The following is a 72,089-nucleotide window of genomic DNA, read 5'->3' as shown; positions in this document are numbered from 1 at the left end:
AACACTAGTATCTGACATATGAGCATCTGCACATCATCTCTTTTATACTGCGAGTGTAAATTTCCTATAATGTCATGGTTAGGGATCAGAAATATGCTCTAAACCAAGTATTTATTTCTACAAGAAATATAATTTGATGATTCTTACAGAGGAAATATCTCTGCATCCCACCCTTCTGTGTAGCTGCAGACGAGTCAGAGTGCCCATGCTAATCCATGTCCACCATCAAAAGTAGTGTATCATCTATAGTGGGCACACAAGCATCTGAACTGGACCTTGAAGCAATGGAAGAAGGAAGATGGAAGAAGTGGCCTTTTGCACCACTTGGCCAGGTGGCCAGGTACAAGTGCATTGTTTACATGATCCACCTCACAAGTGACATGAGTCTAAGGATCTAATGTGTGTGCCAGATGCCACAGGACAGCTTCTTTGGTCAATTTTGGAGTAGTTTTTGAGGCACACAAATGACCACTAGCATATGTATTATTATTATTATTATTATTATTATAGGCTAATAATTAGATAATCAGAGCTAATTCAGTGCCAAAAATATGGGCAGATTTGTGCTGCAAATCTTAGACGTCAAACTTGTCTTGGCTGGTTCCCCTGTCATTTCCATCATTTTCCATGCCGTTATTTCTCTGCACTGATTATTTCTGCTTACTTTCTTCATTTGCACACATGACAACTCTCGCTGACCTGTGCTGTAACTGGTCTTCTGTTTACTTTTCACTGTCGTTCCTCCTGATCATTTTCGTTGAGATAACTGTCAGTGGTTTCACACTGGCTCAGTTTGGTGTGTAATGAGTTATACTGTAGTGTTACCTTTGTTCAGGGGACAGTTTAAGGAGAATCAATTAAACCCATGGGAAATTTATGAGAATTAATCTGAAAGTCAAAACATGCACTTTCTAATGGCTGGTATTTACATTTGACCTGTAAAATGATGCAGCTGGGTTTAAAGCAGCCTTATGCAAGAATTTGTATTTGTTTCTCCTGGGCTCCCAACAGTTGCAAAGTATAATTCATGCTTTGAGACACTACTAAAGACTCATGAAAATACATGAAAATGGAAATTACATTTCCACAAACTTATGATAATGCACTTACTCAAAAAAGACTAAAGAGGCAGTGGTGTAAACTGCTGTAAATGGTGTAAAATAAGTTTATCTATACATTTCTTTTCTGTCAGAGTTTCTTCTTGGTTGTGTCCCTATTGGCTACACTGCCCCCACGATTTCAGCAGCTATCCCACCCGCTACACCAGAGTTACATAGTGCAGTTAGCAGCGGGCTGAACCCGGCGTGGCAACTATAGAGATGCTGTTCTCTCTATAACAGGTCAGTGGAGCATCACAATGATTTTGAATGTTGTTATTTTAAGTTACAAATTTACATAATGTTGCTTTAATATCTGAGTGTAATATCTTTAAGGTCTGAGTGTCTAGTATTGCTGTCTTGAGTACAATCTGGCCAGACAAAAACATGTGTCTTTAACCTTGTAACGGTTAACTTTTAATGCAAATTATTGAAATGAGATTTTATTCCAAGTGATTTTTAACTGTTTATTTTCAGTGTAAAGTAGCTTGAAAAAATGTTGAATAAAAGAAGAGGGTTTTATATCACAGTGATAATATTTATTTTTTATATATAATAAATGATAGAGAGACTGTGGATTGAATAGAAAGATAACATGGCAATAATGTTCCAGATGGAAACCCACCTACACACACACACACGCACACACACACACACACACACACATTCATTGTGTTTTCAAATATATGGTTCACCGTGTGTTAACTATTATTCATATGATTATTTTACACCACTGAATCTCATCAAATCATTTTGCGAGAGGATGTTTCATTTTCATTGCTGCTGTATGTAATTGCATCATGTGTGGAGGTGTTATTCCCAGCAGCTGCTTGCCAGCAAAACCTGAATTGAAGCGTTCTACTATATGTTGACCCTCTGCATAATAAACCATATGGTCATGAGTTTCCCTAATTGTCTCTGAAATAGGAGAAAAACTGTGTTTTCAGGGAAAAGCGCTCAGATAATTCAACATTGCATTTCAACAAAGACGCTTATGTTTTTGCTTCCTTTTTTTGGGCTTTGATACTAAGTTTACTGATTGCTGTTTCTTTGACGTCTGACTCATTGTTCAGGTGTTTCTCCTTTTTTTCCATAGATAGACTGGGTACAATGCTCAGGGAAGGTAATTCTGTATTTTCGACTTAGATGAAAGCAGTGGCTGTCTGAGAGAGAGGATATGCATTCAGGAAACAGTAAAGGCCTTTGATGCAATGCCAGTAAGTGCATCTACATCTGCATCATTCCTGCCCTGTTAGCTATGCGCAGCATGGATTTAGGCTGGAAGGATGTATGTGGGCAATAAAAGTGTTTGCGCTTATATAAAAGTAAATAGAAAGACAGCAAGAAGTAATAAGAATTTCTCAGATTGAAGAGAACAGTTGAGATCTTGTGAAGTAGTTTGAAGAACAAAGCTTGGTTCCAGAGTTTTCCTGGACGCCTTCAGCCGGCGCGTGGATGTGTTCAATTCCATCACATTAGCTCACCTTATTTAACATCATTAAGCACTAATTTACCAAACCAGGTGTTGGATGATAGCTATAAATAATACTAGACTCCCATGAGGAGAGCTTTGGACTGTATTTTCTAATATTAATGTTTTACTGAGCAAATAAATAAACTCTTACTGTCCAGATAAGGACAGTATACATATCAGACCAAGTAAGTGAAAAATAAATAAAATAATAAGAATAAAATTTTATAATAAATAAATATAAAAGGGGGGGGGGGGTTACAGATGGATCACTTATTTAAAAGTATTATTTATACTTTTCCATTACATGTATATATCATCAACCAAGTTGATCCAGTCTTCCACTAAGGAATGGTCAGAAGACAGACACCTTCTTGACCTTTTCACTCGTAGAATGGCCCACAGATATAAAATAAGGAGCTTTGTCATTCTAATTTTCAGAGATGCCTAAAACTTTTACACAGTTCTGTATGTCCAGAAGTTACAGGCACATGCTCATCTGACGTTTCTTCTACAATCAAGGGTATTAAGAAGGAGTTTGCCCCTCCACCCAGGCTCTACTCTTCTGGGAAGGCTTGCCATTAGATGCTGGAGCATTGCAGTGATCTTCTGAAGCAGATACACAGCTACCATCAGTCTTTGTTCTGCTGACATAAGGGCAATAAGCCTCTACAAGAACTACACAAAGATCTTTAGTTCACTAAACAGAACTTGGACAGCGTGTGAACGTTACCTGACTAGCTTGCCTCGGGCAGCTGCTGGCCATTCACTATTGTGTGCGTGTGGCGTAGTCTTCCATCCATTGTAGCGATTACTCAACCCTGAAGGGACTGATTAGCTCTGTTTGTTAGCATTAACGCTCCTCTCCGTGGCTCTTGCCAGAACTGCTACTTCCGTTCGAGCCGTGTCTGAAGTGCGGGTTGGCAGACGGGCCGTGATGCGTGTCCCTTGGTGTTCTGGATGTATGGGACGGGCACGGTGCCAGCAGGTGTGATTAGCTTGTCCTCTCACATCAGTGTGAACAGGCCTGCTCATCATGTGTGCACGTGCCAGGGGAGCCATACACCATCTGCTGCCATCATCTCTGCCACTGGGAGGGTAGAAGCCATACACACGCAGGATTCACACCCAGGGAGTTCAGCTGTAGGCACTTTGGTGGGCAGCAGATTGGGCCGGAGACCAAAGCTAGCGGGTTCTCACCTGAGAATAGCCGCTTTTAACAGGCTTGCGTGGCTGTACAGGAGCTTGGCTGTGACCTTGGCCGTTGCCTCGATCTCTTTGTTTGTTCGCATGGTCTCAGCATGAGGTGGATATGAGTGTGTGCGTGTGCAAGTGTGTGTTTCGGGATGTCTGTTTGACTGAAATACCTAATGTGTCCTGAGGTATCGGACAAAAGCCATGGATGGCAAAGGGCAAAGGGTAGAGGAGGTTGCCCAACAACAAGACAGCCTTGACCTTTTCAAGAGCTATTACAGTGAAAGAAGGTTCGCCCACTTAAAAGCATCCGTGGGCAAGCGTTCGGTGAGTATCAGTGTACTATAGATGTGTGTGTGTGTGTGTGTGTGTCTGTGCTTATTATAGTACATTTTCAGAACAAACTTTAAAAAGAGGCTTATCTACTCTCTTAAAAAAACTTTGTCCTAAAAGCTTCTCAGCTTGGATGAGGTTGAAATTTACATTTAACCTCTTAAATTCTGAGGAATGGCAATGGTTCCAGAGTTGCATTTCGCACACGTTTACCTCATTTTAGTTTTTAATTATTCCCCATTAAAGCTCTGAATTCTGAAGTCAGTTTTCTCCTTAATGAGTGGAAAGCCGATCAGTTAGGTTGATGTCAGGTGACTAAATCTGCCATTTGCAACCCAATATATCCCTTTGTTGCTTTTGTGGTATATTTTGATATTATCCATCTGTGTAAAATGCCATCCAATCAGTTTTGCAGCACTTGACTGATAATAAGCAGAACATATAGTTCTACATACAGAACTAGAATTCATCTTGCTACTCCGTTTAACAGTAATTCCATTGGCAGCCATACATGCCCATGCCATTACAGTGCCTCTATCCCAGCCAACGTGCTTATGTGGGGCTGGAACGTGGGCTAGGTGGTTTCCAGGTAAGCATGGGCTCTGAGAGGGTTTGTATCATCATGCTCCATTGTCACAACAACCCACTATAATCTCATCTAGGCCGCATGTGCAGTGTACGACCCAGATCGACCCCTGGTGGGACCCTAGTGGGCATCCATATATGGGGCCAACATGGAATCCATGGACAAAACTTTCTGGTTCCTCGTTGGGCTAACCATACAGGCCCCACATGGGCATGTTGGACGGGATCATGCTTGACAGATGACGTGGATTGCTTTGGTTCATGAACCCTTTCCTTCCTTCTCCGTACTCAAGCTAATCTTGGTTTCATCTGTCCAAAAATATTGTTCCAGAACTGTGCAGACTTTTTAGATGCTTTCTATCTGACCTTTCTGTTCTTGGGTTTTACCAGTGGTTTGAACCTTGAATCTTGTTTATTTTCATGAAGTCAGTAACTGATTGTAGACTTTGACATTGGTATGTCTACTTCTTCTTGAAATAACTAGATGCTGTGAAGGCATTATTCTTTGCCATATAAAGAATTCAGTGATTATCTACTTTACTTGTCTTCCACCTCTTTGGTGTTGCTGAGCTCACCAGTGCATTCCTTTTTTTTTAAATGTACTGAATTGTACCATTAGTTCTCGCTCTCTCTTTAATTTGATTTGGTTTGTTTTTTTCACTCTAATAATAATGGCCTCCTTCACTTTCATCAACATCTCTTTGGACCACATATTGAGAGTTACCTTGGACAGCTACCAAATGCTAATTCAACACTTGGAATCAACTCCAGACCTTTTATGATGTCCTTAATTTCTCATAAAATAATGAGGGAACAGGCCCCGTCTAGCCATGAGACTGCTTATCAGTTATTTGTCCAATTACTTTTGAGCCTGTGGAAATGGAGGGACACATCTTGATTGCTTAATTTAAAATCTTCATATGTGTATGCATATATGGACAAATGGATTTGGGACACCTGCTCATTCATAGGTTCTTTAAGGGTAATCAAAAGCTTATCCTGCTTTTGTTGGAGTAACTGTCCATTGAAGGCTTTGTTGGATGTTGGATGATCACCACCCAACCTCATCCGCAACTCCCCTGGTCATCCTGAAAGTACTGGATGGAGCACCATTCCTTATTTCAGAGAACACAGTTCCAACATTTCAGTGTAGGGGAGCTTTACACCCCTGTAGTCCATGGCTGTCCTATTCTACAGGGACAAGCCATGTGTGTGTGTGTGTGTGAATTCATACAAAATATGTGTGTGTAATTGTTTTATTCTGTTTTTTTTTTTTTTTCAGTTTGATCTGAGTTTGTGTGTGTGTGTGTGTCCTGTTTATGCATGGCGTCTCCCATGCTGACGATGGAATGTGTATCTTGCCAGGTGGTATCATTAGTCTAGGAGCAGATAATGAACATCAAAAATAGTGTGATGGGACAGGTTTGATTTGGCTGTGTGTGTGTGTGTGTGTGTGTGTGTGTGTGTGTGTGTGCACGCACAGGATATGGAGATTAGATCCTGTTCTGTATGACTCACTTATTCCACACATATCCTTTAATCTTTGCCTATATGGAAAATTCTCAGTGCATCTAATGACTTGGCTTTGCACTGATGAACAGAAATTAATCAAAGGTAATGATGTCTCTGGAAAGGGGCTGTAATGTAAACATGCCACAGACAAGAGGTAGCGTTCTATAGAGACCTGTTTAATTGTTCAGTCCTAATGAGAGTAGTGGTTGATCTTATTTCGAAATGGAATAAACGAAAGCTGTGCTCAGTTCCTCACTAATGCTTGTGTATTCAGATGTATTTAACAGCAGGTTTGGAGTGATTACTTTCACTAAGTAAATATCTGAATTCTAATCCAATTCTGAGACATATTCTAAAAGATTCCAGAGTTTTAGAAACATTCAGATTACTTTAACACAAGCTTTCCATTTCAAAGAGAAATCATGACCTTCATATTTTCCATTTATGTTTCTATTAATAAAAGTGTCTTGTTGTGGCATCTTTTTGATGTTGAGAAAGCTTTGTCTGTGCTTCCCATTTTATATCGGCATGGACATCTTTCTAGAGGGGTGTGAATTGTTTTCACAGCAGGGGGTCTCACTTTTCCTCTTTCACCCCTCATTGCTCACCTTCACAACATTTCACACAGAGAGTCAACAGTGTCCTATTTAATCTGATGACAGTTATGGGAAAAAGGTATTATATTCTAAGGTAGTATTATTTACAAATATCCAAGTTGATTATGTTATTAAGAACAAAATGAATATCTCTATGAATATTTATTTATATTTTTATGTTTTTATTCAATGATATGTGTAAATATTCTTTACATGTTAAATAAACATAGCACCACTAAAACAAAAAATGTAATTAGTTCTGACAAGCAGATTAAACAGCAGAAATAGCTGCTTTTATGTTGATTATAAAGGGTTACATTCCTACATAATTGTCCTTGAATGGCTTACTGCTGCTTTAATGCCATTATTTCCAGTATAATCTGTCCAAATCCTACTGTCCAAATCGAAGTGCTAATAACCTACATAACCTTATATATGCCACTTAGTATCCTGCTTACATTGCACTGCCTACATAATATACCTTCCATACAAGTGATACCCCATATCATCACCTTTTTTTTTTAATGAGGACTCTCAATGTCACATATATATATATGTGTGTGTGTGTGAGTGTGTGTATGCCCTTGTGTGAGAAGGTCTGCATTTAGGGTGAATAAAGCCCAGTTCTCCACAGACAGCCAGAAACAAACAAGGCCAATTAGTCCTGACTGCCACACACACCAAAGGAGGAGGAGGCGTGTCCCCGGGGGCCGCTGAGGCCCCGTGTATGATGTCCCATGATGGCTGTCTTCGGCACGGCAGACAACGCCTGGCTCCCCACTCCACCTGAAGCCTGTTGCCGTGGTAATGGGCCTGTGAGGATGTGTAATGAGGTAATAACACTAGCAGTGAAGGCGGAGGCGGAGCGGTGTAGCTGCTGCAGGACGGCTACGCTGACGTTGTCATCCTTAACTACTTGTTATCTGCCCGCTTACAGACATAACTTCAGACTCGATTATTAGTTAGGCAGAGAGGAGTTCTGAGATGCTGTCAAGCATACCTCCGCTGCCGTTACCAAACCTTGTATCTGTGAAATGGTAAATTTACCACCTGGCTTTAATTTTAAAGAGGCCGTAACCTACATTTGTTTTTGTATTTCTGTTATTTCCCAGAGGTCCTGTTATGATGTTTGTGTGGGTTTATAAATGGAAAACCTTCATAATTTATTTATAAAAGACATTTCCAACATTCTTTACTCCTCAGAAATAAACAGCCTCTTTTGCTTTATGACGTATGTATGTAAATGAGCTCCGCTCTGACTGGCTGCCTTCTATTGTGCCCCATTCAAAAAGCAGTCCAGGCTGAAGCACTCATTGTGAATTCAGCTTGAATGGACAATTGAACTGCTGTACAGTGAACAGGTGGATATTGCTGCTGTCCAGTGAAAAACATGTATCTCCATTTTGTCCATTTTTAGTTTTCTCCATGGTTTGAGCCCTGTAGCTGCTCTGTACACTGTGTTAATAATTCTGCATGAATGGACCAATAGAAATGCTGTAGATTACTTGGAATAAATATATTTTACATTGATGTCCATTCAAAGGCATGGCCATTGCCTTCACCTATAAAGCCACAATTTTAGAGATACATATTTTTCTTTGGACAACAGCGATATACAGTAATAAATTTTGTGACATCACAAAAACAATGAATTCAAAATTGTACAAAGTAATTTTTAAAATATTTCTGCACTCTAACCTGTTGTATTTACAAAAGTAAGAAGAGGTCACATTTCCATGACATGGGCTCTTCAATGTACAATAATATTAAGTTAATCAAGGAATCTGTTGTCTGTTGGTCCATTTATCATAAAATGTGCACATAATGTAAGGATCAGCTTCACCTAGCCTTACCTAATCTTAAATATTCATGCTTTATCACCCTGGAGACATTTATCCCCAAACATTTTAAATAAAGCACTCACCAAAGGCCTAATGGCAACGTCCACTTCTCTTACTGCTGCCAATCACTTATACTATAGTCAACACAAAGGGTTATATTTGCTTAATGGAATGTTTATTTCCTCTTTTTCTTATTTCCTAACATCTGTGAAGGGTTCAAGGGCTTGCTAATACAGTTGTGCTTAAAGCTGCTTAGGCACAAGAACAGTTGTGCTTAAAGCGGCTGGGAGCTTACATCAGATTAGAGGAGATTGTGTGTGTGAACTCACTGACATTGTGTTTGGACACAACCGGCATGTGAAAATCACACTAATAGCTCAGTATTGATATTTCTGTCCTTAACCTGGACTGCTGATGCTTAAGATGTCCTTAAATGTCCTTTTAAATGTTGATGTTGAAAATCAATAACAGCGTGTGTGGATGCACTGTAGATATTTCCTGGTATGGCGCTTCAAATGTCAATGCATTCTTCAGTGCGATGAATAGGCGGCGGTAAGGAAACGTCATTTGAATGATGTAATCACCAGGGCTACTGTATATATAATGCACAGCACCGACAACTGGGATTTTTAAATGTCAATATATTCTAGCAGGATGAATTAATACATTTGATTCTAAATGGAGACTGTTTATGGCCTTGATGGTTGGCCTTGTGTGTGCGAGTGAAACACAGTGGGGGCAGATAGACAGAGGGAGAAAGTGGCAGAGCAAGTGGAAGAGAGAGAGGGAGGGGTGTAAGGAAAAGATTGCAGTCTGGCTAAGGAAAAGAAAAGTGTTCTGAGTCTGAGCTTAAGACAGAAACACTTTCTACTTTGCTTTGAAAAACTCAAACCAAACCATGACATTTATTGGCATGCTAAGTTTAACAGTTTATTGAATTGCAAAAAAAAGGATTTTTAGAAAAGTGCATAGATCCACTCACTGTAAATTATATACTGTATCATCATGTCACCATACACTCTACACTGTTACACCACTGACCTGTAACACACTCTACACTGTTACACCACTGACCTGTAACACAGTCTACACGGTTACACCATTGACCTGTAACACACTCTACACTGTTACATCACTGACGTGTAACACACTCTACACTGTTACACCACTGACCTGTAACACAATCTACACTGTTACACCACTGACCTGTAACACAGTCTACACGGTTACACCATTGACCTGTAACACACTCTACACTGTTACATCACTGATGTGTAACACACTCTACATTGTTACACCACTGACCTGTAACACAGTCTACATGGTTACACCATTGACCTGTAACACATTCCACACTGTTACATCACTGACGTGTAACACACTCCACACTGTTACACCACTGACCTGTAACACATTCCACACTGTTACATCACTGACGTGTAACACACTCAACACTGATACACTACTGACCCATAACATACCCCAGAGTTACACCTTTGATCTGTAACACACTCTACACTGTTACACCACTGACCCATAACATACCCCAGTTACACCACTGACCTGTAACACAATCTACATGGTTACACCATTGACCTGTAACACACTCCACACTGTTACACCACTGACCTGTAACACATTCCACACTGTTACATCACTGACATGTAACACACTCCACACTGTTACACCACTGACCTGTAACACACTCCACACTGTTACACCACTGACCTGTAACACATTTTACACTGTTACGTCACTGACGTGAAATACATTTCACACTGTTACATCACTGACCTGTAACACACTCCACACTGTTACACCACTGACCTGTAACACATTCCACACTGTTACATCACTGACATGTAACACACTCCACACTGTTACACCACTGACCTGTAACACATTCCACACTGTTACATCACTGACATGTAACACACTCAACACTGACCTGATACATTACTGACCCATAACATACCCCAAAGTTACACCTTTGATCTGTAACACACTCTACACTGTTACACCACTGACCTGTAACATGCTCTAGATGGTAACACCATTGACCTGTAACACACTTCACACTGTTACATCACTGACCTGTAACACACTTAACACTGATACACCACTCATAACATACTCCATACTGTTACACCACTGACCCATAACATACCCCAGTTACACATTTGACCTGTAACACAATCCACAGTTACACCACAGATGTTTAACACACTCCACTCTTATGCCACTGACATGTAACACACTTTACAGTGTTATACAACTGACCCGTAACACAATCCACACTGTTACACCACTGACGCATTACACTTCTCCACATTGTTACACCACTTATCCGTAACGCACCCCACACCGTTACACCGCTGATTATTATTTTTTTATTGCTATTATAATTATAATAATCTGTTACTGGTGTGATTGTTATTTTTACGATAATGCTTTTTAAAAAAAATAATGTACTTACTACAGGCATGCCAATAAATGTGAGTTGAAAAAAGGGAGAATAAAAGGAAAGAAAAAAAGAAAGAAAGAAGAGAGACAAAGGCAAGAAGGGAAAAAAAGAAAAAGAGTGAGGGAGAGAGAGAGACAACTCTATCTTTGTGGCTTTGCCCAGTGGCGATCGCATATGAGTGTAGTTTGGTGGTTATTGCTTTAGCTGGGCTGTTAGTAATAGCCGTCCTTTATTTCAGGGCCTGTCAGTTCTCTGAACACAGAAAGCCACTAAAATCACTACAGCGTGCCAAAGCTGCACATGTGGCCTATATGTGCTCCGGTTTAGCACTAAGATGCGCAATTAATGTTTACGGCATCACCCGCAATGTATTTATATACTTCCACTGCTTGATATTCCACATTCATCAATTTTATAGCCGTTCCTATTATAAGCCTCTATTGCTCAGTTTTGAGACGAGTCTGGGATTTGAAATGCAATAATACTTGTAATTATTTTTCTTTGCTCTCCTTTCTACAACTGTAGTCAGCGATTCATACGTGATGTGTATTCAGGCTCTCATTTAGTATCTTTTCATGTTTAATACATGATCTAATCACTGCGAAACAGTAGCATATGCGGAGTCATTTGGGCAAGAGCATGATGAAATGGAATGGTGTGATATAATAACCTTGGCAGCACAGTTTTAATGGAAAATTGCATTTTTATTAGCCCATATTTGTCTTTGATGTTATTTTGCCTCCTGCTCGGTTTTAGCCAGGCTTGCACGTTTGCAGCAGTGTTGCTGCTGGACATGAATGACTTCTATTGATCTCCAAAGAATCCCAAGGATAAGAATAAGGATATGCATATGCGATCGAGAAGGTAACCAAAAGAAAGAGTCTGGATTGAAAGAGAAGAGGCTTCTGGCTAAATATTGTGGAAAATTCTGGAAAATTGTCAACGTGAGGGAAAATGTTTCCGCTGCAGTCCTAATAACCTTGCGAGCTGCCTCTCAGCATTCATGTTTTAATAATGTTGCTCCTTTCATATGTCTCCAAGAAATTACCTTGCTGGTTAATCATGTGGCCGTCTTGGCTGGTGTGTTCGTGTGGTGGTGATGATTGGGAGGTGTTGTGGGTGGTACTGGAGGGATTTGAAGGATGTGTGTTTTTCAGCCTTTAAGATACCATGGGATCAAGTCATGGGGTCGGGTCAAGGAGCTGTGTTTATTACTTCATGTGCGCCCATGCTTCATGTGGATCTATACTGGCTTAGATAAGCAAATACTGCGCCCAATATCACACAGTAGCAGGAAAGCAATTACAGGTGTGATTAGAGAAAAGAGAAAGCAGAAGAATTGATGCTTTTCGAGCGGGAATATTGAACCGCCGTCATTTGATTATAACAAAACACACAGGGATTTGAAGGCAGTGATGAGTTTTTATTTTATTTCATTTCGACACACCAGAGGCAGCACAGTTAACACTGACAATAAGGCCCGACACTGACAATGGTGTCGCCGGAGACGATGCCCTCAGTGGAAATATGAAAAGGAGAAAAGGGCTCACCTCAGAGTGAAGGACGTGCTTTTCATTACAATCACTTTATTGCTTAGACATAGCTGTCCGTTCCAGAAGTGCAGGACGAGATTAGTGCGAAGAGAATTCAATCAGAGCGGCCCCTGTAAACAACAACACGTCCAATATGAGGGTAAAGCTGCTTATATATACGCATCAATATTTTTTCTCTTTTTTTTTTGCAATAAATGATCCCAACAATTATCTGACAGGATTAATCCGTGAGCTGTTTTTGTGTGTCTGACTGATTTAGATTTGCAGATTTATATGAGCACTCACAGCAATGAAAACGCTCTGTTATGTTGTGTGTCTGTGGATTTTGGTGTTTACGAGTGTAAACCTGAATGGGCACCGGCTGCAACAGATCAGCGGCACGTAAGCACAGCGTAGTGAGCTTCCGTCCAATCCACACTGTCTCCAACTCAGTTCTGTCCAGTAACTGCTTCAAGTGCAGATAGTGGCTCTGTTTTTGTTCTTTTCTTTTCTAATCAAACAGGTTCACAGGTTATAAAGTATTATACTGTCAATTTCCTGTAAAAAGCTTGCATCTCCAAAAAGGCAACTTTACGGGAGAAGGACACACTCACACTCATGCTTATATACCAGTAGATGACGGCAGTATTACAGAGTTGGTTCTCTTGTGGTTTAAATAGTCCTGTGCATTTTCTGATACAGCCATTACAGGAATGTGAGAATTGCCAATTGTTCCACCTTGTTGTAGAACCACCATCACTCAAAACTTTCTTAACCCCTTAAACAGCCTAGGGCCTGTTGGCAGGCTAAAAGTGTTATTATTCTATTACCAAAGAATAGCCTCACAGAAGTCCCTGTACTTACTGAATAATACACCTTTCTGCATAAGGGGTTAACTTTTAATGGCGGGCAATGTAATAAGATTGTATTCCAGGTTATTTTGGAGCATTTCTATTGGTCAGCTCATCATGCACTTTGAAAACAGTTTTAAGATGAATCTACTGCCGGATTCACATTGTGCTAAAATTGGATGCACAGTTTTGGTGTGACAGTGATGATCTAATCATAAGCTACAGTGTACCATTCTGTACCATTTTGACATACATGATACATGCAGTTTTGAATGCAACCAGGTTGTTTTTCAACCCCAGTTGGTATGAGGAGGTAAAGGTCCATTGTCCTAACACTAGCACCCTGACACCCCAAGTGCACTGGTAGTAGCTGCTTTAGTTTTGGTACTATAAAATTACTCCTAAGGGTGGTGGTGGTGGGAGGGGGGGCTTTGTAGAATGGAAAATGGCCTTTAGACCATCACTCTTACACTTTTCATTTGTTTTCCTAATTGAACTTTCCATTGACAAAAGTAATTAAAAGAAGTTCCTCGGTGGCATCATCACAATAATAAACCTTGTGGAACCTTTATTTTAACAGTGGCCTCGTTCACACCTGGTATTAATATGTGTCTCTAGTGATCTGATCACAAATGATCGGGAAAAAACATCGCCGTTCACACCTGGCATTCCAAATGTGTCTCCTGGTGTCGCTCGTGATCGGATTTCTCCCCTCATTTCCACTGAAGGACGGGCATGGCGCACATTAATGCTGTCACTCTCCCGCTGCTTTTGTTTTAACACTGAAATGGAGTCCTTGCTCGTGTTCCAGTTCGGGCTGTTTGAAATTTCTCAATCTTATGGTCTGTTAGCCCAACTTATGAATGACCCTGAGAGGTTTTTTTGTATTTCCTGACTGGTGCAGTGCAGCGGTTGATGTGGGCAGTGCTTTGCTGTCGGGGAGGCATTGAGATGCTTTGGTATGCTTTGCTATTCACACTGTAAGAACAATGTGGTCATATGCATCTCAGCCACCACTTGATGCATTTCTGGTGATCGGATCACGGTTGGATTTCATCTGTCTGCATGAAAAGCCAGGTGTAAACGCCCCCAAGACGCATTGAGAGCGGATTACGCTGGGGTCAATCAAACCACATTCGGAGGTGGTTGGAGTGTGAACGGAATGCGTTTTCTGTGATCGGATTCCCACAGGCAAACGGGTCTCCCTCTCTCTTTCGCTGTTTGTCTGAACAGGAAGACGGACGGATGGATGGATGGATGGGTGGGTTTTAACAGTGTATATAATTACAATGCTTTGTGGTATAATAGCATAGAGACCCTTTTTTTAAAATAATATTTTCAACATGTACAAACTATCTGTAGTTAAACTAGCAGATTTGCAAGATGCAGTTATTCGTTATTCTACAAGATAGCACTATGTTTGGACAGAATACAGTTTCTGTCAGTGGTGGTGTTATTAGGAGTGATTCGATAGCACAGTGAAAAACACAGTTTCCCCACACACTGGAGAAGAAAATTCAAGCTCGTGCTTCAGTAGGAATGAAGGCTTCTAAGACTATCTGGATTAGAGTGTCTGTGAAATGCTAATAATGTAAATAATGAGCATTGATGAAGCGTGCCCAGGTGAAGAAAAGAGACTCAATGTACATAAATATGCAAAAGAAGTAGAAGGAGCTGGTGTGTATAGAAATATTGAATAATATATAGGTGTATCCGCTTTGTGAGCTGGATCAATAAAAAATTATTTGGAAAAAAAAAATTCTCTAAAAGCATTAGACAATTGGGACATTTTGAGACAAACTGAGAAAGAGGGACAGAGAGAGAGAGAGAGAGAAGTGCTTGAGCACATCGCCAAATAACCCAACTTTGAATATTCCTTCTATGATCCTCAGTGGACTGGCAGATTTACTACAGTGACTTAAAGCCCAGCGATAACAGCCAAGAGTGACGGTAACCTTGACAAGTCTATCGAGAGTTTAGAAAAAGTCACTCTGATGCAAGGCATTATGGGACACAGAGGCAGCCGTCCAATTAGAGCTGAGAATCTCCTCGGGCGGCCCAGACTCAATCCACTCCCTCTGGGATCCAATCTCTCTCTCTCGCTCACTCTCTCTCTCTCTAAACTCTCCATGCTGCACCGCGGTTTGGCTCCAGCTCAGCTCCATTAAATCAGCCTCATTTTCTGCTGCTTCTTTATGACTGAGAAACACAGGGCGAGTGAGGTCAGGCAGAGTTGAGCTGATAAGGCGAGCGAGAAGAAACTTTTCTATTTCCTTTTGAAAAAATAAGAAAAAAAAAAAAAAAACGTTGTGGAAAGCAGGGCAGCTTTGAAATGCTGATGTGGCGGCCTCAGTAGACTCTCAGATATTGACCTCTTGGGCTTCTTCTTCCTTTTCCATGTCAGGAGCGTAGAGAACATTATAGGAATTTGTATATGTGTGTGCTGGACAGAAAAAGTAATCTCTCTGCCTTAAAGTCTTTGCTGAAGACTGGTACAGACTGTGAATTAGAAGGGCTATGGAACTACCGTGTACGTAAGGTAAGGATGCAAGACGATTACCCCCAAAAGTACTGGATGGAGCACCATCCATCATTCCAGAGCACACAGTTCCAATGCTGGTGGGCTTTATTGCTCTCTAGCCCACACTTGACATTGGGTACAGAGCTAATAGGTTCATGTTTATCTGCTCCAGAGAGTCCTACTCTATACTATTCAGTCGATAGTTCAGCTCCTCTGTGATTGTAGCTTTTTGCTCTTGTTCATACAGCTCGTGGATTCTTGTTACAGTGGAGGCTCTTGATGGGAACCGGAGATCACCTTTACTGTTACTTTTGTTAGTTTGCTTGCTGGTTGATTTACCTGCTGCTCTCCTGTGAGCACTATCCAGCACTTTTAAAATAAATTAAAGTGACATTTACAAATGCATTATTAATATATTAAAGTTGTGTTTGAACGAGACACAACTGTGGGATCTATTGTAGCAACATACAGCATGAGAGTAGCTGAGCTTCAAGCAGTACTGAAAAAAATCTGAACAGCACATTTATTTTAATTTAATTCTATATTATCTGTGCCGATATAGCAAAATGTGCTAAACATTTTATTTAAATAAATGTACTTTCTTAAAGTGTATGGATGCTTTTGAGTGTTTTGAGTGCTTTAAAACAATTTAAGGTTTTAATTTAGTATTACATTAATTCATTCTGTCATAACATTTTGTCAGCAACAGTTCTAATAATAATAGTAATAAATGTTCTCTAATGCTCTTGGTCCTTCGTATCCTACAAGAATGTGTGAAGCTACAAGCCTTGACATAAAAGACTGCATACACACACTCACAATGTATAAATATGATGCTTTTGTAAATACTGGAATATAGAGCTGAGCAATATGACGGTATTTTAATGCATTGTGATACATTTTGTTACCGTGATAACAATATGCTTTTCTAAGCATATCGAAGATGTTGGTGGTGGTAAATAAACACTGATCAACTGCAGGTTTCATTACAAACAGTGTAATTAGACAAATTTTAATTAGATGTTTAATTAGATGAATAGCAGCAAATGTTAAATAATATCACTGTATTCAGTACGGGAGAGTATCTGAATAGTAGTTTTTAAGAATCTGTTGCTACTGATGTATTTAGTCTGTGATTACATGTATCGTGATAAATATCACATATCGTAAAAATGTCTTTAAATATCATGATACAGTACTTTTACCACATCACCCAGCCCTACTGTAATATAACATTTTGCTCACCAAAGCCTACATTACTACACAGCCCTTAACAGTGTACACAACCTCATCAATGGATCAAGACCAATAGAGCAGCAGAGTGAGCAGCAGAGTGATGGATTTGTATATTCATACATTTCTCAGAAAGAGGAAAAAACGCTGGCCTTCACTTAGATCTGACAGAGAAAAGAGAGAAAGAGAGAGAAAAACCCGCTACAACAAACTATAGAAAGACTTCTTTCTGTACAGTCTGAAGACAGTCAAAGGAATGACTAACAATAATAGTGCATATCGTCACTGCAAAACCCGTGCATATTCAAAACAGCTACTTTACAGGAGAAAATACCTTCTTAGCTTTAAATGAAGTCAATGTAAATTAATTTTATTCCAAATACTGGAAAATGGAAATAATGAGCATTTCTATTGATCCATTCATCAGGAAATTTTGACTCAATGTAAAACACGCCTTCCAGATTCAGATTGTGTTAAAAAGTAAAAAAACAGGGTAAATACAAGGTTTTTACATGACAGCAACAATATGTGGGTAACATCTATTTATATGTATTTCAAACAGTGTCTATACATACACAAGGGATACAGTTTAGAACTGTTTCCCTTCATGCTAGCATGCTATTTATTGCCTTACACAGACAAAAATCATATGCACCCGAGTGTAAAAAACATTGCATTTTATATAAGCCACCTTTTCTCCAGTCTAGCAGCCCAGTCAAGAGAGTGTAACGAAAAGGCTATTTTAAGCTTTAAGGCTCAGTAATGCCTAACAATAATAATAATAACACAAAGTATTCTTAAGAGAATTAATAAGCATGCATATATAGGTCACAACTGTTTACCAAATAAATATTATTACCATATTATATGTAAATATGCTATGTATCCAGGTTGCACCCTGCTCCCTAGATGCTACTATGTACACAAATATGTACTGCAGTAATATATATATATATATATATAAACAAAAACATTGCATTTCATATGTGTCATCTTTTCTTTAGTCCAGCGCAGACAGCCCAGTGTCGCCCCGCAGCAGGGTACATTATGCCCCAGTAAAGCGCAGCGCTGGACGCTCTGCATAAAGCGGCTGCATTCGCAATCAGTCTGGACACACAGCACCTCCAGGCAAATCAACACAAACAACAGGCACACATGGCCTTGTCTCACTCTCACTCTCTCGCTCAAGCTCTCCCTCCCTCTGGTCTCTGGTTAGGTAACAGTCTCGCTCTCCTAGGAGGCTACAAATAGGATGCTGTGAGCTATGCTAAAACGCTTCACTATTAAAAATGGAATTCTGTGTTTCAGTCTCATTTATGCATTTTGCAGTATCTCTCTCTCGTTCCATCCAACACTCTCTAAAAGGTTCTCTGAGTGATGCCGTTGAACCTAATGCCATAAAAGAAGGCTCCACTAGATGGTTTTTTTAGAAAACCACTTTTATATACGAGATGTGTATGTGTGTAAAGTACCTTTTTTAAGTTGAAGGAACCACATGCAAAGGTTCTAAAAAGAACCCTTAAATTGATGTAACATCTTAACATGAAGGTTCCTTGACCTCTTAAACTCCAAGACTTGTATTAAGTCAATGTAAACTAATTTTATGTATTATTAAGTACTTTTTGACACAATGTAAAACACACCTTCCAGATTCAGTAAAAACAGGTTAAATACAAGGTTTTTGCATGACAGCAACAATATGTGGGTAACGACTCTTTATATGTAGGCCAAACAGGCATTATTTCAATAGTGTATATAGATACATTAGGGATACAGCTTGGAACCAGTTCCCTTCATGCTAGCATAATATTTATTGCCTTACACAGACAAAAATCATATACACCCAACATTTCATAACTGAAGCATCTTTCAGACATAGGTAAACACTGTGTTTACAGTCTTTTCAACAGGATTACCATCCATGCATGATTTCCCTGGATCATCCAGGAGTTTGATTGTCTGTCCAGGGGGGAAAAGTCATTTAATACCACAATTAAGCCAATCGTCTAGTATAATGGAATTTTACAGGGCTGAAATGACAACACTACTTGCCAAAGGACTCTTATTAGTATAGTGTGGCATTCTTGCCTGGCCAGGAAAACTGAAACTTGACCTGCAGCATGGAGGACTATGAGGTTACCCACTGCACCACACCAACCACTGATCACACTTATATTACATTCTATTGTAGAGTATATACATCAAACCCATGCAGATTGGCACAAATGTTATTCTTCAGTTATTGGAGTGACAAGTTTAAAAAGTAAAAATTTATGACTTTCTAGAGTGACTTCAACATTTGCCTTCATATATATATATATTTTTTTATGAAAGCTGTATGCCACCAGGGTACATCTAATGTCTTTAGGTAATTTTTTACCCTTAGGTATTGCACCCGGTCATTTTTTGGAACTTGCAGTCTAAACTGCTTTATAATATGAGCTATGCATGCTTGGTTAATTAGTCTTCCTTTGAGTAACATACAATATAAGCAATCACAGACTGCTATTTTTCTGTATCGTGAAGGGAAGGCAATATCCCGCGGATATGTTACTAATCTGAAAGAGTTTCAGAATGTAATTTCCCATCTAAATGATAAAGAACACTGCATGGAGTTGTGTACACATGGATGTGCAGATAGCCAATCATAACGCATCTGATCAAGTCATGATAGTTGTAGACAGTTTAATGTGCAGCAGATAGCAGATACAGTTTATGTGTGGACGGGGTGTCTAGGTAGTTTTCCTGTTCTGTGCCTTAGAAGGATGGTGGCAACTTCAACAGTCAATATTTACTGCCAATACTGACAATATTTAATGACTGTCGTAGTTATCGCAGCCTTGGACCACGTGTTATGATATAAAGCACTGGCAGTGGGTTTTATCATCAACTGTAACTTGGAGAGAGATATATTTTTATACTTCTGTAACACATGGCTAAATACGGCCTACACATCTCACCGTCTCACATCACCTTCTGCAATTGTATCAGGATCAGAACCAGATTCAGAGCTTTACTGGCCAAATATGTTTGTTCATACAAAGTATTTGTGTTGTACGCGGTAGCTAAAAGTTGAAATTCCACACTTGTGCAGTCCCAGTCATCTGTATTCTACCACACATACGTCTTATGTGGGTGATCCGTACCAGGAGATAAACCTGATACTCGAGATGCATGAAACGAGCTGGTGTTAACAGGGTCTTCGTCAGCTTGTTAATGATATGCTAATTTATTTGTAAGCAAGGCTAGTTCAGGCATCAGACAGTGTCAACGAGAAGCAGAATGCATCCCTGCGACTATGTCTGCGACATCTTCTTTTTATTTTGTAACCATTAACACATAAACACTATCGTGGCATTTGAGCGCTTTGCAAGTGGCATTTAAGCGCTTTGTGAGCTGCTTCGATTGAGTATTCACCTGCCACGAGAGTATTTAGTCGCAACATGCAAACAACTAATGAGACGCACACCACATGACAGCTTCTTCATGTTCTCTCTGCCTCTCTGTTCCTTTCTCTCTCTCTCTCTCTTAATTACAGCCTCAGTTGTGTGAGGAGTGCTTGGCTGACACAGCCTGGTTGCAATAGGGCATTAGCTGGCTTACAGAAATCCTTGCTTCAAACTCCAAAAGTGATGTTGGCTAGTGCACCGCTGGTATCATGCCATGTTTTGAAACAAGCTTCTGCATTAGTAACCACATCATGAGGCAACTACACCCACAGATATCTCATATCCAGACACAGGCCTGGTTTGTGTCCACAGCCCACTATGTTGCACAGTGGCCTTTTGGTAAGCTAACTCGTTTGCAGCGGTGCGCGGCCTAACGTACCAGCCACAGCAGCAGGAGAAGAAGAAGAAGCAGCCTGTGGGTTTGGCAAGGTCTGTCTGAACCGCTCACATCAGCTTGACTTTCATGCTTCTGTTTACAGAAACACACAGCGGCTCCGGCTTAGTGGAGCTGAGCCTCTGAGGGGAACTGGTGGTGTGGCCTTCACAGTGAAACAAATCAGACCTTCTGTAAGTGGAGCCGAGATGCTGGATGGTACACTTTTAATATCACAATATGTTTCCAATATATCTATGCGATATTGAACTCTTAGAAGTCGCACATGTAGCAAGCAGTAACAAAAACTGTGGGAAAAGAACAGAATGTAAAGGTAAATTATAGCATAACACGGTACTAACTATTAACTTCTAAGGGTTAATGTTCTGAGTGTTAAATTAGAAAACATGGCACAGTACTAACGACCAAACAGAGTCAGAAGACATAATCTAGTAATAAGGACCAATCACAGCAAAGGAATAAGTCTCAAAAGGCAATATGTGGTGATAAGGACCAATTGGAGCCAGGTGGTGATTAGGTCCAGGTGGGGACTAGGACCAACAGCAGGCAGGAGAAGGTCTCAGAAAACATGGTGCAGTAATTAGGACTAATCATAGTTAGGGGAAGATCTCAGAAGACATCATGCATTCATGAAGACCAATTGTGGTCAGGGGGAGGTCTTAAAACAAACAGGCCAATAACTAGAACCAATCACAGGCAGAGGGAGATCTCAGAACTCTCCCAAAGCTCCTAGAACAAACCTGCCAATGATTGGGACTAGGTGATGATTAGGACCAATCACAGTAAAGTAAAAAAGTCACATGGCACATTATTTAGGACCACTGACAGTGAAAGAAAAGTCTCAGAACACATGACACGCTGACTAGGACCAATCACATTCAGGGAAAAGCCTTAGAACATATGTCACATTGACTAGGACCAATCACAGTCAGCGAAAAGCCTTAGAACACATGATGATGCACTGATTAGGATCAATTGTGATCAGAGGGTGGTCTCAAAACACACAGGTCAGTGATTAGGACCAATCACAGCCAGGGGGCAGTCTCAGAACAAACAAGGTGGGAATTGGGGGTTCTGTTCAGCAAGCAGCGTGCACCACACAGTCCAAACTCAAACCACTTTGTCTGTTTGGCCAAATAGATGTTTTGCTTTGAAGTGGCCCTTAAGTTTGGACTGTATTACCATACAGCAGCAGATGACTGTATGTATCTGTAATAAATGAAACGTAATTTTGCTATACATTATTCATATTTCCAGTAAAACCAATCTTTATTTTGAATTTCAATTATTTGAGATTATGATGTTTCAGGAAGCAGCTTCTGGTGGTTATACAAAACTAAACCCCAGGGAAATAAAGCAAGCAATGAGACAACACCGCATTCCAGCGACTGCCATGTCAGCTTTAGATATGAATATATCCTCAAGTCGAAATTAGACTGAAATGAAGAAGCCATGAAAACAGGCCCGGAGCACATTCAACACATTTACCACTGTCAGTCGCTAATGAAGGCCATAATGAAGCCAGATATATGCAGCGTTGCCTCTTTCACCATAATTTTACGCTCATGAGTCATACTCTAAACTAATAAATATGAGGTGTGTTCAAAACATTCATTTATAGAAATTATGTAAATAAAAAATGTAAATCAGTATTGTGAAGCAGCATATTTCGATATTCTGACAAGAAACCAATTTACATTGCATTCCTTTTAAATGCATTTGACCCCTGGCTGAATATTCTCCTATCATTTGCCAGCTCATATGCCACTGACCTACATTCTGAGCGGAGCTAGTTGCTATCAGACAACATTTCCAGGGCCACATTAATGTCAACCCCAGCTAGAAAACAAGTAGATGTACACTGGATTGAAAATGGATTGGATTTCTATGACATTCTAACAAGCCTTACAGCAGATTTGAGCAAACTGTTTACAGCACAACACTGTTACAATCTGACATGGACTGCAGACGATATTTGGTCAGCGGAGCACTGCTTTGTTTGAAGAAGCCCAAATTAGATCTAGGGGGATTTCAGACAGAGTGCGTGCACTGTTAAGAAACTCAACAACCTCTAATAAATCTAGCGTCTGTTTATTGAACCTTGCGTTCCTAGTTTTATAAGTAATCCACAACATAAGGAATACTTCTGGAAACAGAAGAAGTGGGTTAAGCTATTTAAGACTTGTTTGCCTGTAAACTCTCAATTACAGTCCATGGGCCCGACCTCAAGTGCAATCAGATGTGTGCTGTTTGTAATGGCATGGTGTGCATGTAGCTTAGATGGGTCGAGAAGTCTTAAGTTTGCTACTACTTTTGAAGTCGTCCGAGAATGATTGAGAACAGTAGAGTTTGGAACAGATGAGGTTTCTGGAAAATGACCAAACATCAAAGTACAGCGCTGTATTAGGCACAAAGATATACAATAGCTGTTGTACGGGGATGGAAAACTGGCAAATGAAAGCCCTGTGTGCATTGAGTGAACATATGGAGAAGAGTGGGGTTTGGCACAGTGTGGACAGGGTGACCCACTTTGTGCTGTGAATAGCTTCAGACATTATAGGTCTACGTCCAAAATATATATTTTACAGGAAACCTGAAGAAGTAAAAATCCCAGTTTTTTTTTATTAATCAAACATGACCAACTGTGAGTGAAGAAAAGTTAAATAGTGTATTTCTATCCTTAAAAAAATGTATTTATTAAAAATGGGAATAGAAACCCAGTGTTAAGGGTTTATAATTACACTGGCTATCAAAAGGATTTGCTACCATGTTCATATGCCATACACTGATGTTTAGCAGGTGCTCTGGATCTGTCTAAAGCATAGTGGAGAACCGCCAAAAAATCTGTCAACAAGGCAATGCAAGACCCCACGTTGCTCATCAGGTGATGAAGTGGGTTGAGAAGTAAGGAAGTTCAATAGCAGGATATAATGGTCATTAGGAGCTTGAGGGACTGTGTTGGAACATGTATGGAGAAGAATTCAACCGATGAGGTTCATGGACAGCAGTGATGAATGAGTGGGAAACAATTCATTTAAATCACTTTAAAAAATGTTTTGAAAATCTGACAAAGCGAAATGGTCATCAAGACCAGAGGGGGTGCCTCGCAATACTCAAAGATGCTCTGACTTTAGTTTTTGTATGAATTTGACTTCTTGGTGCGTATCAGTGATCAGTGGTTCTTCGCAATTCTCTCTGACTGCTACTGCACAAAATATTCATATCTGCGGATTTGCATTCAGCCACTTTCGATTCTACCCATGACTGACACAGATGTGCAAATGCACACACACACAGCTTGTCTAGTACCTGTAGCAAAGTATTGGAATACGCAATGGAATAATATTCTCAGGAGCAGATAAACATGAACCTGTTGGCACCATGCCTAATTTCAGTCATGGGCTAGAAGGGTATGTAGCCCACCAGCATTGAGCTGTGGAGCAGTGGAGCTGTGTTCTCTGGAATGATGGTTGGTGCTTCATCCAACACTTTTGTGATGAGTTGGGGATGAGAGTGGTGATCATCCAACATCCTGACCTCACGAAATCCTCGAAGCGATGCTGCAAAGTCTGGTAGAAAGCATTCTCTGGACAGTAGAGACAGGTACTCCAACAAAAGCAGCATAAACTCGTTTCTAAATTCTCATGATTTCAGAAGAAACAATGAATGAGCATGTGTCCCAATACTTTTGTCCTTAAAGCGTCACTCCGCACACAGCTTAGCATCATCGGCTCTCAATGACTGGTTTCTACAACTGCATGATTGACCTCATGTCACGACTCACTGGCCGTGAGATGAGAGATGGCACAGAGGAGAAAAACATCTGATTAATTCTGAAATTTCACAGAAAGGGAAGATGCTAGGGGCCAACAGCAGTGTCTGGATTTGGCCGATAACAGCTGGCTTACATCTGCAGCAATAGGCAGAAACAATGGACTTTGTACTTTGGAGAGTTTGACTAAGGACAACTTTGCTGTATCATGCCTCATCATGCCTGGGGCCTGTTGAGGCACATTCGACTTTTTTTTTTTTTTTTTACACTGCTTCACTCCAAGCTGTGTAGTAGCACCCACAGCGCATGCCATGAATTCACAGTTGGGTGATAAGCCCTGCATATTTTGCCGCATTACACAACGAAGCTTTAAAAGCTCTATAAAGCACACAGTGTAAATGCCTGGAGGTTTCCAAGCTAAGGTGAGTGGACCCCTGTAGAATAGCTAATCATCAGCTAATTATGAAGCCCTAAGCTTTAAATGCATGTAAAAAATTACAGGTTTCTTAACTGGGAACTGGTACTGGGAAGCAGTGCTCTACTGCAATGGCAGATGTTTGAGAGGAGTTCTGGAAGTTTATTTCATCAGCAGCCTTGAGTACAACGTTTTTGTTGAAGGATCACTGATCAGGTGGAAGTGATTGTCAAAAAACAGGGATTGCTACATTCACTATGATTAATGTGTAAGCCTTGGCTTTGTGAGCAGCAGGAGGCTAGAAGGGGGAATATTTTAGAAATCAGCCCCCTGGTGATTGATGTCTGTCTAACACAGAGATACACACACTGCATCTCCACTGAGTATACGTGAATTGGGATATGATGTAGTGCTGTTATTGTAACAGGATGCGATCTCAGAGGATTAAATTAATCAAACGCAACAAGTGCTATTCCGGCAGGATGAGTTCTCCAGACATGCTGTTAAGTAAAGTCCCTATATTACTGTTCAGGAACAATTTTAGATTCCATGGACAGAAAATGTTCCATGGACAATAATCAGCTTAGGGGAAACCTTCTAACCTTCCACACTGTATGGACAAAAGTATGGAGACACCGGCTTGTTCACTGTTTCTATTGAAATCATGGGTATTAAAACAGGGTTTGTCCTGCTTTTGTTGGAGTGACTGTCTCTAATATCCAGAGCTGTCTACTGTCAGAGCACTGCTGTGAGGATTTGATTGCATTTAGCGACAAGGGTGTTTATGAGGTTAGGATGTCAGATGATCACTGCCCCATCTCATCCTTAACTCCCCAACTCATCCCAAAAGTATTGGATGGATCAGCACCATCATTCCAGAGAACACGGTTCTACTGCTCCACAGCTCAATACTGGGGGGCTTTATACCCCGTCTAGCTCACGCTTGGCATTAGACATGGTGCCGATAGGTTCATGTTTAACTGCTCCAGAGAGTCATATTCTATTGGCAGTACTTTTCTACAGAAAACAACAACAAAGTTGTGTGTGTGTGTGTGTTGTAATGGGTGCAACTTGAAGTAGCACTGGTATCATTCCATGAGGAAGACCAAAACGTTTTAGGCCACAAGTAAAGTAAAGGCTTTACCAAGTGACTTCATACTCCAAGACAAAATGCAAAAAAGAGTTTTCCAAATATTTCTGCATTAATCACCTGTTCAGATGTAGTAAATAGTTATTTGCAGATAATTTCAGATGTCTTGGTGATGAGAACAAGGAGACACATGAGGTTTTTGCCTTATAATATCCTGCATGGGCCTCTCTCTGAATCCCAATCATTCTTTTCTGTTTCTTCCTTGTCAGGGTCGCTGTGGGTCCAGAGCTTACCTGGGATCACTGGGCGCAGGACAGGAATAACCCCATGCCCAGGGTGCCAGTCAGTTAAAGAGTACTACTCACACCCATTTACTCTCACACTCATCTTCACATCTAGGCCCAATCTAGCATAGCCAATCACTACACTACTTTTTTTTTTGAAGGAGGTTGGCCAAAACCCCTCATAGATTGTGAGCGGAGTGAGTATCGAACCCGCAACCCCAGGCTCCAGGAGCCCACTGGTCCTACCCAGTTCTATTCACCACCACTGTAAACAGTTCGGTCCAGCAACCCTAAATGATATTTAGGACAGGGATGCAGGAATATGATGGAATGTTTACCAACAAGAGTCCTATAACTTGGGGTTCCTTCTACACTTTGTTGTTAAAGTAGGCAAAAGTTGTAAAAAGTAACCATTATGCCGGATATGGACTGGATTAAAATGACTGCAGTACTCTGGTAATAATTCCCGCACCACACTTCTGCATTAAAAACAATTCCCATCTCAATAGTGCTTAAAAAGAGCATGCGTCCCTCCTACTTGATCTGCAATTATAACACAGTTAACCCCTTAATTCCAAAGGGGTTATTGTGGGCCCACGCTTTAACTCCTCATTCTAATAAGCACAAAATGCACATATTCCTCTCAGAGTAGCTACGGACTGACTCACTTTAGTTAAGATGCGTTATTAGTGACTAAGCCTAGGGGTTAAAAACTTCCAGAAAGAGCATGAGTGCTACTCTCAGCACTGGAGCTGTTCCGCAGCACCAGTCTTATCTGAGGAAAACACACTTAATATGCACAGTTGGCACAATCCGCTGTACTAACAGGATTAATATTCTCGTTTAGTGACTTCCCGTTCTCCATGCAAAGGCATGTGCCCTTTCTCTGTGTGTGTGTGTGTGTGTTTGTATGCCAGTGTTACTGATCAGGGAGAAGGCAGAGTGGGTGTTGGGGTTATTGTAAACACATTCACACACATGCACAAATTCACAGGGGAGTCAGCACATTTTGCCAGCAGCAGACTCAATCCTAAGCATCTTACCTTTCGCTAGAGGTGCAGACAGGACTGTGTGTGTGTGTGTGTGTGTGTGTGTGTGTGTGTGTAAGTGTGTGTGAGTTCTTTGTTGTGGGGGACGATGCATTCTCTCCTGTGCGACACTGAAGCTCCTGCACAACCCAGACAGTACAGCGACTGCAAAAAACGTCTGCTGGGAATAAACAGAGAGAGAGAAAGAAAGAGACAGAGAGAGAGAGAGAGAATGAGAGAGAAAGCAGCAGCAATAAGCACCCCCCTCCCCTCACACAATCTCTAGCACTCTCTCGTTTGCTCGCTCACTCTCCGTTCCATCCCCAACGGCAGACAGATAAGAGCGCAGCTACAGACAGGCAAACGAGGACAAGCGAGAAAGGAAAGGAAGCAGAGAAGTTCGGAAGGAAAGGGCACATTTTTAACCTTCGTCGGCTTATATTACAGTCATGTAAAGCAAGCGATGGTCTCTCGCTCTCTTTTTCTCTCGCTCTCCCTCACTTTCCCTCATTCTCACTTGCTCGCTCACGCTCTGGCTACACCCTCTCCTCCCTCGCTCACTCTAGCTCGAGTCCAGACATGGCTGGGACTGATTTAGGTCAGCGTGTCTGGCTCAGCACTGTGCTCTCTCTCTCTCTCTACTCTCCGTACGGTCATTTCACTGAGCCGTTTCGACGTTTTGGGGAGCGCCGAGCCGCACAGAAAGAAGCCAGAAGATCTAGCACCGGAACCAGAAGCAACCAGACGGAGAAGCAGAGCTGGCCTGTGACAAACAGGCCTGGTTGCGTTCGGGGAACGAGAAAGACACAGTATTGCCGCCGTAGACGCCGTAGAGTTCGGTGACAAGCTCCAGCATCTTCAGCTTTGCCGTAGATTCGCAGATATGATGGCGAATGCACCTCTCTTTCTCTCTCTCTCTCTCTCTCTCTTTCTCTCTGTCTTGCAGGATGTGCAACGAGCCACTGAGACACTACGGCAGCATCAGCTGAAAACTCCACGCAACAACACTCCACGCAACAAATTCCTGGTCCTTCGTCAGCAGCGTAATTCCAAGTTTGTGAGATTTCTTGTCTTTTTTCCCCCCATCGTCGTTTCACCTGGAGAAAACGATCCCGCTTTAACACGAACACGTTTCATGTGTTCGAAACTGGGGTGAGCCCTGAGTCCAGAGTCCGGATTCAGGATTCCGGAGAATGCAGCTGTGCGCTCCTCTGCCTCCGTCTGCAACCGTCTGGCTGTGCCGCACTGCGTCTGGGAGGAAAGGGAAGGGGAAAGGGAAAAAAAAAAGGAAAAACTCCAGAGCGTCTAGCCAGAGCACTGGCACTTGCAAAAGCCAGCAGCAGCTCCGTGACACAGCAATCAGCTGACCTGCCGTGTCATCCTCCGCCGTCCACCCCGAACACAGGCACAGGGATGCTGGGAAGTTTTCGGGGCGTGGCGCCACCTGACTACGCCCTCTTGTCCTTTCTGGAGCGCTCCCGTTCCCATTTTTGCCAGCGATGACAACGGCGGTCCTGATGAACAAACAGAAGACGGGCTGATAACCCACACGTCTCTTTGTTTTTCCCCCCTGCACTGTTTCTCTCTCTCTCTCTCTCTCTCTCTCTCTCTCTAGTTCCAGCCTCTGCCTCATTTTCATTTGCCCTCTGCTTCTACTCGCTCCTACTCTCTCATTCTGCAAAGTTCCTCTCGCTTTCATGCCCATCTCTCCTGCTTGATTCCCTGTTTGTGTCCTTCCATCAGATCTGTAAAGTGGACTGCTAAACTGCTGGACAAGTTATCTCTAGAAATCTTGCAATATAAGACACAAAAACCTTCCAATCTCACACACTGTATGTGTGTATCTGTCGCTACACAACTGTATCAAGGGCATTAAAGCCTTTCTCTCATTCACTAACTCACTTACCCACTTGCAGCCATATAGAACAGGTGTCCAATTCTTCCTCTTTGTGTAGCCAGAATACCTGCAAAAAGCTGCAGTGCATGACATTAAACTGTCTATTATGGCACAAAAAAAATGAATCTAGTCAAATGGTGCACTTACGCAGGCGGCGAGAGAATTCCGCTCAAGGAAAGAAAGGAATGGAGGTGAGCTATTTAAGCTGATGAATAAAAAAAGCCTTACATTCCATTCCATTTTACCTTAATCTATTCAGATGTGCAGAAAAAGAGTCCCTGCACATTAAGCTCTGCTACCTCCGCTGCCCTTCTTGTACAATTTATACATAATGCTGCATTACTTTGAGAAAAAAAAACCCACCCCCACCATCTCATTCGCAATATTTTTTTGCCCATGCTGACTCTATAGTTCTTCTTTGTCAGGCTGTTAACTCTTTCCCACTCGCTTTCGCTGTAATAAGTGTTCTTTGCAGGCAGACTGAGGAGCCACACAGCCATGTCATAAGCACATTAGCTCAGATACAGTGCAATCAAATAAAACCATACTGAAAAAAGGTAAATATGCTCCACAAATACCAAATACTAATAAAGCCAAGACCTGCTCAGTACAGGACAAAACGTCAAATATGGCCGGAGGCCATTTCCACATCCAACTCAACCAACAGCACCATATTTGGAATCCTAACCTGAGTAGACTGATAAAAACTGTCCAAAGCCGACTACAACCCAACATAATTCCACTTGAACCTGACTGTAGCCTGACAAAATTCTGTCTATAACTAAAACCAGTCCAAAACATTTCAGTGTAAACCCTTCTGTAGGCTAACAAATTCTGCGTTTGACTGCCGCTTGAAAATAATTCTGTCTAAATCTGACTGTAGCCAAACAAAATAATGTGAACTGTCACTTTAGCTGAACAAATTTCCATCCGAACTTACCTGTTACTGAGCGCAATTCTGCTAAACTTCACTGCAGCTCAGTAATATTCAGCAAACCTGCACGGTACCCAAATTTAATCCTGCTAAACTCCACTATAGCCCAATACAATTCTGCTAAATTCCACTATAGCCCAACATAATTCTGCTAAATTCCACTGTAGCTCTGTAAAATTCTGCTAAACTCCACTGTAGCTCGGTAAAATTCTGCTAAACTCCACTGTAGCTCAGTAAAATGTGCTAAACTCCACTGTAGCCCAAGTAAATTCTGATAAACTCCACTGTAGCTTGGTAAAATTCCGCTAAACTCCACTATAGCCCAACACAATTCTGCTATATTCCACTGTAGCTCAATAAAATTCTGCTAAATTCCACTGTAGCTCGGTAAAATTCTGCTAAACTCCACTGTAGCTCTGTAAAATTCTGCTAAACTCCACTGTAGCTCAGTGAAATTGTGTTAAACTCCACTGTAGCTTGGTAAAATTCTGCTAAACTCCACTATAGCCTAACACAATTCTGCTTAATTCCACTGTAGCTCAATAAAATTCTGCTAAACTCCACTATAGCCCAACGCAATTCTGCTAAATTCCACTGTAGCTCAATAAAATTCTGCTAAATTCCACTGTAGCTCAATAAAATTATGCTAAATTCCACTGTAGCTCGGTAAAATTCTGCTAAACTCCACTGTAGCCCAACAAAATTCTGCTAAACTCCACTGTAGCTCTGTAAAATTCTGCTAAACTCCACTGTAGCTCAGTGAAATTGTGTTAAACTCCACTGTAGCTCGGTAAAATTCTGCTAAACTCCGCTGTAGCTCAACAAAATTGTGTTAAACTCCACTGTAGCTCAGTAAAATTTGCTAAACTCCACTGTAGCCCAACAAAATTCTGCTAAACTCCACTGTAGCTCAGTGAAATTGTGTTAATCTCTGCTGTAGCTCAGTGAAATTCTGCTAAGCTCCACTGTAGCTTTACAAACTTCTGCTAAACTCCACTGCAGGCCAATTAAATTCTGCTAGATTCCACTACAGCCCAACAGAATTATTCTAATCCTCACTGTAGCCCAACAATATTACACTGAACCTCATTATAACCCAAAAAGTTTTCCAGTCTCCACTGTAGCCTAAGACAGATTGTGCAGCCTAAAATCTACCAAACACTGTATAAATCCCACTGTGACTGTTGCTTAACAGTAGTTTAACTGTTGTTTGGAAGGGTACTTTTTACCTGAAATAATAATAATTTAACTAGATTTAGGCTGCTTTGGTAGTGTAAGTGTGTGTGAGGTGCATTTAACTGGTGATTGCTAGAACAAGCTAGAAGCATGTTCAGGACATAGAAGTTATTGTAATGTAATTTAATAGTCATTATTTTTCACTTGTAGCTCATTTAAACAGGCCAAGTGAATCTGTGGAAACTGCAGATTCTATATTTTTAATCCATACCAATTTCTTTGACATTAGCTGTGGATTACTTTTATTGATTTATAACATGTAAATTGAATAACCCCAATGTAATCAAATGTGTAATAATGTAATTGCAACTGAATAGCATTCTCAACCTCTAAGGATTTTAAATTTGTGTGTGTGAACGGGGTTTCATATAATTATAAGACAATTCACCATGTTGTGACAGACTAAAAGCCTCAACGTCTCATCCTAGGTGAGCAGAATCAGAATCAGCTGAAGATGTATTAAACAGTGTGCACTGTGATGGCCAATTCTGGCCAACTGGACAGTTTTGTCTCTTTTGCTCTAGCTGGATTGGTAGAAGAGATCTTTCGGCGATCACTTGCTTCAGCTTGTTCTGTGGCAGACTCAATCTGTGAACCAACAGTGATGGCTTGTCTTGAGTAAGATTAAACTCCAGCAGCAATCTGTCTTTAGCCCAGTCTTGACACATTCTCAATTAACCAATTCTTCACTATACTGGTCACATGTTGACGCTAGGTGGCATAAAATGGACACACACTTAAGTCTTGTGTCACCTTGATGCTGAGCCAATTTTCTAAATACATGGTGTTTAACCACCGCATTACGGCAGCTGTTCAGGATGAAGTTAACTTTTGCCAGTAACCTGTCCAAAGTTTAAAAAAAAGGGACTGTGCTTTAATCATATGCCGTCCTGTTGCCAATCACAATCTCCAAAAACATAACATGAGGGTTACACTGGTCTATAATGTCAGAAAAATGTAATAACTCCTAGAAGTCTAGTTATTATTGTCATTGTGATAGAATGTGTGGACAAAAGTATCGGGACACCTGCTCATTCATTGTTTCTTGCGAAATCAAGGATGAAAATCTGGTTGCTTATCCCCAGCTCATTCCAAACATACTGTATGAAGCACCATCATTCCAGAGAACACTGTTCCACAGCTCAATGATGGGAGGCTTTATACCCTTTGTGCATTGTGTCAATAGGTTTATGTTTATGTTTGTATGTCCTATTCTATTGGCAGTACTTCTCTACAGGCACTACACATGGTGTGTGTGTGTGTGTGTGCATTTGCAGCTCTCTGTCAGCAATGGGTGCAATTTAAAGTAGCTGATGAATTCATTAGATGGGGTGTCCACAAATATTTGGACATATAGTATATACAGAATTTCTATGTAATAACATAATTAATTACAGTTACATTACATTTGTTTTACATTGTGTACTGGCAGATGCTAGTCTGGGAATAGTTCTGATGTAAAAAAAAAAAAAAGACAAAATGATTGGACAAATGTTATTTAAAAAAAATACATTATAAATACAAGTTTCATCATATTTTACCAGAATTCTTCTACTTGTTTTGAATGACCTCTTTGAAACTCTGAACGAAGAGGTCAAATGCAGGCTGGAAAAGGGTTTAAGGCAGCAAAGAGAAAATATTTAGACAAGCTGAAAAGCCACATGGCTGCTAATGACTCAACTTCAGTTCCTCCAAGAGAGCACCAGCTACAAGCTAAGGAGGGTCCCCCCGCCCCCTCTTCTTTGGAATGATCGGCAGCTCACCAACAACCTGAATGATCTACTGCAGGTTAGAAAGTGCAAATAAGAATTCTCAGCCCTGCTCTCTCACCTCTGCCCCCTGCTCATCTCACTATCAATAAACATGATGTTAAAAAGCTCCCTAGGTGACAAAAGGTGAAAAAGCTCTGGGTCCACCCTCCACTCTAAAGCACTTCTGTGATCAACTAGCACCAATTCTTTTTAGAAATGTTGCTCCATTCCCACATGACTAAAGTCCACAACTATCATCCTGGTCTCCAAAAACACAAACACGGCAAAACTAAATGACTACAGGCTGGTTGCCCTGACCTCTGTAGTCATTAAAGTCTTTGAATGCCTAGTTCTAGCCCACCTGAAAGCTATTACAGACCCTCTGCTGGAGCCTCTGCAGTTTGCATAAGGGGCTAACTGGTCTGTCAGTGATGCAGTAAATTTGGATCTGCACTTCACGCTACAGCATAACCTGTGCTAGAGTTCTGGTTGCAAACTGCTTCAGCTCGGTTTTTAACACGGCTTTTCCAGAGCTCCTGCAGGTCAAACTGTCTGAGCTGATGGTGCCAGATTTCACCTGCTGGACGATCACGGATTTCCTGGACAATGGGAGACAGCAGGTCTGGCTAGAAGAGCAAGTGTCAGACACTTAGACCCTTCAGTACTGGAGTGCCACAAGGAAAGTGTGCTCTCACCACTGCTCATCACTCTTGACAACAAGAAGTGCATCTCCAAGGACCAATCTATGAAGAACTAGAAGAATGGTGTCCAATGGCGATGAGTCTTTCTACAGAGAAGAACTTAAGCAGCTGGTGCGGAATGCAACAAAAGACTGTAGAGGTGGTGGCGCCGCATTCTCTCTACCAACCCTCAACATTCATAGCTCTGTGCTTTCCACTGCGAAACTACTGACGTTCCATATCCAGGGACCTGAAATGAGAGGTGAACACGGTTTGCATAGCCAAAAGAGGCCAGAGGAGAATGCTTCTCCTGAGGCTGAGAAATTCCATGATCCAAATTCTGCGCAGCGACCATCAAGTCCATTCTCACATCATCTATAACCACCTGGTTTGGACTGTCCACCTCAGTAGATCGAGCCAAGCCCCAGCACATAATCAGGACAACAGAGAGGATCATTGGGTGTACTCTGCCAACACTTCAGGACATTTATAACAGCAGGGTCATGAAGTGCGTTGGCAGGACTATAGCCGACCCTTCCCACCCTGGACAGCAGTTCTTCCAACCACTCCCCTCTGGTAGAAGACTCAGGACTACCAAAGTCAACACACCTAGACATGCTAACAGTTTTTCTCCCAGGGCTGTGGCCCTTATTAACTGTGGACACCTCACACTTTAAATAGAACTTCATAGCCCTTATTACTCCACTGCCAGGACACTTTATGCCATAATCCACCCCTGCATAACTGAACACATGTTCATATCATTCTGTAAAAAACATGCTGTAAATAACAATGGATTTTAACTTTCCACATATTTTAGCTTATTTAACATATATTTTTATTTATGTTAATATAATATAATATCATATAATAATATTCCAAATATATATAATATTTGGTTTAGTTTGTGTGCTTGTCTAAGCAGCTTATAATGCTACATTTTTGTATGCATAACAAAATTGGTGGAATAAGGAGATTCTATTTTTATACTGATTCTGATTACAGCATACGATTGTTATTGCCATCAAAAAATAAAATAGTAAAAAAATAGCAACCTTTTAATTGTTTTTTATTTTGTTTACCTACACTGTAAACAAGCAACTACATTTTGTTCACCTGATTTGGGATTTTTAGTCACTCAGACAAGGAAATCTAAAAGACTTTGCATGAACAAGCAAAACAGATAAGCCATGTGTAGGCCAACAGATTTCACCCTGATATAGTGTTAAACAGTGTAGCTGGTTGATTAAGGATTTGCAAATGCGTACCCAGGCACACAGATCAACACTACAAAGCTTCTCAGTCTTGCACGCCAAGGCCTTTGAATAGCGCTCCCACATGCAGTTCCTGAAACTTTCCTATTGACTCCTGGCATTATCTTTTTGCATACTGGGCACGTCTCCTATACCCCTTCACTTACCTTCAGCATGTAGTCGTTCCCCATACGCTACCTTCTCTTAGGAATGCGTCGTATTTATATAATGGTTGACCACCTGGCCTTAGGGTTGAACAAGCAAATCTAAGCTAGCTAAACAAATAATCTTCCATATAATTAAGAAAATGTGTATCCTAAGGGACTCGACTTGGAGTAAAAATAGTTTGAGTGAAATGATCCCATTTACCAAGCATCTCAATACATCCTGTCGGCTTACAGGTTTTTCAGACTGGCGAAAGTAAGAAAGAGATGAAAAAGTGGGGAAACAGGACTGTCGGTGGGTTTTGCTGCTGATTTATCGCAGAGTGGGGAGGTGCACCTTGGGGAGAGATAAGTGATCAGCCATTCGCTCCTGAACTTCTGTCCTTACATCTGTCCTCTGCTCACCGGGAAAACAAACTGCTGAGCTGGACAAATGGCTGTGACCGTCCCGTCCCCCTCCAGCAAGTTAATCTGTGGGTCCACTGAGAGGTACTTGTGCACAGTAGGAGAGGGAGATTTGAGTGACCTTCTGAATGTCCACCTTCAGATCAAATGTGGAATCCTTTCTCCAGAGTGGTATAAAACCAATAACACATTCATCATACAGGCCTACCTGTGCTATAGTTGGGATTTTTACCAGTTTTTAATTTCTCTACAGAAAAGCATTTTGAAAGTACAATTAGATTCTTTGAAGCAGCCACACTTGAGCACCATGTTCTAAGTGATGTTCACCATGTCCAATGGCAAGAAGGCTGTGGAGCTAAGACATCCAACATTAGTACCAGACCTCACTAATGCCCTTATGGCTGAAAGTTCCAACATCTAATATAAAGACTTCCCAAATGAGAAAAGGCTGCTGTTGCTACAGCAAAGCAAGGACAGGCTTACCACTAATCCCCTTGATTTCAGAAGAAATTGAGCATATAAATTGTGATTTGCCATATCCGAAAAGGCCTGACTTCTTAATTCAGCTAGAAAACATACCTAACTACCCATTTGATGGAATACTACTAATGCGAAAAAAAACATCTCTTGAAAACAAAATATAAGAATGTCTGCAAAAAATTCCCTACTGCATTCTCTTCACTGGCTTCCTGTAGCTACCTGCATCAAATTCAAAACCCTGACACAGGCCTACAAAGCCAAGAATAGACCAGCTGTGGTCAAAAACACAGTGTATACCAAAAGCCTTTCAAACTTCAAGTACAGCTTGGCTTGACCCACCATCCTTTCGGATGCACCCGGGCTTCATTCTGTCCTGGCACTGAAGTGGTGGAACGCACTTCCCCTGGGTGTCTAAACTAGGGATGCACTGATCCACCTTTTCTGTTCCGATACATGAACTTTGCGTATCTGCTGATACCCGATTCCGATCTGCTACCATTGTTAAATTAATAAACCATATCCTTGACCATCTTGGAGAGACTTAAAGAATCAGAATTGACGTAATCATTACTTTACTAACCTACAACAAACTCTAACAAATTAACACAGATATAAATGAACCCAATTTCTGTTTATTGGTCACTAAAGTGAATAACTGTGCTGGACCTCAGCACAGTGTAGTCTGGGCTCAGGACTTTTATTTTGAAATTCAAAGTCTGTGAGACTAAAGAGGAGATAGTAGCTCTTCCCTTCTTGGTTCTTCCTATATGGAGGACGAGCTGGATTACTTGATGATAGTTAATGACATGTTGAGTGCATACTGGTTAGACAGGGGGGATCTTGCTGTTTGCTATTATATGTGTATGATGGCTGTAGCTTACTCTGATCCTGGGTTATGAAGCTCAGAATACCGGCGGTGCGAGAATCGGTTTCCGTGAATGGATCGGTCCTTTGGTTTATCCAATACCCGATCCAGCTTATTTTGCTAGTATCAGACCGATATCTGATCCTAGTGTCAGAACGGTGCTTCCCTAGTCTGAACATCGAGTCGCTTGCTATCTTTGAATGTAGACTGAACACTTATCTTGCACTTATTAAAGCTTACAATTGTACTCTTGGTAAGGTCTTACTTGATTTGTTTGACATTCAGGCAAGGAACAGTATGTCGAGTATCGTGTATCTAGGTCTCCATACTGACTTTTGTATTTGGCAGCATCTCGCTTGAGGTATCTCCTAGACCCTAGTCTATACAAATTAGCCAAGGATATTGTCTGAGTAAACAGCGAAGCACTTTTGTTGCTCTGAAAAAGAGCATCTGCTACATGCCTTTAATGAAAGTTTAACCAAAATCAAGATTGAAAGTGATGGATGTAATGGTAAGAGACTGAAGTAGTAGAAAGTGTGTTCTGTCCTGCTTTCATCCAAAAGAAAAGCCTGGCTGACCATCAGTTGTGTAAACTGATGCAGGCCATGCCTTAAAGACTTCAAGCTGTTGTTCATAACAAGGGGATATAAACCTAGATCAGTCACAAAATACTAACCTACATAGGAAAGATACACTTTCCAAGTACTGTTACTTGCCGTTTTCAGTTCACTACCGGGATCATTTCGAGTCTCAGCAAGTAAACCTGGTCATTCTTGCTGCTTGTTAGAACTTCTGTTAGAACTCCTATCTGATTGATATGGATAAACAAGTGCTAAAATTGGAACCTTTTTTTTTGGAAAGTGAAAAATAAACAAGGCAAATTGTATTCAAAGGGTGTATCAAGACTTCTGTGCCCTGCAGCTACTGGGGGGGGAAGGAAAACACATTAACTTGAATAACTGTCCTGAATAACTTAGATCCACGTAATATGCAAAGTGAAATTCCTGCTAAAGCCGGTTTAGACCTCAGAGTTACTGGAGCTTCTCCAGTTCAGTTTAACAGACTCAGTGGAAACAAGCTATATCTCTCTAAGAGACGTACACACATGCACGCACTCACGCACACACACACACCCCCACAAAAAGGTCCATTGTGTAACGACATCAGGAATGAGGTTGGTAAAATTAGTCAGGCACTGAGGAGACGGGTCGGGAAGGTTAAAATGAATAACTCTAAAGCACGATCCACCACACCGTGTCATTACAGCTCACTCTAGCATTCCAACTCACAGTACACACACACACACACACTCTCAGCACACACAGAACACACACTGTCTGCCTCAATCCAGGCCCTAATTTATCTACCTGTCAACCGTATGCTTACTGAACCATTGGCAGAGTGTGTAAATTATCAACCCAACATCTAACTGTCCTATGCAAATACGTCCTTTGCATATCACCGCTTCACCGTGGTGAAGGCTCACACCACAGTCTTCAAAAAAAAACAAAACACTGGCACTATAAACATGTTCCTTCATTCAAGAGAAGACACAAGTTCAGGTAAACAGCCCGGCGGTGCACCCCCGCACTCCCACCACCAACCGGCTGGAAGGTTGAGGGCATTCCTGTGCCCCCATCAATTGTGCAGTCAAACAAAATTGAGCTCAGGCCTACTTGCTTATCGTGTGTTTAGAGACCAAATAGTGAGGGTTGCCACGGCAACAGTAGCCCGGTGTGAGAAGCGTGGTTTGGATAATGTGGTGGTAATACAAAGTGAATGATTAAGCTCAATGATGGTGGAATATTTTGACAGGACGTATTCTGGTTGACAGTGACCATAAGCATGCATGTGTATTTGTACTAGGTTTCATCCACACCTGCCTCTGTGTGTACAGGCTAGTTTAAACATTTAGGCTCCCTGGTCAATGTGTACATGGGCACACTTGATTTTATAAGTGAGAATAAGTTCACGTCTATCCATAACCATAAGTGCTGTTTTTTTGCTTGACATAACACAATAAAAAAATGACGTGCATAAATGTTCGGGCCTGAACTTGTGTCGACTATGTGCAGAAAATGTCATATTTGTTCACTTAGTTACACTTAACCCCAAAGATTTGCATAAGACTGTACGTCAGTACAGTATATACACAGAGTAAGTCAAACGTTTGGACACACCTGGCTAAATATGTGGTAATCATCACAAAAATATTTTGTTTTAAAAAAAAAAGGACAGTGGGGACACACAGGTATCCACCATAGTTAGGATATTGTGGCGGGGAGGGTGGGGGGGCTGTTCAAGTAGGCCTACATTATACAGTATGTTGAACTGAAAGGAGATTATTAAGTCATATAGGCTATTAGGGCTAATAATTGGTCTTGCTAAATGAGTAAATGTGCATGTCTAAAGGTACATTAACACACTGTAGTTACATGGTGTGAGACGTATTTCCACCCTCACACATACACAAATCCATACAGTGTCTGGAGTTCACAGAGAGGTCAGTACCTGTGTTTTTAAGGTTTTTGTTTGTTTGTTTGTTTGTTTGTTTTTTCCAAAGTTACTATATAAGTTAAATATATTTATCCATTCCATTAGTGCCGATCCCACCTGACCGTTCTCAGTGAAGTACAAATGCTGAGGTTGTAAATGTTTGTTGACAGTGCTGTAGGGCAACCAGCTGCCCAGGCGCTCGATACGCAAGACAAAATAGCCGCTTCACAGAGCCTGGAAAGTCACTGAAGATAACTCTCATGAATATTCACGTTCCCTTTCAACACAACGCAAGTCCCCGCACGGTCACTGCTGCATGTGAATCGCAACAGACTCCCAGTTGGAGGGCCTTCAAATGATGAACCTTCTATAACCCGTTTTAGATGTGTTTTCATTGTGTCAGTGCTTTGGCTTGGTTTAGAGACACTTTACCTTGGCTGATTCAGGAGGGGAACAGCGGTCAGAAAACAGAAAAGAAAAGAAAAGATGATCCTCACAGTGTGTAAGCATTAGTATTATCTTTGCTATCTGAGGCTGGCTAAACGGATTACGTAATGCATATTCAGATGTATGCTTCTCCTAGATTAAACAGTTTTTCTTCACCAGTCACTTTCTTTGTGTAAAAATGAAATAATGAATTTCCTCCAATCTATATTGGCTCTACTGTGCCATCTAGTGGAGGAATCATCATCATTTCACGTGGTTGAATGGGAGCCAACAAGCCAGCGAGGAGAACAGTGAGCGCTGAAGCCTAACTCAGACCTAACAGGTCCTACAGAGCTGACTGCTGCTCGTTTCTGTGCGATCCAGTGCGATCCACTCGCTTAGGCCCTAAAAAGGGGTGGATACATAATAACCTAATATACAGCACCAATAATTTAGCTACCCAATCTAAATATGAACATGATTTATAAATGGAATGTATATGGTTGATGGTACTCAAGCAGTGATCCCTTAACCCAGGACATCTCAAAACGTCTCTCGTGCTGTAACACACCTGTCTCAACCCACCAGCTCGTCAGTGAGCCGTTCATGAGTGTAAATGTGTGTGTGTTAGAGCAGGAGAAGCTCTGAAGTGTGCTGAGAGCGCGAGCGGGGGAAAAAACCCTACTGAACGACACCAACCTCCGTCCTCGACTCCACCCTCCACAGTCGCCAGTCTGGTGGGCAGAGTCTGTCTCTCTCTCTCTCTCTCTCTCTCTCTCTCTCATGCAGGAGCTGAAACAAAAACACAAGCATGCTGCCTCAGAGAGCCAAACGCGTGCCATGTGTGACACTCAGCCTCTACATATTACACCAGCCTTAACACTCACTAAGGCAAGAAGGTAAAGGCATCATTAATAGCAGCATGCCATTCATATCCTATTAAGAGCATTAACATGATTTAATCCCTTGATGAAGCTTGTTTAATCAAGTAGTAGTTCATTCATACGGTTTCCTATTTTATTTGCTGACAATTGAAGTCTGTAAGAATTATTTATTTATTGCTTATTTATTTTAATAAGAAAAACAAAAAGGACTTTTACAGGATTTCTCAGTTCACCAGATAACTTTAGCCAATAGTCAAAGAGAGGAGGCCACGGCTATACCTACTGGAATCCCACTTTTAGCTTACGTTATCCAGCCAAGTGAGATTATATGCGAAATGTAAATAAATAAATTGATCAAAAAATAAATAAATAGCATCGGATAAAACAAGTAAGTGCTTAACTAATCGCACTCATAATTCGACAGTAGCGCCGCCAGATCATGTATCAAATCATGGTCTAGGAAGAAAGGGAAAAAATAAAATAAATAAATATATAAATAATAAAAATCATGTACCTTTAAAACTAAGTTTCTCGGCGCAGAGTGGAATGAGGTCAGACGCGAAGCTCCTCATTGCTCGCGCCGATTATTATTGGAGACGATATTGGGCCAATGGGAGCGCGGCGGGGGCGTGGTTAGCTCCCGGACAGGCTGGAGACAGGCGCCGGTTGGCTGTTTTCTCTCGCCTTTATGGCTGAGGGAAAGCATAAAGCGGCGGAGCGAGGCGATGCTGACCGCAGACAGTTGGGCAGCAGTGAAAGGGACTATGAGAGAGCGCAGCCGCCAGACACTCAAACCGCGTGGCGCTCGGACCAAGCACCGTGCTGAAGACGCAAAGTTGCGCGTTTCTCGCTGGATCCACAGAGGCACTGGGCTCGTTTTCAGCCGCACTGGCAGTTGAGCTACAACCTGCTGTTGTTCTACTGTCCCTTTTTAGATAACTGCTGTTATTCTCACTGGCTGCTTGGCTTTTACTTTGGAAAAAGAGAGGGGGAAAAACTTGACAGTTCCCTCCCCCGCACACTAACATCCACGCAGGGGACATGCGTGCAGGAGACGCTTCGCCAGCAGGGAGATAAACCAACCTAGATAAGCAGAGAGCGCGTACACTCTCACAGCAGCAGGCTAACTTTTCCACGCGCCTGCTTGGTGGCAGAGAAACTCAGTCCCACCAACTGTGTTGAACAAGTACTTCACACTCCAACCTGCTAGAAAGGGGAGTGTGTGTGAGTGTGTGTGTGTGTGTGTTTTAAAGTTTTTTTTTTAGCGACGAGCCATGGTGGCACAGACCATCACAGCGACCAGCGCGGACTTTCCGCTCAGCGACTCCATTGATCCGGGTGAGATGGACCCAGACTCGGTCACAACCGCCTCCTCCGCCTCCCCGTCCCCGGGCTCTCCAACCCTGGCCGGGGACAAGCTGGACGTGGCTTGGTGCAAGACCCCCAGCGGACACATCAAGCGGCCCATGAACGCGTTCATGGTGTGGTCGCAGATTGAGCGCAGAAAGATCATGGAGCAGTCTCCAGACATGCACAACGCCGAGATCTCCAAGCGCCTCGGCAAACGCTGGAAGCTCCTGCGGGACTGCGACAAGATCCCCTTCATCAGAGAGGCCGAGAGGCTGCGGCTCAAGCACATGGCCGACTACCCGGACTACAAGTACCGACCGCGGAAGAAAGTCAAGCCCTCTTCGTCCTCTTCCTCCTCGTCCAGCAAGGCCGGGGACAAAGTGGGCGGCAACCCTGGTGCCAAGCCCTCCTCCAAGAAGAGCCACGGGGCCAGACCTCCCAGGACGCACCGGAAATCCAGCGCGCACGAGCAGCCCGGCTTGGACCACCACTCGCTCTACAAGCCGCGGCCGACCTCGTCCGCCAAGCCGGCCAAGCGCGCTTCTCTGGCGGGAGGCGCGTCCGAGAGCCAGCCGCTGTCCGTAGCCGTCCCGTCCAGCCCCACTTTGAGCAGCTCGGCCGAGTCGTGCGACCCGCTGAGTCTCTACGACGACAGCAAGGAGGAGGTGGAAACATCTGGCGCTGCCATGCTGGCCCCGCGCAACTTCAAGCACGCTCGCGCCTCTTCTCCAGCCCCCTCAGCCTCGCACTCATCCTCCCAGTCGTCCTCCTCTTCTTCCTCCTCATCCTCCTCCTCTTCTTCTTCCTCCTCATCCTCCTCCTCGGACGAAGAGTTCGAGGACGACCTGTTCGACCTCAACCCCAGCCCAGGCTTCGGTGGCCTGGGCGGATTCGGTGCCGTGTCCCTGGACAGAGACTTAGACTTGGGCTTCGAGTCTGGCTCCGGCTCGCACTTCGACTTCCCAGACTACTGCACGCCAGAGGTGAGCGAGATGATCTCTGGAGACTGGCTGGAGTCCACCATATCCAACCTGGTGTTCACGTACTGACTGTTTCACGCGTCCTGAGCGCGACCAGTAAGAGCGACTCCTGCTGACGAAGCGGAGTTGAAGACCGCGGTTGAGATGGAGCCAAACGGCGTCCATGCTGAGGGCAAGCCGTGATAACCATGCTTTCTCCTGTTTGTATCACGCCAAGAAATGGCGGTGGGGGCTCACAAATAAACACACACTCACCCACTTACTCACTCAAACGCGTGCACGCGTGCATGCGTGCGCGCGCTCGCTCGCTCTTAAACACACAGCCCAGATGGGAAAACGAAATATATATATAAAAAAAACGCTTAGCTCGCTTAGCTCGTTTGGTGGCTGAAGACGATGCCAGAAGTGACTTAGCCTAACTGTTGAGGGAAAGAAAGAAAGCATTGCACAGTGAAGACGAAGACGAGGCTGTCCGGCCGTTACTATTGAACTTTAAAGGGACTTTTATTGAGGACTCGCATTTTAGAGTGAGAGACTTTGGCGCAAAGACAGAAAAAAAAGGTGAGCGGATCTTTTTTTTGTTTGTTTTTTAATATATATGAGGAATTCCAGATTTCCACTGGAGCTGAAGTGATTTTTTTTTTTTTTTTTTTTTTTTTTTTTTTAAGCCAGGCTTTAAGGACTCGAAAGCATGCTGGTTATGGTTTAATGATGACAAACTGAAAGACGTGAGACTTTTAAAGTGAAGAGCAGCGCCATTGACTGAACAGAGAAGATAAACAATCACCAGCTTTTCCTGTCAGACATCAGGATTCACAAAACGCAACTCAGACGGTTCAACTTTCTACACTACAGAGGAAAAGAAAAAACATCAGGACCAAACTTCTCTCCCTCTTTGCCTTTTCCTGCTTTTTTTCATCCAACTTTGGTCCCACCTTTCTAACTTCTTTGTGCTCAGAAAGAATAAAAAGGACGTTTTTTATATCGGTGTATTTATAACGGACAAACGTTTTGGTTTGTATTTTTTATGATTATTGTCGTTACTATTATTTTCTCCTTCTGTCAACCTGTTCCCATCTTGTCTCGTTGTGCACACACACACACATATATATATATATACACACACACACACGTCCGTCTCTGCTGCAGAAGGGCTAGAACTGCATCGTGTTATTTAACTCATGACCTCTCACACGGAGAAAGGAGGATCGAAACGTTTGGTTTATTTTCTACGTGTATTTTTGTACAAATTTATCAAGAACATCGCTGTTTTTTTGGAGGAGGGGGGAGGAGGAGGGGCAGATGAGGATAGTAGTAGTAGTAAGGGTGGTGGTGGTGGGGGAAATTGGGGTCGGCTCAGAATCTGTCCCCCTGGCCATGTTTACAGTGTCAGTCCACAGGCATCTTAAAGACACAGTGTCTCTTTTTCAGCAGCCAAGCGTTACTTACCTTACCTTACCTTTCCTCACGTTGCAAAAAGGAGCATTGAACGAGGCTGTATGTAGCAGTGACTTACTGGGGAGAACAAATACTGTCCCTTTTGTGCTTTTTTTTTTTTTTTTTTTTAATTATTATTTTTTATTATATATAAATAGTGAAACGCTCGGTTTGAACCACTGGATGGAAATGAAATTCTACATTCAAAATGCCTACACGAGTTCACGAACAATGAAGTAATGCTTCACTCCTAAATGTGCAAGGATTATTTAATCTTTTTCTACTTGTTGGCTAAATGTAGCTGAATCGTTTTTAGTATGTTACGGCATGGCGAATAGCATTTTTCTTTTTCGTTCGTATTTTTTCAAATTCAGGTTTATGTAGAGCTGTTGTGTTTTAAGGCGAAGGATCGATGTGAAGATTTCTATGTACATTGATTGTATATTAGGTAAAGACTGCGTGTTTGTCTGACTGATTTATTACGACGGGCACTTGAACACATTTTATATATATATATTATATATATAAACATCCCTACGTTTAAGATTGTTGTTCATGAGGGGTTTTTTTTTTTGGTTGGGGGGGATAAATATATACATTTTTATTGTTTCATTTTGTGCAATATGCTGTGTACAATATCTATTTTTTTTGTCTTGACATACCATATCTCATTTGAGTAGAGAATTCAAAGCCAGCCAATTGTGTCCAGTCACTGCCTGTCAGACCTCTGTACAAAAACTTTTGTCTTTTTTCCAAAAGGAAATAAAATCAGCTGGAACTGAGCTTTTTTGTGCAAGAACTGCTTTCTTTAATACAACGCTGGCAGATATTCCTATCTATTGATGCCATTAATGCCATTGGTTTATTAGCCCAAGTGGTTATGGTATGAGTGGTGTGAATGTAAGTGGATCATAAGTGACGACTGCATCTTTCAAAACACTGCTGATGGTTCACCACATGTCATGTCCATAGCATCTGCCCACTCTCAGGCAAGTAATCACACAATCATCCACTACACTGGATCATGCCATCTCCACAATTATACCCCTTCCTTCCATGAGTGTTTAGTAGGGTTTTGGTCCCATCAGGAACCATGTTTGCAAGAGAGATGTGTGTGATGTGCATTTCCACCTCTTTAAACCCTTTACCTTTTAAATCTTTATGCAACCAAGCTCTCAACTCTCTAGCTCAGTGTCTGGTAAACAGCTTATCTATTGGTAAAGCTGTGCCAGAGAGATTGTATCAATCAGAACAATCCCACTTGCTAAGTGCAGCTGGTGATGGTCCAAGACTGGCTCAGTACGTCCTCCAATGTATGGGAAGAGACCATACTGGCTCGAAAACATGAAGCTTACAAGTTAAGTTGTGTTAAGTGATAATAATGCTCTTGAGAGATTAAGCTGAAGTAAAGCAGTCAAGTGGTCATGAGTAAATGTTTTTATTCCATGCTCAGAACCTTGTTCTCCCCCCAGAAGATGAATAATTTAACATTTCCTTCGAGGCTGCAATTAAACACACACGACTGCATGCAGAAACGTGAACAGGCCGGCTTCCTCTGAAGCCGATAGAAGAGCATTTCTAATCACTTTTGAGTGAGTAATCAGTCCGGATCATCACAGCTCACGGCACATGGCAGCACGGAAGCAGCTAATGCTACAGTCTAATGTTCATAGAGGGGCATATATGCCAGAGAGAGGGTCTAGACAGTGGGGGAGGGGTGTCAGACGGATGGGAAGGAGGGAGGGGGGGGGTTCAAGGGGAATGGCTGCTTAAACCAATTAATTCCTTCTGGGTGTGTTAGTGTCGTCGGGCCTGCGGATGAGGAGAGGGAGGTGGTAGGTATTTTGCTTAATTCTGTTTTTAAACCCCTTAAATAACAGCAGCAGTTTTGGGATTCTGACCTGAAAAGACAACAATACTATTGAATTAGTTAATTGGTCCGAATGCAGATCTGTTTAATGTAGGATTACACAACATCAACAGATTCATCTATTGATTTATGATCACACTGCCTCTGCTGTTTACTGGTGGCTGTTCATCAGCCTGTCTACATGGTGCAGAATTTCCTGTTGTTATTCACAGTAAGTGAATACTAGAGGAAGGTGAACCAGCCAAGTGAGTCATGGGGCTGCGGGTCATGTACTGTAGATGGTTAACTGTTCTGCATTAAGGTTCTTTTGATGTGAATCCTCTGTTTGGATGGTTTCCTCCTATTATGGAGTCAAACCGATGAGCACAATCACAGAACAGTCAACCACTGAGATGTTCCTCTACGTTCTTTTTCAGGCTTGCATTTTAAAAAATAAATATTTTTAAAAACATATTATAGGAAAACCATTTTTAAAAGAAACGTGAGTGTGAAGAACCTTCAAATACCTTTATACACACTTCACATAAAAGGGTTCTTTCAGATCTTCCTTCTATGGACACTCTGTAGCACTTCCATTTCCCAGTGTTACCAGTTACCTCATGCTGGGGTGGGGGATGAGCAGTGAGGTTCTGGTAAGAGAGCATGAAGCTCAAAGCTAGGTCATGAACTTCAGCTCAAGGATTTTATTTTAGGGGGTTATAAAGGTATTAAAGCTTCATATTCTCATCTTCACATAGGCAAAGGCTATTTGAAGCTCGGACTCCAGTTCAGGGTTGGCAGGTGTTGATTTACAGTCCCACCAAACTTGTGTGCAAAAAGTGCAATGGTGCAATGCCAGAGGGCGGGGTCCCAGACCGAAATAAGAGGCGTGGTCAGAATGCTGCATTCGCACGTGGAGACAAAGAGCATTACAATACAAAGAAACACTGGAAGTTTGTTTTACCCACATGTGAACTGAGACGGCCACTATTTAAAGGATAAAGGGGATTATTTATTATATTGTTTTGGGTTTTTTTTTTACTGGAACTGTATGAAGGACAGTAGATTTTAAAAACTGGACTGGATGCTAGAGGAACTTTTTTTTTTTCAGGATGATGCACCAGCTCCCCCCAAAAAAGTTGCGGGCGGAGGTGATTCCTTTGTTTGAACGAGGGACCGAGAAGGAGACCGAGCCAGGACCGACCTGGAGTCTGCGCCAGTGGAATTAGAAGGAAAGTAGACCAAGTGGCTTCAAAACTCGTCTTTAGTTGAAACGGGTTGAGTCGAAGCTTCATCTGATGTGGATAAAGTGCATCGTAGCGCATGGAAGCGACACGAAGACCTTTGCGCGCGTTTCTGCCACACTTGTGGAGGATGTTCAGCTCCACTAGATCATCCATGAAGTTCACCGCGACCGGGACGTAAATATTAATTCAATTATTATTTATTATTTTTTCCCCCCGTTCACTTTAAAAGTTCAAAGTTAGGAGCAACAGGTTATTTGGCTGTTCATGGTTTCAGTATGACAGTCAGTATAGCTCACCAAAATCTGAAGAACTTCTTCACTGCCAGGTTCCAGCGTTTGGTCTTTGGGTTGTAACGCGGGGTTTACAGCCCAATGAGGCGAAAGCAGGACATGTATTAGTACTTCCATCATGTGGATGCACTGTATCATCGAGGTATGTACTTTTTTTTTGTTTTTGAACTACTTATTAAATATAATAAACAGCCAATTACTTTTTCAGATTGTGATTTTGAGTTCCCAACATTTCAACCCCCCACATGAAACGGGCCGCTCACCGTTTGCCCATTTTTCTTTTAAAAGAAAAGAAACACAATCCTAACGTTTAAAGGATAAGATGTTCTGGACTTGTCGAAGCACCGAATATCCCACAAAAGCCCCATGACTAAGGTCGTGTGTATGTGTGCTTCCGTGTGGGGGTGGGAGAAGGGAGGGATCCTAGTCTTTTCAGCACCATTGATACTGGACAGCGGCCTATTGATCCAGTTACCTGAGCACGTACAGGACGAGCCGCTTCACTTAAAGTAACGTCTGATGGTGAGCTTTTGTGGGCTGTCCGAGACAAGTCAGAAACTCCAGCAGAAACTATGACTTCATTTCTTCTTCCTTCATTTATTCGCCTTATTTATTTATTTATGAATTTCTCGCAGTCTGGGATTGGATGTGTAATACCATGATGTCATCGAAAGCCAATAGTGGTCCTTCAGCGAGAGTTAAACACTGAAGCCGCAGTCAGTGCGATCCCTCCGTTTTCTGTCGCTAAGCAGCCATGTGTTGGATATGAGGAGACATATCTACACTGGGGGAAAATGCACTTACCTGACCATTAATATAATACACTGAAATATATTACATAAACACAATTACTGACAAATGTGTTAATAACTGCAGAATTTAACTGGAAAAATAAAATAAAATAATAAAACTAGAAATGTGCTGGGTACAAAACTTTGGACACGACGTTTATGTGACGGTTATGTTTTGTTTTTAATGTCCCAAACCTGTTCCAAAATGTGCTAGAGTTAAGTGTGTTTACAGTGTAGCATGTGTTCTTAATATCGTTGCTGTCCAGTGAAAAACATGTATCTCCGAAATGGTGACTTTACAGAAAAAGGTAAAAATGTTTTTAACTTTGAATGGATGTTCATGTAAAATAGGAGTTTATTCCAAGTGATTTACATCATTTCTGTTGGTCTATTCATCCAGCATTATTTAAGGTAAAGGTGCACGTATTTGTCACTGTACAGCATACAGCGAAATGTGCCCTCCACATTTAACCCATCTGGTAGTGAACACACACTCACACACACACACGTGTTAGGGGCAGTGAGTACACACACACACACACCCAGAGCGGTGGGCAGCCAACTCCAGCGCCCGGGGAGCAGAGAGGGTAAAGGGCCTTGCTCAAGGGCCCAACAACGGCAGCTTGCCGAGCCCTGGATTCGAACCCACAACCCTTCTCAATAGTAGTGATAATAGTAATGACAATAGTAGTCCCATTCCATCTAAATAACCAGACAGCATGATCCAGTTCAGAGAGACTGGGCTGGACTGCTAGTGGACAACAGGCTGTGATAACCAAAAGGGATTCCCTGTACTGACACAGAGCAGCAACAGGAAAATAGAGAAAACTAAAATCCAATTGTAGATACATGGTTTTATTGAACAGCAGCAGGTGACTGGAAGGACCACTGAAGAATACTGAACACGTCGTCAAATTCATTAAACCAGATTGAGAGGATTATTGCCTTGTGACATGGTGCATCATCATGCTGGAAGTAGCCATTAGAAGACCATTAGCCATGAAGGGATGTACATAGTCAGCAACATTGCTCAAACCAGCTGTGTCATTCAAGCAATAATAATGTTTGGGCCAAGGTGTGCCAAAAGGCCTTTCCCATGCCAATACACCACCTCCAATAACCTGGACTGTTGACACAAAGCAGGCTGAATCTATGAATTAAAAATGACTGCTGTTGGCACCAAATCCTGATATTATTGTTTGTGCACTGTAGTAGAAATCATTAATCAGATCAGACTACACCTATCATATCAACAAAGCTCAATTTCTTTTCTTTACTATGCTATTCTCAGCAAACTTTAGACTAAACTTGAGAAATCCCAGGAGATCAGCAGTTCTAGAAATACTCAAACCTGTCATTTTGGCATCAACAGTCGTGCCACGCTCAAAATCCCCATTGTGATGGTTGATGTGAACATTATCTCAAGATGCTGGCCCGTACGTACATGATTTTAAGTACTGCACAGCTGGCACACGATTGGCAGATTAGATAATTGCATGAATGAGCAGGTGTACAGGCCTTCCTAATAAATAGCTGGGTGAGAGTGTGTGTTCTAAAACATTTTCCTAGCAGTGTACAGCGGTTGCTACAGAGACTACTGCATTGCCTTGTTTTGACACATCTCATCTTCTTGCTAAAAATATAATGGTAAAAACCAGGCAGTTGAAGACAGCACAATTAATTGGTCACTTTTGTGCAGGAAGCGTGGTGAGATGATGTCACCAGTGGTGGTGTAATTACTACCCATAAATCATAGTGTGTGAAAAGTAGCAATGGCATAGTGTGTACGCTGGTGTTGGCAGCAGTATTGTCTGGAAGATACTTATCCACGTCTGCCTTCTCTGCCGGAAACGTAAACTGTCACCTTCCAGCTTCCTCACACACTGCTGCGGGTGTTACCTTAAACAGTGCAATGACTCCTAACAGCACACAGCAAACTCTCCAGCGTTGAGCTAACTTACAGTGCTAGTTTGTGTCCGCTTGGATTAAATAAACACTGTAGGTGAGAGATTCAGCTCGGGAGATATTTACACTACTTATTCGTGGAGGTACAAGAAGAGTATAAACAGGAGAGCTTGATATAATTTTTTTTGTACTGTAGTAAATGTTGTACTAAAGCAGAAATAAGCAGTAGTCTGATCAAGATAATGTAAATAATATAAACTAACCAATGTTTTATTTCAAGTAACTACTATATCAACTATAAACTGTATATGTTCTGTCCTGTTGTAGCTCATTTTATATTTGTCAAGTGTTCATTGGAAAGTTAGTTATCTTTAAGTGGCTACTAATGTTATCTGTGTACAATATTATTGTAGTTGGCCCACATTTGCCTAGCAGCTGAGTTAGGTCACTCCCTGAAAGTTAGGACACCCCATGAAAACCTTTGTATTTGTTAATATATTTAAACATATGGACAATTGGTCTTTACTTGAACAATATTGGTAGATAATAGGTAGGTAATATAACTAAACTAATAAAACAGAAGACATGTCTTTTAAAAAATTGTAAAATGTGATTCATAAAAATACAGTGACGTTAAGACACCCCCACATTTATTAGTACTTTAAATATAAAAAAGATCTTATTTAAATCCTATTTAAATGTCAAACATTTATTTTGGGTTTCTCTTGATTGGTAAAGTGAATCTTATTACCATAGTGAGATCCAATGAGCTCTCTGAGGCCTTCAGATCTCAGAACACTTAGAAATCAGCTGTTCCACTGTCCTCTAAATAGTTTACAAGTGCAACAAATGCCAACATGGCCAGGCCATTATTGTGGCCTGCTGTTGGACTGAACTTGCTAGGATGTTCTGTCCTAGTAGGTTCAGTCCAACAGCAGACCACAAAATGTGTAAAGATGTCTTCAACAATCCCTAAATGTCTCTTGCTCTTGCCACAGCTGAAGTCAAAGTACAGCATCTACCATCAGAAAGAGACGACACACACAGACGAAACCCTGTGCTGTCAAAAATGAAATAAATCAAAGCAAGACGAGAGGAATTCTGCAACTTTCTCTCAGGCAGTAAGTAAACAGGCAGGTCTTGTGGGGTGTTCCCAGTATGCAGTGGTCAGTACTAAGGATGGTCAAAAGGTGATCCAGCGACGACGAGTCATGGACACCCAGGGCTCATCAACTTATAGGTCTTAAAGGATCTGCTGCTAACATCCTGATGCCAGATACCACAGTGGTATCCATGTGGCATCCATGCTTTGATAAAGAGAAGATGAGTAGTACACACACAACAAAACACATGAAGTTAAACACAGAAACAACACCTTATCCAAAGTAATGCACTGAGCATGAAGAGAACAGTAGGTTAGCGAAGTAACTACAGTCAAATCAAATCAAAGTTTATTTGTCACATACATAGTCATACACTGTATAGCTAGCAGTGGAATGATATATATATATATATATATATATATATATATATATATATATAGCAGAATAACTGCCCGCTCACATAGAACAATAAGAAAAAAACCCCACAAAAGATAGAATATATAAAATACACATAGATTAGCCATAAGATTAGTACTTAGTGAAGTAAAAAACACTGATTATCTATAGTGCCATCTATAGATATAAGGGTGGGATATATTTGACAACAAGTGATAAGTTAGTTCACTTGAACATGTTAGGTTGATCAGTGTTAAGATCAAAGCAAAGATGTCAATTAACATTTAAATATATATATATATATATATTTTATATATACAAACGCACACAGAATAAATAGAATAATTAACAAATGTTTTTGCAATAAAATGTGCAAAAGTTAATGTGCAACTTGATGCTGTGCAATTGAGCAAGAGGTGATACAATCATTATTAGTAATTAATAATTATTACTGCTTAAAATAGAACTTAATTTTTAATCGACAATAGGTCCACAAATATTATAAAATGGCCAACAGCTACCACTGACCCTCCAGTAGTGGAAACAAACATTACAGTTTCATTGCACGCCAACATTACAATGTACATTTTCATCTATATATAAAACTCATATGTCAATTAATTTAGTTTAACTGTAAGTAGTAAAGCGTCTATAAATCCTGAAAGTTTACTCACTGTCAGTCGTGCTGCTGCCGGAAGAAAAGCTGTTTAACCAACTTGGCTTCTTCAGGTGCTCTTAATTAATGCTGATAATAAACCCACTGGCTGGGTTGTTCCTGTGACACAGCCAGTAACCCAGCAGCTGGGCTACACAAACACTACCCGGCACTGTGGAAATTATCCAGCAAAATGGCCCAACAAGCTTATCCCAGCATTTGGATAAACCAAAAAAACAGCAACTTTCAGAGTGTAATTAATTTAATTATGACCAGAAAGCATATAATGTTTTGAAAACAGAAAAAAACAACAAAAGAATGAAGACTAATCAGACCAGTGCTTGGGTATTATGTATTTGGTATTATGTATTTTTACTCTCATGACCCAGTGCTGGTGGGTCAGTATAACCCAGAGTGTGCTCTGTTATGTACTGACCCAGCGCTGGGTTGTGGAAATGATCTAACATGGGTTGATTTATAACCCAGCACTTTTTTGAGTGTATTTTGTTGTTGCTGTTAAAAAATATTATGTACAAAACATATCCAAAATGGTACATTTACAGGAGAAGGCAAACATTCCTAACATTTAATGTAGGTCAATGTAATTAACCAACTTATTTCAAGTGATATTGCATCATTTCTGTTCCATTCAGCATAAGATATTCATGCCATATCAAGGATAAGGGCAGCTGGTGTGTTCAATGATGTAGAAAAATAAAGTAATAAATCAGGGAGAATGGAAAATAATTTTTTTGACAGTGATGATTTTCCTTTCAGTAGTTCAGCAGCTGGTAGTTGTTTTTCAGACTTTTGAAATACATCCTGACTTTCTTTAACCTTTTAAAATGATTTACTTCTCTCTGTCTGTGGACTGTGTCGGATTGTCCTAAAACTCGGTTCAGTGGACTCTTCTGAGTCATATCTCTTAAAGCTGGTAATCTCCATATTTCTTTTGAATGACATTTGTTGTAGTCTTGGGTACACATACTGTACGCACACTCACAATCATGACTTTTGGCAGATGCAGGGCCGGCATTTGATAAACTGATTTGTTAGAGATATACTGTCCTATAATAGTGCCACGCTGAATCTCACTGAGTTCACTGAGCTTCTTCAGTACGGCCTATCCTACTGCCAGTGTTTGTCTATTGAGGTTTCATGGCTGCTTCCTTTTCGGCACTAGTTTGCAACTGAACAGACCAAAATAACCAAATCCATTAATTAGAAAGAGTGTCCACATTCTTTTGGCCATGGAGCATACCAGCAACAAAAACTGTGGGTAACTGCAGGAACATAGTATTGATTGTCATTTATGCAAATCTCACCACACTATGCAAAAGCTGTCAAATTTGGCGTTACTGAGACTGCACCCCAACTCTCTCTTCTTTTCATTTCATCTCTTCTCTTTTTTCTCATCTCATTTCATCTCTTCTCTTATTTTCTCTTTTCGTTTCGTCTCTTCTCCTCTCTTCTCTTCTTCTCTTCTCCTCTCCTCTCTTCTCTTCTCATCTCTTCTTCACTTGTCTCTTCTCTTCTAATCTTTTCTCCTCTCTCCTCTCCTCTCCTCTCTTCTCTTCTCCTCTCTTCTTCACTTATCTCTTCTTTTCCAATCTCTTCTCCTCTTATCTCTTCTCTTCTCCTTTCTTTTTTCTTTTCTCACCTCTTCTCATCTATTTATTTTCTTTTCTTCTCATCTCATCTCATATTATCTCATATTTTCTCATCTCTTCTTTTCTCCTCTCCTCTCCTCCCCTCTCTTCTCTTCTTTTCTCTTCTAACCTTCCTCATCTCTTTTCCTCTCTCCTCCTCTCTTTTCTTCTCATCTCATCACATCTCATCTCATCTCATCTCATCCATTCTCTTCTCATCTCATCTCATTTTCTCTTTTCATCTTATCTCTTCTCTTCTTATCTCTTTTCTTCTCTTTTTTTCTTTTTTCATCTCCTCTCATCTATTGCCTTCTCATCTCTTCTTATTTCATTTCTTCTCATTTCATTTCAGTCACTTTGTATAGAAATTGTTTCATTTTGGAGTTCAGTGAGGCAGTGTCTAGGTCAGGCTACAGGAACATCCTCTCCTAGAATCTGCCTGATCTGGTAGCCATGTGGATCCATACACTTCTCAGCTCTGCCAGTATATGTACTGATACCATGAGGTACAGATCACACAGAATCAAGGAGAGCAGACAGGAGCATAAGTTTCAGTAAAGCAATCGGGTGCAGCCACAGACATACACGTGCATAAGGAATTTACAGTGAATCTGGGCATCATGTATAGAGTCGAGTTGAGTTTGAAACAATTGCAAATCCGTATTAGTAAAAGAGAATTGATCTCCACCACTCAACCTACCATCAACTCCTTATTTTTTTGTCCTTTTCCAAGCCTCGCCTTTTTTAATCACTTTCATTTCCTACTGTAATTTGTCCTTCTGTTGGATCATTGTCTTATTAACGTCCTCTATATTGAATCACTGAACATGGATTTAGTAGAGCTTTCCAGCACTTGAATTGGATGTCATTTTGAATGTGAGTCATTCCGCTGATTGAAGCCCAGTTATTTTAGCTGGTTTAGTAATATCACTTGTTTCTTTGGTTTCTATGGAGTAAAATCGGCTTATACATCTTAGCACAGCTTTTGTTCATGTTCAGTGTGATTTTGAAGGTTTGCTACGAGTGAGATTAATGGAGAGAGGGAAAGAGAGAGAATAAGAGAGTGCTAGAAAGAGAAAGAGAGAGAGAGAGAGAGAGCTGCTGAAAGTTGCTGTAGGCTTTGTTAGTATAGTGCACATCTGTGAAAACGATCACAGTATATTGCACTTGGGATGAGGATGAAGATAAATGTCCTGTGACAGATTGGCCTGACTTTTTGTGTGTGTGTGTGTGTGTGTGTGTGTGTGCGCATGCACATGTATGTGTGTGAGTGTGCGGGTGTATGTTTAAGCGGTTCCACATGGTTCAGAGTGGATGGAAATAATGCCTGTGGGAGAGCACAGAGCCTAGTCACATACAAGCATATATATATATATATATATACACCCGGCAAGAAAGGAGAGTAAGGGCGTCAAAAATCTAATTCTGCTGTTCATACTGAGTCACAAACATGGCACGCATGGAAAATCTCACCAAATGTCTATTGCCAATCTCCAAGTTGCATCAGTAGGATTCCAATTTCCCATGAGAACGTTTCTGGTCAGCCATCAGTGGAATAGCTTTTTTTTTTCCTTGACGCTGAGGCTGATAAGGAGAGTCACAGATGACAGAGCTGAAATAAGAACCGCGGGGCCGGGAGAAACAAATGACAGAGAGAACATCTGCCGCGGTGACTGTTAGCTACAGCTGATTCAGCTGAGCGTGTGGGTGGGGTGTGTGTATGTGTGTGTGAGTGAGTGTGTTTCTTTGGGTACTGGAAGTCCACGCTTTGCGGAACGTCATGGTCTTGGTGAGGGAATGGTGTGTTCTTCATTTTCCACTTTCCTTCCTCTGAAGAACATCATTCAGTGTGTTCGGCAGCTGAACGTCAAATGTGTGTTATTTCTGGAGGAGGTTAAACTTGGACAGAGCATTAGTGTGAGTTATGGCCATTGCCTAAAGTTTTTGGAAGCAGCTCAGTCGTGACATGATTCAGTGCTGGGCTGGAATTTGACCACTGGGCTCTCCTGATCTTTGCATTCGACAACATTAAACTAACACCTGAAGCTTAGTGGTTAGAAGACTTAACCTTGTTGGTGGCATACTCCCTTACAAAAAGGGCTTTTTTGAGGGTTATGTAGTAAAGGCAATGGTTATATGTAGAACCATGATGAATCAAAGAACCATCAAAACGCTTATATGGGTCTTTGTTTAGTTTAATGGTTTTCACATATGATAAAATATGCTTGTGTGTAGTTCCTAACCCCTTATGCTTTATAACTTTTATTACACGCTAAGGATTACTAATCTGTAACTACATGCAAAGCAATGCGAACTGGCTGCATTGTTCCTACATTATAAATATAAAAAACACGAACCACCAATGGTTCTGAGGAGCTTAAGAAGTTTACAAATGGTTCTATAAGCTCTGTTGTTATGACTTTGGTTCTTATGGGGTCTGTGATGTATAGCCAGGGGGGGTCCACAGCTACTTGGAGCTACTTGTTCCAAGTAGTTGTCTTTGTGTTACCAAGCAGTTTCTATGCTCTTACAAATAAAGGTACTAAGTAAGGTGAACCACCTTTAGTTCCATGAAGAACCCTTTTTGTGAAAATGTAAAGAATGTGTGAATCTGAAAAACCTATCAAAGGCCTAAAATAACCTTCACTTGACGTAAAGATTCCTTATTACCTTTAAAAGATCTTTACACCATTATTTGATATGGTGTAATATAATATATAACAGTGTATATTTCCTGGAGGAAATCACATTCATAACTGCTGGCTATGCGCAAACTATATTTAGAATGAAAAGTTTTATGCAAGCACATCATCCCAATAAGACATTCAGGTTCAGTGGTTCGTTGTCGCTGTCATGAAAACTGCTGAATGATCTAGCAGACAAAAATCGAATGGAAATGGGAAAATAGAAATATATAAAAACGTTTTTTTACCCACAGGAATTACAATTATTGCTGGCAATAACTAACAATAAAAAGTTGTTAGTTAAACTTTTATCGAAATTATTTGTCAGCTGAAGATCATTACAATAAGCAACCCTCTTGCAGAATGTTGTGTTTTTAATGGGCTTATGTTGTAAAGGTTTGTTTTGACATGTTCAATATGTTTACTATTATTTGACATTAAAACACATAGTAAACCTTCAGACATGCACACTGAAACTGTTTAAAGAATGCAACTGAATAAATTTATAAATGTAATTCCTTGTATAACTTATATCCAAATGGCAACTTTACATGGACAGTAAAAAGTTCTTAACTGTTAAGAAGTCAGTGTAAAATATTTCATGGCAATTAATTTTGGAGCATTTCTATTGGTCCATTGCGGTCAAAATTTGGCATTGAGTAAAATTATGTCCAAAAGTGAAAAATATCAAAAATGGACACCGTTTTTTTGGGACAACGACGTATGTAGGTTAATAATATTTTAATTAATTTACTATTTAATTAAAGCAAAATCAGAAAATGAACTCTAAGGATGTGCAAATTTAATCATTTCTCTCTACTTATCAGTCTATCAATACCTATCAGTCATTTCATATAAATAAACCACAAACTCTTGTAATTACTTTCAGAACCAGATGAAAAAATGTGCTCTTGTCTGCTTTACTGTCTGTACTGTTTAAATCTTGAGTGAAGGTGAAGGCATTGAGCTTGTACTCCAGACTATTGAAAGAAATGTCCTTTAACTGTCAGGCTTAGAGGCTTTAAATCTCTCAACTGCTTTATCGATAGTCACTAATTGGTTTTAAAAACTAATTGGGCCTTAGCTTGCATTATTGGATGAAGGTGTTCTCCAGTATAGCTTAATGACTCCTGTGTACCTAATGGTGTGTTCAGCCTGTCCATGGGAACTGAATAGTTGGTTTCAATGGTTCTTTTACATTTCAGTCGAGAGTTGTTGTTTTGTTAAGGCACAGCATGTCTGTGTAGAGGGCTTCAAAGCTTAGAATGAGGGACTGACCTTCAGACTTGAATAATGACAAAAAAGCAGAAAATATCTCAACTCTCAGATAATGCAGTGTTCATAATTAAACAAATGCAGAAATTCACGAATGACTGGTTAACACTTAGAGATCTACAATTATTATTATTTGTTTGTTTTAGTCTTAAAGAATGATAGGAAATGTGAAAATATGTGAAAGATGTTTTTTTTTTCCACTATGCAAAAAGTAATTATTTTATTAAATGCAAATCATCATAAAAAGTTCCTGTTACTTACCAACAAAAACAATGTACCAATGGAAAACCAAGAGTCAGCATTTTTCAACCAAATTACTCCACTTTATTTTATTTAAATAACAGAAAAATTACAATATCCATCTACGTCTGAAAAAGTCACTTTAGAGAAGAAGAATGTTATCTTTGAATGTAAAAATGGGGGAGGGATCCCACTGACTTTTTAAATTTCAGCATAATTTAATTGTTGAGATGTAAACATAATCATTCAGAGTGGTCTGATGTTAAATGAATTATTCTAGAGAAACTTACTGACTCAGGAATTTCTTTACAGTAAACCAGAGGCCTTTATAGGAATCAGGGGTCTCAATGCCTACAGCACAAATACAGCTATTTCATTCCATTTATTCCAAATGCACCAGGGAACCATTTTATGTGAGTTTTTATAATGCAATGTTAGAAAATATTGCTTATAACATATATGTTATGTTATATAAGTATATATTTGGAAACTAATTTGGGAAGCACACTTCTTTCTGGTCTGGGTCATGGTGAGTCTGGAGCCTACGCAGAATCAATAAGGGCAGGAATACCCCCTGGCCAGGGTACCAGTCTTTTGCAGGGTACTCCTCAAACACGAATAACATTAAACATACATCAATTTAATTTCATTTTAAGACAAAAGGTTAGCTTAAGACTACTATACAACACTGTCTCAAACACTGGAAAGCATATTCACAATTACTTTATATCCACCACGGGGAACAGTTCTGACAGAATTGAATCGTTTCTCAAGCACAGAGCATTTCGCACCAAACCACTGTGACTGACTTTGTTAACACCTTGACCATTTAAATATGCACAACCTTTAAACATTTTTTGATTTAACCTCTGGGTCACACCGTCAGCAAATCAGTGGGCCCCCACAAATGCCCCCTCTTTATGGCAGGCTAGAATCTGATTCCTTGGCTTGATTACCTTTGGCTGGGCAAGCACACTATGCCACACCAAGAAGTGATAAGTCATTGAGTCCTTGGGAAAAGCTCCTAGCACTATCTACCTGTGTAATGTGATTAAAATGGTGTAAAATGTACAGTAGATGGAAGAAATGGTGTTTTGAATGGACGTCATTTGTGTCAATTGGTTGCACATGAATGAAATGTGTTATATCAACCCAGTTCTTGCCAAAAGACATGAAATGAGAGGCAGACGTTGTGTAACTGATTGACACATGTGAATGATGAAAATGGCCCATTATTTTCCAGAGTAGCTCTGGCTTTAATTTGTAATTTGAGGTGCAATTGAGACGCATGCTTTTTTTCCCCACCTGGCTGAAATCAACCGAATCATGTGATCTAATCTATAAACTACAGTGAGCTGCACTTTCAGATCTTGCGGCCATTAATCAGAGTGATGGAGGATGTTAGTGTTTGTGTGTATATCCCAGCGCCCCTGAGATCTGGATCAGAGGTGGTTAAGGGATTTGGCGGTGGAAAACCCCTCTACTCCGATCCTTTATATTGATAGCAGCTGAAGCATGTCCTTCTGTTACTGTACTCAGCTCTTTCTCTAATTGGGCTAGGATTAATGGACCTTGAACTCTCTCTCTTTCTCTCATTCTCTCTCTCTCTCTCACACACACACCCTTTCTTACAGCATATGTAAATCAGTGATGATGGCGGATGATGTCTGGGAGCTGTATGCAGTGCTAAATTATGTTTGCTGTAGAAAGGTTGCTTTAATCCCCCTCGCTGATAGCAGGCCTGTAGTCGCCGCCATCTTTCATTAGGCTGACTAGGCAGAAACCTTAGTGACATCTTTTAACACTTTTCAACAGCAGTTCAGTAAACCAATACGTGAGGAGATCCACCCAGCCATGGTATGCTCCGTTAACCCCTCAACTCTTTCATTCTTGCAAAAAAGCAGATATTTCTGTCTTCAGATCTAGTCTTCTACTTCAATAACACCATTCTGTCATCATATATAGATGCACTCAAAATAAAGGTTCCTAAAGTGTTCTTGGGAAAACTTTATTTAGTATTGAACCTCTATATTATGTGGAGATGCATTACATTTTCAAAAAGGTCCATTTTAATCATGTATCTGATTTTAATTTGACTGTTAAGACTTGTGTACCTTGAAACAGCCGAATATTATGATATACAAACCAAATGGGAACTATAAATAGTTTCTATTAGCAATCCACCATTAACATTAACTTTAATACATTTGAATCTTTGTGTTTGATTAGAAGTTTGTAACATCTGTCTGTAGTCAATAAAAACATCAGGCCAAGACTCAAGATTCATCTGTCCAAAGTACATTGTTCCCGAAGCCTGAAACAGTTCACCCATTTGCTCCTTTACTAAATGCTATATAGATTGTGCTACATGGAACACTACTTTGAATAGTAGTGAGAGAGGCATGCTGCTTTTCATTCTTTCAGTTGCTCTATCACATAGCCTCAGGGTTCCAGTCCCTTTCTGTGTCCTTTGCAAATGCCGCTTCTGCTGTGTTGTGACTGGATTTGCAGGGTTTATGAAGTTGAATCAATTTTCTGAATATGCATTTTGTCTGTGAATTTGCAGTGTGTCTAAAAATGTAATACTGGTAATGTGATTTTGATGGATGGATTTAAGGGATGGATGGAGGCTCATTTTTAATTTGCAGTGCGTTGGGCTTTCTAGGCCACCGTATCTAACAGCGGGGCAGTTCCCTTGATTGTCCTTACCTATAGTTGCAATCAAAATGATTCCACTCCCATTGCAAATCTGGTTTAATAGCAAAGCATTTAATACCTTCAGCTGTTTGCAATAAACCAATCAAACACGACCAATTTAAACAGCTCAACACAACTAATATAACAAGTGATTTCACCACATTCAACACAACAACTGTCTCAGAATTACCAACACCCCAGATCAGAATCCCTCATAAGAGCTCACATTTACAAATCAGGCGGCAGGTCAAGAGCTTCATTAGTTGCATCAGGTGTGCTTAAGATAAAAAAAATACATCAAATACCTGGACGTGCGAGGGGTTTGCTGACTGTGAGGTTTGATTGCATGTTAGAAATGTGGCCAAGAAAGTCAAGAAAAGTGTCCAGAGCATTGCACAAACAAGGAAAAGCACACAAAATGAGAGCGAAGGCCCTAAATGTTCTTTGAGATACAGCTGGAAGCATAAAGTTCACAAGATAAAAGAACACTGGATACACTACTTGGACATGGCAGAAAGAAGAGTTATCATCGGCTCTCGCAACCCTTCGAGTGACTGCAAATGACCTGCAGTAAAATTTGGGGGCAGCAGGCACTGAGGTTCCAGTTTGCACAGTACTGAATGCTCCTGGAAACAAAACTGGAACTGAAAAGAACCTCTTGCCTACAGTGAAGCATGGCAGCAGCTCGTTGATGCTCTGGGGCTGCTTTGCTTCCTCTGGAAATTCTAGAAGAAGATGTCACATGTTCTGGGAGAAAGCTAAAGCCTGGCTGTCATTTGACCTTACAACAGGACAATGATCCCAAAGAACACAAATACTTGGCTTCAGAAGAAATCCTGGAAGATTCTGGAGTTGTCGTCACGGTTGCCTTACCCAATAGAAAATGTTTGGTGGGATTTGAGGAAGGCGGTTGCAGCATGCAAACCCAAGAATATTAGTAAATTGGAGGTCACTGCCCATGAGGAATGGGCTGAGATTCCTCAGGAATGCTGACAGAAGCTGGTGTCTGGCTATGCATCACGTTTGCAGCAGGTCCTAACAGTAGATGTGTGCTCTTCTAAGTACTAAAGATGCTTTCCAGGAAGGGATTGAATGATTCTGACACTGCAGTCCTCATTAAAAGTGGAATTTGTGGTTGAATGTGGAGAAATCATTTGTTCTGTTGGTTATGTTGAGCTGTTTAAACTGGTCTTGTTTGATTGGTTTATTAGAAACAGCTGTACATTTGTAATAAACGTGATTTGCATTGGGGCTTGACTAATTCCAATCACATCTGTATACACTGTGGTGAAAAAAGTCATGATAGGACAATTTTTTTCCAACCAAACCTTAACAATGAAAAAAAGAGTGATACTATAAAACTTACAGATTTAAAATACAAGCAAGACTTTATTGAATAAAGAAGAAACCAAAATTACAGACATATTTTTAGCTCTAAGAAACCCTTAGGCCTTCTCCAAAGGCCTAGAAGGCCCTGAGGGTTCCCCTCTGCTAAGCACTCAGTAAAACGGTGTCATATAATGATTCATTATAACAGATTCTAACAATGTTTCACAGCTTGAACCTGTTTTATGAAAAACTAATTTGAATCACCTTAATGCTTTTAGCAGGCTGAGGCCGTTCTATGAGAACTAGATTGAATTTCCTTGCACTTAAAACGATACACGCTAATAAGAAACATCTTACTGATGGAATAAGAAAAGTATTAATGTCTTTCCATGGAGTGATCAAACAGATTTGGAGCTTTTTTGTGGCATGTCTTACGTTTTCTTTGGCAGGCACTGGCCTGATGTATGGCCTAAGCATGCATGTTAGTCTTGAAATCCTCACAGCGCTAGAGGAGTAGGACGTTTATGATGTATGATGAAAATCGCTGTGGTGCGCAGCCCGAGCGTGGACACTAACGCGTCCCAGCCCAAAGCGGAATGCAGTTCTTGGCAGGAGCAACAGTGGCAGCCTTTGACGAAATGTGCCCCTGAACTGCTGCGTCTCCTACACACGCATTCCCCTTCGAAATATTTCATTTACAATCAGTCGCTGTTGTCATACATGATTATTGATACTCAGCTTTCTTATTTTCATTTCCTCGCTCTCCGTGCCTCCTTTTTCCACAGCCGTATGTTATCCATAAGGCAGCTCAGGCCAGTCCTGGCAGGGAGGCTGCGCTAAGTCAGTGAGGGTCCACACGAGTAATGATGCCTTCATGTTTTTCTTGGGTACTGACTTTAAACAAAAATACACAGCTTTAACCCCATCTCACATGCAGAGAATAAAACACACTCCCATCAACTCATTCGGACACACTCACAGACACACATGCACATGAACACACACATACACAAAGCTGTGGTGTAAAGCATAGGCCCATGGGCCAAGGCCAGCCCAGTAAAGGTTCTAATCTGTGTTACAATCTCTTTGCGACTCTCCGACTGGGCTCAGGCTGTTTATTAAAAAACTCCACTTTCACTAACCGCACAGGCACTGACCTTTAGGTAGTAACATGCACACAGTCAAATTGAGCAGCAGAACCAATCAATCAGAATCTCTGTTTGAGCTGGGGTTGGGGCAGGAGACCATCCACATCTTCAGATGTTTGGAGGAGTAAAGGCGAGGCACTGAACCCCAGGAACACTGTATTAATCGTTAAGCATGCTGGTGGAAGCAGCACGTTCAGGGCCTGTTATGCTGCCAGTGGAACTGGTACATTGCACAAAGTGTTTGGAATAATGGAGAAGGAGGGCTATTGGTGCATTTCAACAGCACAATGACCCCAAACCCATTTAAAAAGTGATTAGGGAACCATAATTATTCAATCATATTTTTCAACCATTATTCTCCCAAATGCTTGGTGATGACTACCAAAAGTGTAGTGTCAATGTACAACTTGCTAAGGGAAAATAAATTAAAAATAAGTGTGCTAGGTGTAATTATGACCCTGTATTTTTATTATTTCAGAAACCTCCCAACAATTGAAACTTGTGCACCAAATTCATAATTTCAATTATAGGCTAGTTTTAACATCTTGAAAGTGGCGTTTCACCTCTTTTTAGGCTGGAAATATCTGTTTGAAATGGCAACTCTGCACACACACACATAAACCCGTACATACAGTACTCATATACACACCCCTACATGCCCATGCACACACACACACACACCAACACTAATATGCATTACCCTCCATGTTATCAGTCTCACCCACCCGGCCCACGTCTGGCTTTGATCTCAGTGAAATCCAACACTTACAGATGTCATTTCTGTAAGTGAACTTTGATTTTGGAGCACTGGATAAACACGCTCTGCTTAATATTCAGAATTTAGTGACCATACATTACTGTAAATGTCCTGAACCTAGATGGCCGTGTAAGTAGATGCAGCCTCTCTTGGCTTTGAAGTTCTTTTCTGCTAAGCCCAGGCTCAGTGCTTTCAGATCTACCTTGGGCATTTTGACAGGTGAGAACACTCCGCCTGTTATTGGGTGTGCCCTAAACAAGAGGACGGTGGTCCGTCAAAAGTGAGGGTTCTAGTCTGCTTCCACCTCAACTCTGAAGTCATTTACTCCAAATAATTCACTTCATTATATTTTAATTACTCTGATTGTGAAACATGTAGATATTAGAGGTGCCAATAAATGCATTTGGGTATTTTAAGTTAAAATAACTAGTAAGTATGTGATTCATTTAACAAGCCTTTATAACATAATGATTTTCTTTGTATGAAAGCCAAAAAAAAAAAGCTTTGCCTTTATTGGCTGATTTACAGTATCGTTGACGGCTCGCTACTGTAGCACAGTTTTAACACTTTAACATAAACACTGCTAATATTATTATTATTACCGGATAATGTTACTGTCCTCTCATTGTGTCTTTTCAGTGCAATGTGCTGTTAGCAAGCTGAAGAGAATGTAGCTGGTTAGCTTTTAGTCTTGCCCCCACTCACTTCCCCAGGTTTGGTCTTTTTTTGAGTCTGGCCCAACGTTTTTTTTGCTAGCTTTAACTACTGGGCTGGGTTTATGTACATTTTTTTGGGGCGTAAATATGACAAGTCAAGACTGTTACCAAACAGTCTTGGTGTTTTTAAAGTGGCCTGTTCTCAAGTCATGTTTTGGGTATGCCAGTTTTTGTTTTTTTTCAAGGAGAAGACTCTCATTTTTCAGCTATGCCAGATTTGACAGTGTGACAGTCTATCACCCATTTTGGTGTCTTTGCAACATAATGGGTGGAATAGTCTGTGTGTAAGGGATAGTTCTGGACACCACAGTGAACACCCATGCATATTATTCTACACTGCCGTTGCAGCGTGAAATTAACCAAACCAAAAAAAAGGACAGAGTGTCACAAAAACCTAAAATCTTATGCCTTAAAGTAGCTGAAAAGTCTGTAGGTGCAGACACAAAAAAAACTGCAAAGAAGTTTGGCAGAACTGGAAGTGAGAGAGAAGATAAAGAGCAGTCTATTTTAGTGCGCTTCTTAATGGAGCGGCTCGATAGTGCCCCTGCAATTCATATGGGCCCTCGCTGTTAGAGGGCATAGATTAACCCCACTTCCTTTTTGAAAGATGAAAGTGTGTGTGTGAATGTGTGTGTGTGTGTGAGTGTGTGTACAAGCCTAAGTGATTCATACTTATATAGATTTGACCTTTGCATAAGTGGCCAGTCATCAGCTCTCCTGCAAGGCCACTGATTGGTGATTCTCAGAGAGCCAGGGGGCAGTGGGTGGCTTTAAAGGGCCCATTGTAGTCTCTCTCGCACAGTCCTTTATTATGTTCTCCAACCACTCTTTCTTCTCCTCAAGCACTCTTTTCTCTCTGTCTTACTCCTTTCCCATGACCTCCTCTCTCTGCGTGAATTCTCCTCGTTCTTTCTGCTGTTTTGCCAACTCACAGCACCTGCGTAGGTCAACACACCTGTGAGCTTGTGTTTAAGAGTATGTGTGTGGGCAAGGGAGGGCCCATGCATTGGGGGGTGGCTGGATGTTGCCGCGGTGACTGGAGGGATATTTCTGCTTTAAGTGCGTTAAAGGTGAATGCCAGTCTGATATGATCTGTTCATGCAGACCACCATCAGAGCTGTGTGTGAAAGGCCTCATTGTGCTGGGCCACACAGCCAGGTCTGCCCTGCTTCAGCCAGTTTTAGCATTTATTTCTTTCCAACCTGTTCTCATACGTTATGCTGTTCTGACATCTGATTGATGAACAATCACATTACCCTCAGTATAGTCAATCGGCCAAGGCATGTTTGGTGTCTGAAGTTTGCTTCCGTAGGTTTGTTGTAGAGCTACAAGGCCAAACTGGCTAACAGGTACGTAAACAAGTGCCTGTATCTTTCAGGGTAGATTTTATTTGCTTACTTGTTGTTTACTAGTTTGTTTAATATTTTTTAAAAATCGTCTAAAGAGTGTCCATATGTAATGACCGATTGGGTAAGTAAGTGAGAGAGTTACAAACCAGGCACACATGCTTCGTATTTAACAAAAATTATACAAAGCAAACTATGCCTTTGATGAAGATATTAGTGTGGAACCTACTGCAATTAGTCTTATTCTTATGGCCTTTTCCATACCTTAAAACACGTAAGCAGTTTGAAGGAGTGGAAAAGTTGGACTTGCTGTTCGGCAGTGTTTATCTGTCTCAATGTCCAATCTGAGATGAAAGGGGTCGAAGGAAATGGGTTGCTGACTGTCGTAGCTAGCTGGCTTTCATGTACTTGAACTACTTCATGGGAAAAAGCTGAAAGCCCCAGGTCTGCTTGCTTTGAGAGTTCAGGATATTTGGCTAAGTGTGAAAGCTGTTTTCAAACCCAGGAGCAGCCCATAGAAACAAACCTCCTGAAATCGGTGGTCTGGTGTTCGCTTTTAGACTCTGGTGCGGTCCACTGCAGATGTGGAAGCTATCCACTCCTGCTGGAGAAAATTGGTTAATTTTTTTACATGAATGTTTCAACTTGCAAACCAATGAAAATGAGCACCTCCCACAAAGGAGCTTGGGTGCGGACTTGTCTATTCAGGACAAATGTGAAAATCCCCTGAGAAAGGTAGCTTACTTTGCTTTAAAACATCACCATGGTTTGGACATCACGGTTAGGTATGAGTTTGGCACAATGGGAAAAAAAGAACAAAACCTAGGAGCTAACTTAGATTGTGCAACAGACAGTTGTGCAAGTTACAGTTTGTTCCACCTAGTATGATATAGTCCCCCCTGAGGTAGTTATTATAGCCTATAGTGTGTTAAGCAGGAAAATGGAAATATTAACATGTTAGATAAGATAAGATAAGATAATATAAGATGATAAGATTAGCATGATGTGTTGTCGCACAGTGCTGACACATGCTGTTCGTCTGATCCACCACTCACTCACTCAGTCATTTGCACTCGCCATAGTCAGACGCCAATCAGCTTGAGCTTGAGTTTTGATAGGAATTCTCAATGCAAAGTACGCCAAGTTCAGACTAGCATACTTGGCAAATTTGACTCATGAGTACAAACCCCAGAGGATAGAAAGACAGTGTGCGGCCATTATATAGTTGAAATAGCAGCGTGGTGCAAACAGGTAACTTTTCCTCTACTGCCCCAAGTGGTGCTACACTGATTGGCAGTGTGGCGCCTCACAGTCTTGAATTCCATCCGTTCTTTTCAACTTCTTCCTGGGCAAGGCTGTGGTGGGTCCGAAGGGCAGAAATCGTTTAAATAATAAGCAAAATAATTATGTATTTATTTATTTATTTCATTATTGAAGCCCTGCCTCTAGGACGTACTTGGAATAGGTTCTTTGACTCATCTACAGGAGCCTTTCCAGCAGTTTGAAGAACATTTTAAACGTTCGTTGGGATGTCGTGGTTCTATATAGAACCAATGTCTTTACCAAAGAACTTTTGGAGTCAACTTCAAGAGTGTAAGGGTGTCAAGAACTAGCTACCGCATATTCTCTGTTTGACTAAATGCGCTGAATCATAATGTGACAAGTACGCATACAGGGAAATACAAAGACAGCAGTTTTTTCATTTAAATTTCACTGAAGAATAACCAGTACAAAAAAAGACATGAGATATGTTTTTCACAGTGTGAAAGTAACAAAGCGTAGAGGTGTCAAGTAACTAAGTACAAATGCTTTGTTACCTTACTTCAGTAAACATTTTGGGTATCTATACTTTACTGGAGTAATTATTTTTCAGATGATTTTTACTTCTACTTACATTTTAAAAATAGCCTCGTTACTCCTATTTCATTTCGGTTTGTTTTCATTCTGGCTTGTCATTGTTAAAAAAAAAACCCAATACCCTGATCCAGATAAATTGCGCCATCTGGAAATCTTCCAATCATACCATTCTGACATCCTATTGGTTTGTAAGGGATCCATCGCACCTGCACATGTCACGTCACACTCCAGCAAAGACATAGCAGATGTATGTAGCCTAGTATGAAGATGTCCCAGGCAAAAACTGAAAACTCAAGTGAAATGTCCCAACTAAGCCCCACATTTACATTCCAATAAAGGTTACTGATCACATGTCTCTGAAGTTTGACTCTTTGCACCATTACAATACTTATAGGCAACTACTCGTCATATGTATCATCAGTAGTAAAAATAGATGCTCCTTTATTATATTTGATATTACTACAATGCATTCATTTTCAATGGGCAGGTATGCAGCTGAAACAGGCAGCCTAGTGCAGCCCAACATTTTTCAACATTAAACATTTTAATATAACATTATAGTCATTATGACTTTTAGATAAATGTTTTTTGGGGAGGTGGGGTAGCGCACTGTAGGCCCCTGTGGCTCGGCCTAACCTTTTGACCTTTGTTGTCCTTACATTACCTTTATTTTTATAATTTAATTAGTTTTGAAACCAGTACTTTTACACTTTTACTTGAGTAAAAAGCTCAAGGTAAACACTATAACTTCTATAGAAGTCTTTTAAAACCCTAGTATCTCCACTTCTACCTGAGTAATGAACGTGAATACTGTTGACGCCTTTGACAAATTGTTGACAGAAGACTGACGTGTATGATCTGGGGAACTTTAGCCACTGCAAAAGATCCAGTGTTCTAAAAACCTAATTTCTGGTATGAACGGGTACATGCAGTCAAATGGTCTGTTTCCATCTCACAGACACAAGTGCACAGACAGACACCACAGCAGCCTTTTAAAAGGCTATCTTTTGATGTGTGTGGAGCTTTAAGATGGCGGGCAGCTGGGAAGATCGTTAAATCATGTGGCATTTTGTGGCTGGGGCAACTACTCCTGCAGGATTAGGGAAACTTAAAGGAATGAAAGTATAAAGTCATTTAGTCCAGCATGTTCTGAGCTTAAGCATACATTTTTCAACAGAAGCTTGACCTGACAATGTTTTCAAAATGTACATGATTTCCACATGAATAAAATATACTGTTACATAAACACGGTTTAGCATTTAGAGTCTTATTTTTGACCATAACTGTGTTGATGTAATATTTTATTCATGCAGATCTTTTGTACACATTTGAATCAAGTAAATGCAATGTGTTTGCTTCTTTATGTCAGGGTTAGCCATTCTGGTTGCTTGGCTTTACAGTAACGGAGACCTACAAGATCTGATTTTCTCTTCTTTTAGTCTTCCCTGCAGCTGTGTAGATGACTAGATGTTTGTGCTCACTCCTGGAAGCATTCTGAAGCAGGCCTGAGTGTGTGTGCCAGACTCCCACCCACAGCTCAGTGCTGGTTTGAGAATGTGGCTTACGGTTCTTCACAGGGTCCTCTGCGGCTCTGGAGCCTGTGAAGAGGAGCCGTGCCGCTGAACTTGGAGAATCCGGCATCAGGCCTTTTAAACAGGCGTCTGGCTGCTGAGCGCTGGGAATGTGGCATTAGGAGCTTTAAAGAAGCTGTTGAACTGCAGGAATCCAATACAGTAAAGACAGAGTGGCTTTGCTGACCAATTCTGGTGCAGCTGTTCTCCACTGCCAGCCATGCCAAACGCAGCAACCCTGCCCAAACAAAGTAGGCCCAACCCACCCCGCCCAAATTCAGGATAGCTGAACTCAGCACAGCTTAGTCCTGTCGAGTAAAGTCAAGTTCCATCCCAGCCCAGTGCCACCCATTCCAGTTTAGGCCTGTGCTGCCCATTCCAGTCTAGTCCTGCCTAGTCTGTAGTCTATTCTAGTCATCCTGTCCAGCCTACTGCTGCCTATTCTAGTCGTGCCCAGTCTGGTCCTGTCCAGCCCAGTGTTACCTATTTCAGTCAAGTCTAGTCCCGTCCAATTCCTAGTCAAGTCCAGTCATGCCCAAAAAGAGTCAGAGCCAGACAAGTCCTGCCTAGTCTCTTTCAGTCAACCTGCTCAGTCCAGTGCTGCCCAGCACCGCCCAGTCAAGTGCTTCCCAGTCTAGAGCAGTCCTGTGCAGTCCAGTTCTGCCTACTTGAGTCTAATCCTGAGTCTCTGTCCACTCAATTCCCCAGTCTAGCCAAGTCCAGCTAAACTAGTATAACCCAATCATGGGTCTTTGCTGAGATGTGATCCCGTAACTAGTGGACACACTAGGACACACAAGCTATTGCTAGTTATTAGGATCTTAAACAACCTCCTTGCCAGCAGGCTCTCGAACAGGTAACTTTACCCTCTACTGCCCCAAGTGGTGCTACTCTGCTTGGCAGTATAGTGTTTCTCACAGACTCAAAATTAGTAGGCACCTAAAAATGTGCCACGAAGCAAAAAATGTCTATTCATCCATCTTTTTTTCCACTTCTGTCTGGTCAGGTTGTGGTGGGTCCGTAGCCTACCTGGAATCATTGGGCGCAAGGTAGAACTTATTTAAGCAAAGCACTGCAATTAAAAAGAGTTATATGTAGTACTAAAAAGGGGTTCGACTAGTCTGAAGAACCCTTTAAGCCCCTGCTGCCTCTGCTGCCACTGCTCATGATCACCCAAGAAATTAATCTTTTAATTCTCTTTACTCCTACTTTAATTGTCTCTGATTAAAAACAAAAAACACAGAAACAACTAGATGCAACAATGTACACTACATAGACAAAAGTATTGGGACACTCACTGCTCATTCATTGTTTCTTCCAAAATCAAGGCTATTAAAATGAATTTATCCTTATTTTGTTGGAGTAACTGTCTCTACTGGCTTTCTACTAGATTCTGGGGCATCGTTACTGAAGTGATCACCACCCCAGCTCATTCCCAACTCCACACCTCATCCCAAAAGTACTGAATGGAGCGCCATCCTTCTCTCCAGAGAACACAGTTCCTCTACTCCACTGTTCAGTTCTGGGGGCTCCATACCCTTCTAGCCCACACCTGGCATTAGGCATAGTGTTAATAGGTTTATGTTTATCTGCTCCAGAGAGTCCTATTTTATTGGCAATACCTCTCTACAGGGACCAGCCAAGCTGTGTATGTGTGTGTGTGTGTGTGTGTGCATTTGCACAT

The 72,089-nt window shown here is 41.2% G+C and overlaps 1 protein-coding gene and 1 long non-coding RNA gene across 2 annotated transcripts; one reads left to right on the top strand and one right to left on the bottom strand.

The window, feature by feature from the left end:
- Positions 1 to 29,036: 29,036 nt before the first annotated feature.
- Positions 29,037 to 41,723, bottom strand: LOC140552009 (uncharacterized). Its single transcript, XR_011979293.1, has 3 exons — positions 41,648 to 41,723; positions 40,949 to 41,041; positions 29,037 to 29,176 (listed from the first exon to the last, which is right to left on the bottom strand). It is a non-coding gene; the product is annotated as an uncharacterized lncRNA (long non-coding RNA).
- A 155-nt stretch (positions 41,724 to 41,878) lies between these two features.
- On the top strand, positions 41,879 to 45,682 carry sox4a (SRY-box transcription factor 4a). The gene is made up of 2 exons (XM_072675899.1): positions 41,879 to 44,024; positions 44,132 to 45,682. The coding sequence occupies exon 1, from the start codon at positions 42,408 to 42,410 to the stop codon at positions 43,530 to 43,532; it is 1,125 nt and encodes a 374-aa protein (XP_072532000.1). The 5' UTR covers positions 41,879 to 42,407; the 3' UTR covers positions 43,533 to 44,024; positions 44,132 to 45,682.
- The last annotated feature ends 26,407 nt before the right edge of the window (positions 45,683 to 72,089 follow it).

The sequence above is a fragment of the Salminus brasiliensis genome, chromosome 3, assembly GCF_030463535.1.
Source record: "Salminus brasiliensis chromosome 3, fSalBra1.hap2, whole genome shotgun sequence".
Taxonomy (NCBI): domain Eukaryota; kingdom Metazoa; phylum Chordata; class Actinopteri; order Characiformes; family Bryconidae; genus Salminus; species Salminus brasiliensis.
The sequence above is the reverse complement of the archived record's forward strand: the minus strand, read 5'-3'. Positions and strand labels throughout refer to the sequence as shown.

Excerpts from the sequence above, each read along its gene's own strand:
- sox4a (XM_072675899.1), top strand. The coding sequence starts at position 42,408 with ATGGTGGCACAGACCATCACAGCGACCAGCGCGGACTTTCCGCTCAGC.